The sequence below is a fragment of the Salvelinus sp. IW2-2015 genome, unplaced genomic scaffold (assembly GCF_002910315.2).
Source record: "Salvelinus sp. IW2-2015 unplaced genomic scaffold, ASM291031v2 Un_scaffold1827, whole genome shotgun sequence".
NCBI lineage: Eukaryota > Metazoa > Chordata > Actinopteri > Salmoniformes > Salmonidae > Salvelinus > Salvelinus sp. IW2-2015.
Window position 1 is genome coordinate 1 of NW_019943198.1, and position 56,052 is coordinate 56,052.

At 42.8% G+C, this 56,052-nt stretch overlaps 4 protein-coding genes and 1 long non-coding RNA gene across 9 annotated transcripts; 2 read left to right on the forward strand and 3 right to left on the reverse strand.

The window, feature by feature from the left end:
* Positions 1 to 7,127: 7,127 nt before the first annotated feature.
* On the reverse strand, positions 7,128 to 18,480 carry LOC112072120 (nuclear receptor-interacting protein 3-like; the record flags this gene model as incomplete). The annotated part of the gene is made up of 2 exons (XM_024139544.2): positions 17,571 to 18,480; positions 7,128 to 7,478 (listed from the first exon to the last, which is right to left on the reverse strand). Coding segments are annotated over exons 1-2 (507 nt in total), but the record flags the coding sequence as incomplete, so codon positions are not given.
* A 2,997-nt stretch (positions 18,481 to 21,477) lies between these two features.
* Positions 21,478 to 25,223, reverse strand: LOC112072113 (kelch-like protein 42). The gene is made up of 3 exons (XM_024139528.2): positions 23,993 to 25,223; positions 23,624 to 23,817; positions 21,478 to 23,438 (listed from the first exon to the last, which is right to left on the reverse strand). Exons 1-3 carry the CDS (start codon positions 24,754 to 24,756, stop codon positions 22,987 to 22,989), a joined length of 1,410 nt encoding a protein of 469 aa, XP_023995296.1. The 5' UTR covers positions 24,757 to 25,223; the 3' UTR covers positions 21,478 to 22,986.
* A 5,539-nt stretch (positions 25,224 to 30,762) lies between these two features.
* On the forward strand, positions 30,763 to 42,814 carry LOC112072114 (endosome/lysosome-associated apoptosis and autophagy regulator family member 2-like). Its single transcript, XM_024139529.2, is given in 26 exon segments — positions 30,763 to 31,000; positions 33,621 to 33,741; positions 33,990 to 34,179; positions 34,510 to 34,657; positions 34,939 to 35,028; positions 35,134 to 35,239; positions 35,455 to 35,604; positions 35,682 to 35,770; positions 36,638 to 36,818; positions 36,979 to 37,107; positions 37,569 to 37,659; positions 37,810 to 37,912; positions 38,622 to 38,759; positions 38,871 to 39,146; positions 39,447 to 39,620; positions 39,743 to 39,932; positions 40,100 to 40,196; positions 40,608 to 40,709; positions 41,422 to 41,457; positions 41,459 to 41,525; positions 41,527 to 41,547; positions 41,699 to 41,810; positions 41,813 to 41,876; positions 41,990 to 42,076; positions 42,078 to 42,154; positions 42,314 to 42,814. Coding segments are annotated over 26 exon segments (3,012 nt in total). The 5' UTR covers positions 30,763 to 30,895; the 3' UTR covers positions 42,382 to 42,814.
* A 1,339-nt stretch (positions 42,815 to 44,153) lies between these two features.
* Positions 44,154 to 47,168, reverse strand: LOC139024735 (uncharacterized). Of its 2 annotated transcripts, XR_011476090.1 has the most exons (6): positions 47,079 to 47,168; positions 45,796 to 45,887; positions 44,832 to 44,932; positions 44,627 to 44,747; positions 44,456 to 44,529; positions 44,154 to 44,309 (listed from the first exon to the last, which is right to left on the reverse strand). It is a non-coding gene; the product is annotated as an uncharacterized lncRNA (long non-coding RNA). The 2 variants fall into 2 exon arrangements; XR_011476089.1 differs by having other exon boundaries at positions 44,154 to 44,529.
* Positions 47,144 to 51,910, forward strand: LOC112072115 (tetraspanin-9). 4 transcript variants are annotated; one of them, XM_024139530.2, is made up of 9 exons: positions 47,144 to 47,376; positions 48,971 to 48,995; positions 49,202 to 49,281; positions 49,431 to 49,622; positions 49,715 to 49,789; positions 49,911 to 50,012; positions 50,124 to 50,255; positions 50,411 to 50,494; positions 50,598 to 51,910. In XM_024139530.2, the coding sequence occupies exons 3-9, from the start codon at positions 49,219 to 49,221 to the stop codon at positions 50,667 to 50,669; spliced, it is 720 nt and encodes a 239-aa protein (XP_023995298.1). In that variant the 5' UTR covers positions 47,144 to 47,376; positions 48,971 to 48,995; positions 49,202 to 49,218; the 3' UTR covers positions 50,670 to 51,910. The 4 variants fall into 4 exon arrangements, with proteins under 4 accessions (XP_023995298.1, XP_070295763.1, XP_070295764.1 ...); XM_070439662.1 differs by lacking the exon at positions 47,144 to 47,376 and adding an exon at positions 47,438 to 47,454; XM_070439663.1 differs by lacking the exon at positions 47,144 to 47,376 and adding an exon at positions 48,630 to 48,651.
* Positions 51,911 to 56,052: the final 4,142 nt, after the last annotated feature.

Sequence of the window (56,052 nt, forward strand, 5' to 3'; positions counted from 1 at the left end):
CGGCAAAGTTGGACGGGTGCTTATTCACTGTCTTGAGGATGACAACCTGGTGTTCCTCAAAGCAGATGTCCAGCCCAGTCAGAGCAAAACACACCATCATTCTGCCTGGATTCTTGTATCATCTGTCGGTAAGGTGGAGACTGCAGGGTGTTCTTGTGTTGCAGGGCAGGGGAAGTCTTGCAATCATTTAGATGCAATACTATGGAAGGTAGTTAGCTCGCTGGCTTTTTGTTTATCATAACCCTTTCTATGAATGATATGTTTGACGTTAGCTAGTTACTTAGCTAGCTATCTAATTGTGATGATACCATATCACTGACCAGAACTGATAACGTTAACTATTACAGTAATGGCTCATTGTGTAAGTATATCAGTCTAATCTCGAATGGCAATGAGGTAGGTACAGAATCAAGGTGAGTTTTACAATCAAATAGGAAATTACCAGCATAACCTACACCTACTAGTTAAAAGGAGACTGTGTAAACTAGTCAGCTGTGAACACCATGTAAACTATTGTCCTGTAATTTACTATTCTATCAGTTGTGCTTTGTTGAAGGTGCAGAATGCTGTGTATGGAGGATTGACAGGGGTGTCCTGTACAGATGAGCAATGCCAGTGGCACTCTGGGACGCAGCGGAATTTAGCTCCAAAAAGGTTGAGCGAGATCTGTTTCAAACGTCACAAACCAAGTGACGAGTTCTCTGACAGCACCCCAGMCGCTTCTCCATCTCTACCTCCAACTCCTGCATACCACTCCCACAACGCACTTAAAAGTTTGAAAGGGGCCAATGTTCCAGTGGGGAGCTTTCTACACAATTGCATCAAAGCTTAACCAAACATTCATCAGGTTCCAGCAGCAGCCACACAGCTACAACAGCCTTATGGTGAACATGGCATCAACATGCAGTGTCAGAAATGCTTGTCATTTTATGACATTTATGTTAAGCTGGAGGAGTGTAAATGTGCCAGCTTGGAGGAGGTCACTAAAGCACAGAGTGTCTCCCATGCATTGTATGACGCGCGTAAACTTTGGATCACTGCTAGCTCAGCAAAGAAGGTTCCTGTGCGCACCTCAACAAATCCCGACTTCTTTGTGCGGGAGCATCTCTTCCCACAGGTTCCGCAACCACATATGGCAAGGAGAACGAGCAGTTGGCCTACACATGGATGGAGAGCTGAGGGTTTAGTCTGGAGAGTAGAGGCACAGTAGTGAGTGTCAAGGAGCCATGTTTTTTTTCTGCAAGCCCAGATCGAGTGTTAAACTCTCAAGAACTATTAGAAATCAAATGTCCTGTTCTGATTAAGAAGTGCGAGTCTCTGACTGAAATGTTCTCTGGCAAACTCACTGATGTGAAGTTGGTGCATGGGGTTCCTCAGCTGCAACCTAATGGAGCCYGTGGGTACTACATGCAGGGCATGTTCTGCACAGGACTGGAGAGATGTGTTAGCAGTTGATGTTATTCTTCAATAACACAGACCCCAAAGCAAATCAGGGGGAGAAAAATATATTTATTTAAAGAGAACAAATCATAGTTGTTATGCTTGAAAGTAGATGGTAGATGTTTATTCTTCCCTGTCCTCAATGTTTCTCCTCTGAACAAAGAGACAGGATGTAGTTTATAACCCAACCCTAGCCTGTGGTTGACCAATTAGAATGTCTTGCAATAAAACTGGGCCAATGGCCAAATAACAAATATCCTGTTTCAGCCTCAATGTATAGACAATTCGGACCAATGAGAACTTGACACATGTAGCTATGAGTCCCAGACTGAAATTCCTCCCGTGTCCCTGACCCATTAATCTTCAGTTCCCCATTACAGAAAAACAACTATTTCCATTGATAATGAATTCCCTCTTGACCNAGCCTGTGGGTACTACATGCAGGGCATGTTCTGCACAGGACTGGAGAGATGTGTTAGCAGTTGATGTTATTCTTCAATAACACAGACCCCAAAGCAAATCAGGGGGAGAAAAATATATTTATTTAAAGAGAACAAATCATAGTTGTTATGCTTGAAAGTAGATGGTAGATGTTTATTCTTCCCTGTCCTCAATGTTTCTCCTCTGAACAAAGAGACAGGATGTAGTTTATAACCCAACCCTAGCCTGTGGTTGACCAATTAGAATGTCTTGCAATAAAACTGGGCCAATGGCCAAATAACAAATATCCTGTTTCAGCCTCAATGTATAGACAATTCGGACCAATGAGAACTTGACACATGTAGCTATGAGTCCCAGACTGAAATTCCTCCCGTGTCCCTGACCCATTAATCTTCAGTTCCCCATTACAGAAAAACAACTATTTCCATTGATAATGAATTCCCTCTTGACCTTTGGTCCTCTGCGTTGTGTATGTATCTTTGAATATTCGTACAGATGCAAACTGCTTGTCTGGGCTCCATCCGAGCAGGTTGTTATTGATGTGAAGTTCTGTGCTGATCTTATCCCTAAACTAAAGGCATTCTATTTCAAACATATGCTGCCAAGGATAGTAGATGAGTTCCAGTCAGGCAGACTAACTCTGTGCTCCAAATATGTTCATCTATGTGGTATCTAGGGGCCTTATACTTCTCTGTTTTTAAATGGTTCATATATTTTGTGTCTTGTAAAGCTCTGTCAGCTCTACCTTATTATCTAAGCATAACTCTTGATTGGTGTTTTTTGTCTGTCACAGTTTCCCTTCATATGCACATTTACCTGATTTATATTTGCATGATTCTTGTTTTTTTAATATCTTGCCTTGTACAGCTCTCTTCATACTTGTTTATCTAATGCCTACGGATAATGATTTATGAATGTTTTTATTGTCCCTTGTATAACTCTCTTTTCATAATATGGCACTTCATGAATTTATCTCAGCATACCATAATTAATCTTGCACTTGGTGAATTATGGTGTTAATAAAACCACTATGAAATTCAACTTTTAACATTTTCTTTTATACTTAACATTTTGAAATGAAGGACGAGGAGGCATGTCTAAAGGTTTCAAATCTGTTTACAGTTTGATTCTGGGTTTGGTTTTCAAGGGCACAAATTAAGAAAATTGTGCAAAGCTATCATCAAGGCAAAGGGTGGCTGCTTTGAAGAATCTAAAATACAAAATATATTTTGAATTGTTTAATAGTTTTTTGTTTACTACATGATTCCATATGTGCTATTTCATAGTTGTGATGTCTTCACTATTATTCTACAATGTAAAAATACAGAAAAAGCCTTGAATGAGAAGGTGTGTCTAAACTTCTGACTGGTACTGTATTTACACCCCTTTGCTATGACACTTCAAATTGAGCTCAGGTGCATCCAATTTCCTTGTATGATCCTTGAGATGTCACTACAACTTGATTGGAGTCCACCTGTGGCCAATTAAATTGTTTGGACATGATATAGAAAGAAACGCACCTTTCTATATACAGTAAGGTCCCACAGTTGACAGTGCATGTTAGAGCATAAACTATAACATGAAGTCCAAGGAAATGTCTGTAGATCTCTGTGATATAAATGTGATCAGGCATATAGGCATATATCTGGGGAAGGTATAAAGTGTTGAAAGTTTCCAAGAGCACAGGGGTCTCCAGCATTGGGCAACTGAAAAAATATGGAACTACCCAGACTCTGCCTAGAGCTAGTTGTCTGACCAAACTGAGCAACCGGGCAAGAAGGAGGTGGCCAAGAACCCAATGACCACTCTGACAGAATTACATAGTTCCCTTGGCTGAGAAGGGAAAACCTGCCAGAAGGATACATCTCTACAGCACTTTACCAATCTAGGCTTTATGGGAGAGTGGCTAAACGGAAGCCACTCCTAAGAAAAAGGCACATAACCGCAGGCAAATCCTTCATGAGAACTTGGTTCAGAGTGCAAATGACCTTAGACTGGGGTTAAGATTTACGTTCCAACAGGACAGTGACCCCAAGCATACATCCAAAGCAACACTGGAATGGCTTCAGAACAAGAATGTGAAAGTCCTTGAGTGGCCCAGCCAAAGCCCATACTTGAATCCCATTGAAAGTCTGTGAAAAGACTGGAAGATTGCTGTTCACTGCTGCTCCCCATTTAACTTAACAGAACTTGTGAAAATCTGCAAGGAAGAATGGGAGAAAATACCCAAATCCAGATGTGCAAAGCTGGTACAGACATACAGTTGAAGTTGGAAGTTTACATACACTTAGGTTTGAGTCATTAAAACTCCTTTTTCAACCACTCCACAAATTTCTTGTTAACAAACTATAGTTTTGGCAAGTCGGTTAGGACATCTACTTTGTGCATGACACAAGTAATATTTCCAACAATTGTTTACAGACAGATTATTTCAAGTATACTTCACTGTATCACAATTCCAGTGGGTCAGACGTTTACATACACTAAGTTGACTGTGCCTTTAAACAGCTTGGAAAATTCCAGAAAATAATGTCATGGCTTTAGAAGCTTCTGATAGGCTAATTGACATCATTTGAGTCAATTTGGAGGTACCTGTGGATGTATTTCAAGCGCCTACCTTCAAACTCAGTGCCTCTATCTTGACATCATGTGAAAACAAAAAGAATCAGCCGAGACCTCAGAAAAAGAATTGTAGACCTCCACAAGTCTTGTTCATCCTTGGAGCAATTTCCAAACGCCTGAATTACACGTCATCTGCTACAAACAATAGTACGCAAGTATAAAACATCATTGGACCACACAGCCGTCATACCGCTCAGGAGGAGACGTGTTCTGTCTCCTAGAGATGAACGTACTTTGGTCAAAAAGTGCAAATCAATCCCAGAACAACAGCAAAGGACCTTGTGAAGATGCTGGAGGAAACAAGTAACAAAAGTATCTATTATCCACAATAAAACGAAGTCCGTGTGTCGACTGCCTCAGCAAGAAGAAGCCACTGCACCAAAACCGCCATAAAAAAGCCAGACTACGGTTTGCAACTGCACATGGGGACAGATAAGTACTTTTTGGAGAAATGTCCTCTGGTCTGATGAAACAAAAAAATTAGAACTGTTTGGCCTAATGACCATCGTTATGTTTGGAGGAAAAAGGGGGAGGCTTGCAAACCAAAGAACACCATCCCAACTGTGAAGCACGGGGGTGGCAGCATCATGTTGTGGGGGTGCTTTGCTGCAGGAGGACTGGTGCACCTCACAAAAATAGATGGCATCATGAGGCAGAAAATGATGTGGATATATTGAAGCAACATCTCAAGACATCAGTCAGAAAGTTAAAGCGCTGGTCGCAAATGGGTCATCCAAGTGGACAATGACCCCAAGCATACTTCCAAAGTTGTGGCAAAATGGCTTAAGGACACAACGTCAAGGTATTTGAGTGGCCATCACAAAGCCCTGACCTCAATCCAATGAAAATTGGTGGGCAGAACTGAAAAAGCGTGTGCGAGCAAGGAGGCCTACAAACCTGACTCAGTTACACCAGCTCTGTCACGAGGAATGGGCCATAATTCCCCCAACTTATTGTGGGAAGCTTGTGGAAGGCTACCTGAAACGTTTGAACCAAGTTAAACAATTTAAAGGCAATTCTACCAAATACTAATTGAGTGTATGTAAACTTCTGACCCTCTGGGAATGTGATGAAAGAAATAAAAGCTGAAATAAATGACTCTCTACTATTATTCTGACATTTCACATTCTTAAAATAAAGTGGTGATCCTAACTGACCTAAGACAGGGAATTTTTACTATGATTAAATGTCAGAAATTGTGAAAAACTGAGTTTAAATGTATTTGGCTAAGGTGTATGAAAACTTCTGTCTTCAACTGTACCTAAGATGACTCAAAGCTGTAATCTCCGCAAAAGGTGCATTTGCAAAGAATTAACTCGGGTGTGAATACTTATGAAAATGAGATATTTCTGTATTTGATTTAAAATACATTTGCAAACATTTCCCCCCCAAAATTAACTTTGTCATTATTGGGTATTGTGCGTAGATGGGTGCATAATTTTTTGTTGTTGTAGTTAATCCATTTTGAATTCAGGCTGTAACAACAAAATGTGGAATAAGTCAAGAATGAATACTTTCTGAAATCGCTGTACGTGTAWGAGTTCATCAACAAAGCTCTATCTATCCCAAACCACATTGATTTGTTGGAACCTCGAACGCTCTCACAGGTATGCTTCAGGCAGGTGTGATTCAGAAAGCCAGTCAGTTAAATGCTGCCAGGTAACACCGGGGACATTGGAAATACGCACAACACTACCTTGAGATGACATCAGTCAGAAATGATGCAACTGAGTGGGTGGTTTTTGTGTGGCAGTCATCCTTGGTCTATAGAGTGACTCAGGTGAGGTGATCTGGAGGAGGGACAGAACACAGTAGTCTCTGCCGCCCGCCCACCCACTCCCCAAGGTCAAACTCCTTTAATTGGGGGTATATTTCCGTACCTCTCAGTGGAGTTGATGCCTGGTTAGACTTGTGTATGTAGGTGTTGTTTCATCAGTCTGAGCCTGTGTTCCAGACAATCAATACTTGTGGGTGCAGTATGGTGTTTTAAAGTTAGTCCAATTATTACGTTGCAGTATGTGGGTTGTCAGTGGGTTGTCTGCAGAAATAATATAGCCTGAACATACTGAGTCAGAAATTACTTGGATGGTAAGTTTGCTCATGTTCACTAATAACATCTTAATGAATGCTTTTCATTCACTGAAATGAATGATGTTGGCAGTGAACTCAATGCATTTGCATTACTGGTTTGTCTTCCCAWCTTGCATATAGATTGATTCTACCRATGTTGTTCGTATGATTATCTTATGATGGGGTCTTCAGCTGTGTGTTAACTTCATTATGAGTCTGTTGTTGATCCTGCATGTGGAGGAGTCACTGTTACAGTGTGTTACGTTAGCTCTTCATTTAGCCACAGACAGAGTGTGACGAGAGTGTCTGAGGGGTGCAGATGGTCGATATGGGGACTCTACAAGCCCTAGAATCAAAGCCATTTAGAATTGATGAGACCGGGCTCAGTGGAATACAATGAGGGAATAAATAATCTGGATAAATGATGAGTCACTGTGGTCTCTGAGTGCTTCTCTCTCCTCCTATCCCTTTATCTTACCCTTTCACTCCTCTTTTATCTTCATATGGAGTGGAACTGAATAGTATCTGAGATTTAATTTAGGCTAATAAAAAACCCATGAGGCCAAAATGAAGGAAGGATGGGTGTTCAAGCGTACCTTGCACTGGACCAGCAGGGTAGTGAGAGGCCTCTCCTTCCTCCCCTCCTCTGTTTTATCGTTCCCAGCCGTGCTGCTTGTCTTCCCCCCGGCCTCGCTGCTGTCCTCCTCCTCGTCCGACCTCGTCTCTAGGCTCCTCTCGCTCTCCTCCGTGGAGTCGTCAGCCGTGCTCTCACTCTTCTCCTCTGCGTCGCCGGCGCCCCCCTCCTTGCTGTCGACCAGGGGCGAGGGTCTACCCACGCGGGCCTCGCCACGCAGTTGTGTGATGTTTCCCGCCATGAGGCGGCGCTGCACGATACTGTGGGGCTGCTGTAACCAGGAGACAGGGCAGGTAGAGGGATGTCAGACACCATTTTCAGTGGAGTCAGAAAAAATCTGCATTTAGGGCTGGGTTAAGCCTAGTCCTGGACTAGATTAGATTAGAGAGTTTATAGTCACATGTATAGGCTGGCAGATGTAATTACAGGGTACAGTGAAATTATTGCGCTCTGAGCTCCAACAATGCTGGACAAAGTGAAAAAAATGAATAAAAATTGATAATAAAATAATAATATATACATATTACAACTGTGGCAATGACAAATGTCCATTGTGGTGGGGGCAGGGTGACTCAAAATGATGTCACTAGAGAATCTCCATTGAAAGTGCTTTTTAGTCTTGGACTAGGCTTAATCTGTGTCTGAGATCCCGCCCCTTAGTTTAATAGATAGCGCATAGTAGACCTAAAATGGTAAATAAATAAATTAAGAGAAGAGGGAACCAGTCTCGTGCAGTCTCTGTTCAATGTTAGAATGTTACAATGATTCCATATTCTTCAGGACAGAGAGTTCTGTAAATATGATACATTTCTATCTTAGTGTTCTGTACAGCTTTCATGTCSATTTACTCAGACCAACCCCTTTCCATAGAGACATTAAGCAACTGTTCTTTTATGATTTGATAATTGCCTGGATGACTAACAAAACAATCGATTTTAAACCATTTCAGAACAACTGGTGGGCAAAACAATACAATGTTGAGCCTAATGGTAGTCTAGTTGTTTTGCAGTAGGGAGTCACTCTAGAGAAAGATGGAAATCGTTTTTCTAAGAGGCCATGTGGTTTGAAGTGAACAGAAGGTCAGCTAACACCAGCAAAACCAACAGCATCAATTCACCATAAGGAGGATGTCAGTGATTTCAGATATCATAACTGCTGCTGAAAAACGGTGCTGCTACTGACGGGATGGAAACATCCATTCTCTCTATGCCAGAGGCACATCGTTAGCTGTAAATAGCGTGTGTAGGCGCGCCTCCAATTTGTGTTTTTATCTGCACCGTGCATGTCTGTACAGTATGTAGCATACAAAACAGTTGTTCTGCTTATATCACACAGTTGCTGGTCTCAAATCTCACCTTTGGGGCCTCATTGTGAGTTCATTTGAGGTGTTGAAGGTTTTAGGTAATGACCACAACATCAGAGCCAAGCCGAGCTGTCTGTCAGTCTCCTCCTGGGCTCATTTCACCCTGTGCTCCAGCTCTCCCTGTCAGCCCGTCAAAGTGATTACTGGTCAGTGCTCTCATACTGGCTCACACAATAGATCGCATCAGGCCTCTGTATACCTCTGTGGGTAGGCGTTCTATTGATCAGGGAGGACGTGCTCTCTGGAGAGGCCAGTTTTGCGAAGAGCTTCTCTGTTATAGGGCTTATTGACACTGTAAACAGGCAGATATACACTCTCTCTCTCCCTCTCATATTTAGCTCTCTCTCTCACACACACACACACACACACACACACACTCTCACACGCACAGAGAAGCAAGTCTGTGTATGTGTGATAACCACATGAACAAGGTCAAATGAATAGGTTAACAAAAACAAGAAGCTTGTTTGCTCTGACTTTTCTAAGACATTTAGTGGCTATACTGTATATAGTGAACTCCAAAAGTATTGGGATAGTGTATGATATTTGTGCATCTGTAACTTTCTCATCATTATTCACGATTCCTTTCAAAATCTCTGAGCGATGGCTACTGTAAAGTCAGCAAAATTGCATTAGGAGAGTTAAGATTTAAGATCCTACATCTGTAGGTGGGTTCTGCTGCTGGTACTGTGGGAGACTGCAGTTTCTCTAAAGGCTCTGTGTCACACCGGAAGTGTCTGGTGAGAGTTTACACAGACGTGACCCTTGACCTCCTCAACACCTTCAGTAGATGAGCAGGTGTCCGTTGTGCATACAGCCTTGAGTCTGTAGTCTAGTGCCTCCTCTAAAATATACTATTACAGAGAGAAGCTGCAGGACATCACAGCACAAACAGCCTCATTACTATRTTGTGATACAATGCTACCTCTACTAGGGTTATTTTATAGTTCTATAATAAGTCATGTTATTTTACATTTCCTCCGTATGTTCGTGTTAATAGAAAACCTCATAGCCTTGGTACCTTGTATCCTATCTCTGCATATAAATGAAGTATTACATGGCCCACTCCTGTAATCACAGTATTGTATTGCACCCAGATACGAAGAGCACAAATCCCCAGAGGGTTTACTGTCCAAGTACTGCGATTGTGCAATCATACCCAATAGCCTGAGGAACAGATGGAGCAAGACGGAGAGGAAGAAGGAGAATAAATGCCACGCTGGTATTTTGTCCCGTTCTTTTCTCAGTTGATTGCATTGTTCATCATTGTTTTGTATTGTGCAATGTGCAGGGCTAATTTACCATTCTCTACACAGGGCTGGAAGCTGCAGCTTGTTCTGCCTGTTTACAATATGAATGAAGATAAGAGGGGAGAATTATAGGAGAGTAGAGAGAGGGAGAGAATGAATGAGAGAGAGAAAGAGAGAATAAGAGGGATAGAGAGATCCCAGTAGATCCTGGCTATAATATTGTCCTCTCATGCACTCCCGTGTGTTTGTGTGTATGTGTGTTTGTGTTTGTGTGTATGTGTGTGTATACAGTGTATACACTGTGTTTATAATGGCTTTCCTCCTGCTCCACAACACTGATTGACATCTGTCTCTCAGTAACACACCCTGTCATCCTAGAGGTCACCTAGGGGTCACACTGTATTCCTCTCCCAGTCCTGTCATCCCTTTATTCCCCCCCCCCCCCACATCTCCTACCATTTTGCCTCCATTAATCCCCTCCTTCACTGTTGTCTGCCAGTGCGAAGGCAAAAGTATATTGTTGCTGTTGCTACCTCACAGTCCAGCCAAGGTCTGTGGATACGGGAACCGACTGGGTATGATGTGAGAGGTATTCAATCACTCTCAGAGGACATGGAACTTGTAAAAATACTTCTGTATTGTTGCAAAGCATTACACAATTCATATGGGTACATTAGAAGCTACCAGTCTGTATGTCATTGTCCTCCCAACCCAGCCTCAGTTCTAGCTGATCGTGTAGTTGCTAGGCTGAGCTGTGTTAGTCAGCTCTGACACAAGCTGTGAAGAAGGCCTCTCCACAGGAGCCCTCCGCAGAATAGGCTTTTCACAATGAGCAGCTCGACGTCCGCTCCACACCACTCCACATCAATCAACAGGGCCACTTGGACAGGCCTGAATCATACTCACCTCCTTCTGGTCCTGGAGCAAAGTGGACAGTGTTTTCTGACTCTGTCATATCTGACAACCGTTCAAATCAAGCCCCTGTGGTTCCTTTGACCTCACACTCACCTTCCCAGCTATCAACACCCATAGAGACTGGTTTTATCTCGATGTCCGCAGCCCTTTATCAAAGATGTCATTGGAAAACCAGCAGTGTACTGTGTGTCATTCTTGTTTGACCCCCACCATTCAGCCTTCTATCTTCCATCAGCACCAGCCTTATTGAAGGCAACACAGAAAAGGTGTAATTTCAGCAAAGTTTTCTCATTTACATTTCTCAAAGCTTGCAGGATCAGATAATTTATTATCTAAATCCGACAATGATTAAGGGTACTTCAACACTTATTCCCCTGATCCTTCCTGCTGTAATGAACAGTATGTGTACGGAAACACACACAGGGAGATAAATAATGAACCGAGGTAAATGGCTGGCTGGCTGATGGAGGGGCGTCCCTGGGCGAACTACTAAAGGTTCATCTGGATGGAGGAGTCACAGTCTGGAGGGAGGAGTCACAGGCTGCGTCCACAAATGGCTCCCTGTTCCCTATTTTAACCAGAGCCCCATGGTATCCCAATAGGGTGTCATTTCAGACGCAGCCACAGACACAGTCTGTGGTACTGCTGATTTATCTGACTTCGTCCCAGTGTGTTACTTTTTACATTCATGGAGTTTTTGTTTGGTCCTTGGGTGGAGATTTAAAAAATGAAGAAATAAACAAATTTCTCTTTGACACTTTGACAAGCATTAATTAGTCCACAGGGGAGGGAGGGAGGGAGAGGGAGAGGGAGAGAGAGAAACAGGAGAGGCAAAGAGTTGCCTGGTTGCCTGCCTCCCCTCCCAAGGAGAAACCCCTCCTTTAAATCCCATTATTTAAAAAAAAAAACTCCATTACCCATACTCCCCCTCCTCAGTGCTCCTCTCTGACTGGCAAAAAGCAGAGCAGATTGAAGCTGACAGCTGTGTACCCAATGTAATTCCCCCTGCTCCATGTGAGTGAGGAGGCAGCTGGCTGATGTAGGTTCCGATTGCCCTGCAGCTACAGCGAGGTAAGACTGTTTGGATGCAGATCCTCTGTCCACAACAAGCGGCCTGTGTGCAGGGGTCGTGAACTGCCATACAGTATGTGGCCTGGCCTTTTTATAAAGTTCAAATGCAATTCACTGTTCTAGCGCTGCACTTTGGCGGATGTGCTTAGTCTTTTGTCTGGTTTCAGGGACAGGGATGAAAGCGGCTGTAAAATAACCCGTTTGGAGACAAAGATTATAATAATGTGTGATGTTGCGTCTGGCCTCTAGCCGTGACATCCTCASAGGCACGGTGGAGKGYTAAAGCAAACAGTAGGATTTCAGAGCTTTTGCAACAACAACAAAAGAATATATCGACCAAATGCCGCAAGTAAACGTTGATTATTTATTCAGTTTCAGCTGTCACAGTGGACATGTTCATCACTTTTGTGCCAACTGTGAAATGGCAAAAGCATGAGTACATGTAAAACTATCTCGTTTTGCCAAATAGCTCATACAAGGCTTTTATTTTATTTGTCACACTAAATATGGAGTTATACCTATTGAATCCCCCCTGGGAGAAGGTAGCAGTCATACGTCAGACATTATGCTATACACCACCTTTATGGTTGTAAATGCATGCTGATGGGTGGTAGTCTTTATTGGTTAAGTGGGTAACATGGAATTGGCATCCCTGCTATGAATTAGGCTAATCTTCGTCTGCATCCATCAGCGTTCATGCAGATTAGATTATATTGGCTGATATCATGGTTAGCCGTCATTCATTTCAGCCAGCAGAGATGATGACTGGATGAGTCTTAAATAGTGATTTGTGATGGTTAGTTAAACATGTACAAAAGATGTGAAGGTTGCTGTCCCTTAATGTCCCTCGCCTAGTTGGTCTCTAGAAATCAATTCTCTCTTCAATTAGCTGTAATTAAAGCGAGTATAACTTCCCATAGTCTTTCTGGTACTGAAAGTATGGAGCAGAGATTGAAATTAAAACTGTATTGGCATGACATATAATATTTCTATGACTGTTGTTAACACTGTATGACACTATTGATGAATGCCAACTGTTGTCTCCCGTAGGCTAGATGGCCATTGTTTAGTTTTTTTGAAATATTTGAATTTACTAGATACAGAAGCAAACTGACCCAGTTAGACAAACAGTCCAGTCAATCCACTAGACATGGCACAATAGGTAAAGACTGCTGATGCTGCTGCTGAGTGTCCTGCAGTGACCCCCCTCGGAACACGTCCACAGTGTTCCAGTTCAAACCGGTCACTATGATGCTCACTCTCTCTATGATGCTCACTCTCTCTTTCTCTCTCTCKCCCTCCCTTTTGTCATGGCATGTTCTCTTTTCTTCTCTCACTCTCTCTGAGAGATTAGAGCCTAATTGCCGTGTGGGCTAATTATCTGACTGCAACAGGCTCCTCTCTCTGTCATGGCTGAAGTCACATGACTCTGCTAATGCCTGCTTTCCCATTCGGATCAAGGTCCCCAGCCGCTGGCTTCCTGTCATACAAACCATCAGGGTGTAGCCAGCGACACATCTGCTCTCTCTCTCATCTCTCTCTCATTTCTACTCTCGAACTCTCCCTCTGCCATCCCGTCGGTCTCTGTGCCGGTCTGTTTCACCCGGGTATTTTTAGCCGGCTGTCTGTCTGCGGAGCGCGGACCAGCTCTGGGTGAACCAACTCTGCCGCCCATCAACGCTTCTGACAACTGGGAGCGAGAGTGGATGAAAGAGAGCGGGGAGGGTGAGAGAGTGCAGAGAAGAGAGAGAGAAACAGATAGAGAGAGCGTGGAGAGAGGGTGGAGGGATAGAGAGAAGGGTCCTCACCTCCACTCTCGTCAGCCAGGCTAATTGGCTCAGTGCTGGGTTCTAATGGTAATCACTAGAACCTTCCTGAGATGTCTCCTGAATCAATTCACCATGGCCCTCCACAGTCAGAGTTAGGGCACTTTTCTMAAACTTCTTAGTGAAATGTCAAGGGATCCCATCGAGTGAGTGAAGGTGCCATGTCGCCGTCTGGGAGAGAACTCGGTCTAATGTTGTCGTCCTTGGATGTTATAAACAATTTAATGAGATAATTACCACCAATTTAAACCCAGCCCAGGCACTTCCACTTGATGTGGAGCAGGAAATGCCCTGCTGGGTTTGTTGTCCTGGTGGTGTAATGCACTCCTCTGAGCTTCATACTGCAGTGAGGTGATGAGAAGGGAAGGTGCTCTACATTCTGCTCCACACTGGAGCATGCGGACGCTGCAGCCCGGCTCTGACCTGACAGAGACACCTGGAGCCTCCCAATTAGACAAGCCTCACTGGGTCTGTCAGGAAAGAGGATACTGCTTCTACACCTGCATTGCTTGCTGTTTGAGGTTTTAGGCTGGGTTTCTGTACAGCACTTTGAGATATCAGCTGATGTAAGAAGGGCTATATAAATTGATTTGATTTGATACACAGATACACTCACACACATTTTATTCACACACACAAAGTTAAAAAGAGTGGGAGGCAGAGCAGATGGAGGGATATAACTGAGAAGTGGCGAGAGGGATGCTACTTCCTCTCTTCCTCACCCTCACTGTTTTTCTAGAACTCATGGCTTTCTGATATAAATAACACTTGTGCTAAAAGGGGCCACAGTCTACCACTTCCCCTCTTGTCCCCACCCTCCTCCACTCTGCTTTTCCCTTCCCTCGCTCTTGCGATTGAATGGTGGGTTGTCTTTGCCCTTTTCATGATCACTGCTCCCTGGCTCTGATCTAGGGGGAGGGAGGGCAAACACATTCATTCTTATATAACTGGCCCTTTACTGTTAAATGATGTACTGGCTCAGTTGAAGTGGAGTGGCAAACCCGGCTACATCTAAAGAAGCCCTGCRCGGTTCAATGTGTGTTTTTACACCAGAAATAGTTSTATTTTAATGACTTGAAATGATAACGAGGACAAATGGCTCCATCATTCCTTAATAGGGGAAGGAACCCATGAGACTGATAATAAAGCATTCTTGAGATATGAACACAATTTCAGAATGACAGACAGACACACACACACATATGTGGGCGGCAGGTAGCCTAGTGGTTAGAGCGTCGGATCAGTAACCGAAAGGTTGCTAGATCGAATCCCCGAGCTGACAAGGTAGTGGCAGTTAAGCCACTGTTCCTAGGCCGTCATTCTAAATAAGAATTTGTTCTTAACGGACTTGCGAAGTTAAATAAAGGTTAAATAAATAAAGAATATACACACATAATGTCTTTCTATTCAGCTGTGAGGTGACATCACTACTCTGTTGGTGCCTATCAGCTGGCTTCTGTTTTATCTCAGAGTATCCCCACGCACCTTAGGGAAACTCCTGCTGCTTTTCTACGATTCACTTTAGCCATGTCTCCACTTGGAGCGTGATTGCTTTTGACAGTCAGTACGGAGAGCGAGGCACGGCGGGGGAGCTGTAACAATGGCTGCCTCTCTGGCATTCTGCCGTTCAGGCTCCAAGGCCATTACAATGCGAAGCAGCACTGTGAGATGACATGCAAATCATTGTGTAACCCCTGTGGCCTGTTTCCTCCATCGAATGGGGTTTCTAGCAAATGAGGCATGAATCAGAGTGAGTTCTTTTCTCTTTCCGATGAGCAGATAATTGGTATTAGCATAAGAAGGATTTATCCCAGTAGCGTCGTTGAGTTAAATGCTGCCGTTCAGCAGATGTGGTCTGCATTTTGGAGGTGATGCAGAAAAGATTCAGCTCTGACTGCATTATATCGTGACAAAGTGGCATAAAGTTATACATGTGGCTGTAAATATACACTGAAGAGCCTGAGTGTGTCAGTGGCATCATCCTCTCTTGTTGTCACCATTGTAATCAAATTTTCCCCTGAATATTGCTTGCTTGTATTCAGAATAATGGAGACACTCGTTTACAAGTCAGACACCAGGGGTGAATCCCAAATGGCACCTGATTTCCTACTTTATATAGTGCACTACTTTTGACCAGAGCCTTGTGTGTGTAGGGCATAGGGTTCCATTTAGGATACAGAAGATGGTTACCTCCAGGTTCTCTCACTGCATAGGGATTTCATATTTTCTCAGAGTGTGAATAGAATCCACAGCACCAGACAGGCTCCAACAAATATTTAATTTTGCTCTAAATAACAGCTCGTTATCCTCCCACAATGCTCGTATGAGAGAATTCAACTCTGAGAGGAAAGGGAAATAGATTTAGATATAACATGAGAGGGTTGAGAGAGATGGAAGTTAGTCATGGAGATGCTGCTGCCTTCTGCGAAAGCTGGCTTTAAATACACAGTGTAWTCACACACTGACACACACACACAGACAGTGTAAACACACGCACTTCTGATGCTCTCCGCTCCAGTCATTCTGGAGATTCTTGGAGTGCGTTCTGGGAATTTGGGAGGCAGCCATCTAATCAAGACTGTGTCAGTTGTTGACAGTGGGGCAATGAAGCCATTATCACAGGAAGCCTTTGTGTCCATAGAGGAGGACTGATTGAGCAGGAAGTGSGAGGATGGTGGGGGACAGGCGGACACTTCATAACAGGTACTGTCGCTCTGTCTTACAGTGTGTTCTATCACTGTGTCATGCATTGATTATAAGACTGTGGCTGCGTGGGTAGCTGCGTGGGTGGCTGCATGGGTGGCTGCGTGGGTGGCTACGTGGGTGGCTGCGTGGGTAGCTGCGTTGGGTGGCTACGTGGGTGGCTGCGTGGGTAGCTGGGTCGTGGGTGGCTGCTGGGGCTGCGTGGGTAGCTGCGTGGGTGCTGACGGTGGCGTGGTGGCTCGTGGGTGGCTGCGTGGGTGGCTGGGTGCTGTGGGTGTTACGCCTGCATCTTAATCTAACTTGCTCTGTTTGTTCTGTCCCTCTGGCCTCATAGCTAGTGTACTGATGGAAGCAGACGTGTGAGGACAACACTGTGTCTCTGAGGCTCCATGTTCTCTAACAGGGTTTGACAGGCAGTCCTCTCATCTACTGTACTGAGTCTTTCATCTTCTATGCGGTCACATGGCCTACCATCTTTTCTAGACATCTCGTCAGATAATGGAAATTGCAGTTGATGTTGCAGCGATAACAGGAATGGTAGATCCACGCGTTTGATAGAAAAGCAGTATGGTGTTGATATTCAACTCTTTTTGATGACGACATCAAGAGAACAGAGCAATATCATAGTCAATCAAAGGTCCACCTCATTAGTCATAGACTTASTACATTWACTTTACACCGCATTTTAAACCTAGTAAATCATTCAGTTAGATACAGCCAACCGTTTACCCCAGTGTTGTCAAAATACTGTGACAATATTCATGTCTTTCAACTTGTCTCCCAACGGTCCCCAAAGCACCAACAATGCCAAGCAGCTGGTGGCAAACAGAGTACAGCCTCTTCAACTAACTATCCAAATAAGCTCATTTCAACATCTTCTATCTGCCAAGTCTCATCCAAAATGCATTTAGCCACCTTTTAGCCACCATTAGCCACCACCACTAAGAGTCAAAGTGACACAATACAAGCAATAGAGTGTGATCTAATGGGACTTTCAGACAGCCACTGACCAGGGTCTTATTCAAAAAATAAAAGACTGTAACAGGGAGGGACTATCTGAACGTGTTCAATAAGAGCAGGGCACACTGTAGTAAAACATTCTACAACAGAAAACAGGCATTTTCCCTTGCAAAACATTTTGCAACAGTGTGCCTTAATAGATACAACTCATGTAAGTGACAGTACCACCAATAACAGAATAAGAATAGTCCAATGGGACATTGACAGACACTCACCAGATCTTTGGAGGTGCCCAGTCTCTTGAGCCCATCCAGGGGCAGCAGGTCGGCTGAGTCTTTGTGTGTGAACTGGGTGGCCTGCTTCAGACGCCTTTGCTGGCCCAGGATGGCTTTATCCCGGATAGCCAGATCACCCTTCTTCGACTCACTCATGGTCAGTCAGTCAATCAGTTAGTCAGTGCAGTACAGCTAGCTAGAGTGTAGAGCAGAGCTGCTACGTTCAGCGTACCTCTGTCTGATGTAGCCTGGTTTGGAACAGCAGTAGCAGCAGAAGCAGCACAGAAGGGTATGAGTGTTTAAGGCAGAGCAGCACAGCCCAGTGCCCTGTACTGCAAAGTCTCTCCTTTTCACTTCCAAGAGCTATATCGCAGAGAGGAGATGATACTGTTGATTACTCCTGTTTTTAGTTGGTCTCTTCCAGAACAAATGTCTTCCCTCACCTTTACTGTGTCCGTCTTCTAACTGTTCCACCTTCAAACTGTGACCTCCCTCTCTGTGAGGGTGAGGTTGTTTTGAGGGGCTAGTCCTTGGCATCTATTTGTGTTCTGTGTTGCTGTCAGTGTCCAGAAATGGTTAGTGTGCTGATGGTTCTGTTATGTAGACATGTCTCTCTTCAGGCTGGGCTGTGTGTGTGTGTCCTCCTCTGTCAGTGCAGTCTGTCCTTGCAGCGCTGCAGGAGCAAACTGTGCCCCTCTCTTTCTCTGCGCTCTCTCTCTCTCTGTCTCTCTCTCTGCTCTCTCTCCTCTTTCTCCTCTCTCTCGCTCTCTCTCGGCTTTCTCTCTCTCTCTGTGCTCTCTCTGTGCTCTCTCTCTCCTCTCTCTCTGCTCACTCGTTCTCCTCTCTTTCTTTCTGTCTCCTTTCTCTCTCTCCTCTCTCTCGTCTCTCTCTCTCTCTCTCTCTCTCTGTGACTGTCTCTTCCTCTCTCATTGTTGCTCTCTAGAGTACATACCCACCCCCTGTCCCTCCCCTCAAGCCCTCTTTCCATCACACACTCTGACACACACACACACACACACACACACACACACACACACACACACACACACACACACACATCTCGCCTAGTTTCAAAACACGACACCCACATGTTCTCGGTTAATGCCCCGTAGTGGGGGGAAACACAAAGAAGTAGAAAAGCAACCAGCTGCCTTCTTATTACCTCCCTACCCTCCACACACAGATCTGGAATACCTTTCTGCCATGGCTGACATACTGAACATGCTGATTCATGCTGCTATAGAACATCAGAGATGTAACATGTCATAATGCAGTCAACCAGTAGAGATTCTAACTCCTGTACAGTAGTAGTTCTATGTGATGGATAACACATTGAGGGATCCACTCTGTCAGCTATATGTGTATTTAGCTGAGTTCTAACCAGTTGTTATTTAGTTCCCCTGGGTTTTCAGTGGTTCCGGCACCTATGCTACGGTTGTGTCTGTGATTGGTGTCTGTGATTAGTGTGTGTGTGATTGGTGTGGTTGCTCCAGCATTGATCTCCACTCAATCAAGCTCCATTAATAAATGAACAGGCTCCAGCATGAGATTCACAAACCCCTTCAGTTCAGACCCCCCTCATTTATATATATATAACCTCATCTATATATAATTATCAAAAGGGAAGAAATCAATCCCTCAATGAGAATCGGTGTAATAGAACCTTGATGTGTCAGTAAAATGTTAATATATATTTTGCAAGTCATTGGTTTTGACCTTGGGCTAAGCAGGTTAAGTCATTAACAACATTTATCTGGTTCAGCAGGAATGCATGTAGCCTACTCAATACATGTAAATGTACTCAACATTTACATGTCAAACAGAGTATAATGTCCTTAAAATGTCCCCCTGCACAGAATATTGTTTTCACATATACAATTAATCTGTTTACCGGTTTTTATTTGTGAGACTGTTGAACTTCCCAAGGTGATTTATTGGAAATGGACTGTATTGAAAATCTAAATACTCAGACAGGGATATACTGCCACCTTCTGGTGATATTTTTCTTTGACCCTGGTGGATTGTTACATGGGTTTTTGTCGAAGATGTGCACGCTCACACACTGCAATTTGCGGTTTTATTTTAGCCTTGGCGCCAGTCTGTTTTTGCTTTCTTGCCATCTCCTTATGGAATTGTCTAAAATGCCAAAAGCACAAACAAATCTGAGACCAGGCTAGTTTTGTTTATGTCGTTTAAGAGAAATGTAATCTAAATGGATGTGTTTGGTGGGGGTTGCAAAGTGCTTTTAGCATTGATTTGCAGCTGTGTAGAATAGTAAACATAGTTGCACAAATGTTGTAGATTAAAATCTCAAAGGAAGCAGACAAATTCCAGATGTTTTAATGGCCACTATTTTAGAAGTCTACTAATGTGCAGKGCCATTCCAGTAGAATTCAGAATGATTTCCAAATGATTGTTTCCATAGAGACATTACAAACCAAGAGCGTAGATAAATATTATTTTAATGCAAATAAGCAACGTGTGGATTCACTGCAAGACATGGAGGTGGTTCAGCCCTATGCAGAGAAATATCTTATGAGGCTGACATTCTATGCAGAAGACAATCCTGCTTTCAATTTAGGTAAATCTTTTTTTTAATGTAAATTGTGAAATAGCCACCAATTTATAATTTTTTGTCCGTTAATTCAAACAATTTCATAGTTCCATTCTTTGTTTCGTGATTGGGCAGATTTCATGAAGGAAACATACTCCTACCCAACAAACACGACTGTGCGACTGACCAATACAGCAGAGAAGCCTCTGACACAGCAGAACCTGCAGTGTGTGGCCCTCAGCATCCCAGACCTCAACTACCATCTCACAGGCCATCCTTATGCCCCGGGTCTCCTCCACCTTCAGACAGACCCTCTACTCCTGGACTATAGCTCTCCAGCTAGACCAACCCTGGATCCCAGAAAGCAGACATGAGATAGAGTCTCTCTGGAACATTCCACTATTCCCCTGACCAAGATGTCTCTTCCTGAGGACCAGTTCCATGGCTCTCAAGGGGATAGCGAGAACACCAGTATCACTGATTCCTCTGTGACAGACTTCCCAGGGAAGGAGTGGACCTCTGTGAACTACAGAGGCCTGGAGTTTATAAGGGCTTTCTCCCCAATCAGACAGACTGACGATGCAACTGATATAGTGGGAAGTTGGAATATCATCGATTACACTGCTTACGAGCAGTTTGTCTTCTCTGTCGATGTGGACATCCTCAAGGCAAAAGATCCTTCAGGAACAGAGGAAGCTAGTACCACCTCCAAAATGTTAGAAGAGAATAGTTTAGAAAGAGAGGAAGCTATTCCCGCCTCCATAAGGGAAGAGGGGAATAGTTTTGTAAGAGAGGTCTCTAGTTTTGACGACAAGGGGAATAGTTTAGAGAGAATGCTAGTTCCGCCTCCACATGGGAAGAGATTAACAATTTAGACAAGAGAGGACACTAGTTCCACCTACGAATGGGAAGAGCAGTATAGTTTAGGAAGAGAGGACGCTAGTCCCACCTACAAAATAAAAGACAGCAATAGTTTAGGAACAGGTCACTAGTTTTGCCTACAAATGTGAAGAGAGAAATCATTTAGGAATAGAGGACGCTAGTTTCGCCTACAAAGGGGAAGAGGGGAATAGTTTCAGGAGAAAGGCTGTTAGTTCCCCCTACAAAAGAAGAGAGAGGACAAAGTACCGGGATGTACAGAAGCAAGGACCAAACCAAAGACAGGGAAGAAAGATAACTAAATGATCCTTAAGGCCTTAATATGSCCAGACTAKGAAAGTTTAGATGTGATTCAAAGTATTTTATGTAGCTTCACTTGCAGAGATGAAAAGACAAAGCCTTCTACATCCAAAAAGGCACAGTCACTGAATGCATGGTTTCAACGTTTTTACAATRAAACAGAACGACACCTAGTCCCTGAATATTTTCTTTATTCTTTTAAGTCCAAGTCATCTGTCAGAACAAAACCATAGGTGACAAAACAATATACAGTACATTCATCAAACTCCAACACATCTTTAGAAGCCAAACAACGTAGTTGTATTATCAGCAGAAAGACTGCGTTCATACAAACCATCTCCACAGAAAAGGTTTGTAATCCCCTTTGATTAAAGGTAGACTCAGCAAAGTTGCGTTGCCACAAGCAGCACCGGAGATATTGAGATGAGCGACAGTAACACACAGTATCTGTGCACAGGTTTGCGTCACGCTGTTCACAGCGTGGTAGCCAGGGCACCAAAATAGCTGAGAAGTCCCGTGTGGCTCAGTTGGTAGAGCATGGCGCTTGCAACGCCAGGGTTGTGGGTTCATTCCCCACGGGGGGACCAGGATGAATATGTATGAACTTTCCAATTTGTAAGTCGCTCTGGATAAGAGCGTCTGCTAAATGACTTAAAATGTAAATGTAAAAGTCGAGCCTCACGCTTCTTTAGTTGTGGAAATTGACCCACTATGTTGTTTACTTTTCTGCATAATATCGCCGAGTCTACCTTTAAACCAAAACTACATTCTCATTGTCTTTCATCAATTTGTCCTTAACGTACCCTAATGAAAGCCCTTTCCTGATAATTCAACAGTGAAAAGGGAAAAAAGACAGTTTTGGTTGGTCACTTACAATTCAACTCTTCATCTGTACAAAATCCCCCAGGTGAGGGAGAAGGCACGTTCCTTATCCATTTCATTGAACTGTACTGCTGCTGAGCTTAGCATTTGTTTTCTAAACAATGTTCATAAGTTAAATCAAGTCAATGTATTTCTCAATTTCGTCCGTTCATGATTCTACCATTTATCTTCTCACGCAAGAGTTAAAACATTTGTTTAGTTATTAATTGTGGTCCGGCATCAGCTTAGCATTTTATTTAAGTTCTTCAATTGCCCATTGCAAAACCGGCAGTGTAAAACCAAAGCCACTTCTTGGCTACAAACTTTCTTCAATATCCAATATAACGTATTAACTATATTACTAATTTGCATTAGCGTTTAAGGTTTGTAGTGAACACTAAAACGAAGATTTTTGCAAATCCTTCATTTTAAATTTGCAGTGTAAACAATAGGGAATGTTCTATATGATTCAAGTCTACTTCTAATCAAAGAATCCGAAAACGGATCTCGATAGTAGCCCAATGCTGCTATGCTAACTAAGACATTGACCCACAATGCATAAGTGTTGCTTTGCCTGTGCTTGTAGCTACTTTAAGGTTTAAATCATGTAACAAGCTGTGTCTTTCTAGATTTTGCCCCACCAACGGGGATTTGGCCATACTGTTTCCTACTGCAGCCATCTACAGCTCTACCGTTACCACTTCTCTTCATGTGAGCTACGTAGCCGCAGCACGCACAAACAAGCCTCGTGGCATATGATGTAGTCTCTGGACTGTACGACCACTGGCATCAACTAAACATCCTACATTCCATCCGCAACGCTCATAGAACGTTGGGCAGATAGAGGGAGCAGAGTAGCATATTCTGGCCCAGCGCGGGGAAGCGTCTGAAGGCCTCCCAGGCGTCTGAGAAGATGTTGTACTTGAGGAAGACGCGGTGCTCCAGGCTGGTGGGCAGGCTGACGTCGCGCGACATAATATAGACGCCGTCGTTGTGCAGCGTGCACGTGAGGTTCAGGCCCGACTTGGAGGTGTTGTCCTTCAGGTGGAGCCACTCCCCTGTGATCACGTTGTAAGACTGCACTGTCAGCATGTCCTCCGTCTGGCTGGCCCGCCGCCCCGGACCCGGCTCCAGCTCGTGGGTGTACCCCCCCACCAGGTAGATGGTATCTTCCACCGAGAGCATCTGCTGCTTACGCACGTGGGCCGAGCAGGAGCGGAACACTGTCCAACTGTCAGAGGTGGGGCAGTAGCGGAGTACGCTGGTATTCCTGTCTAGTAGATACAGAGAGARAAAAAAACAGCATTTGTTAAAATAATTTAAGAACCAGTTGATATTTTGTCAAATGRACAAGCACTATTTGTGTAGCCTACAGTTCTTTATGTCTACTGTGTGTATACATTGGACATTTTAGAAAATGTCCTCACTTCTGCTGGGAATGAAAATCACCCCCACTAACCTCTGGCAGTATATCCTCCCATGACGTAGATCATGCCCTGGCACTCGCAGGCAGAGAACTCTGCCAGGGGGTCGGGTAGTGACGACACACAGGTCCACCAGTCCTGCTCAGGGCTGTAGCACTCCACAGTGCCCTGACACTGGCCTCCCACTGCATACAGCTTCCCTCGTACCGCCAGCAGCTTGAAGTTGGACCTTACCGGAGGAGAGACGGATATACAACAACATTACAGGACGGAGACATACTGTAGCCTATGTAGTTTGCTGGCTCAGCATCAAAACAGATTGAAGATCAAGACATCGGAACAGACTGGATATTGGAACTCAAGACTGGGACAGAGATCTATTCACATAGCTGACCTGTACTGACCTCTTCTGGTTCAGGGGGGCTACCTGGTTCCATTCATTTCTACAGGGGTTGTAGCAGTGTGCCGCTGAGATCTCCTGGCTGGTCATTCTGTACCCACCGACAATGAACAGGTAGTTGTCCAACAYGGCTGAGCCGTAGCCTCTCACATTGACCATGTCAGAGGGCAGGTTGTTAGCGAGCGGCTTCCARCGCTGCTCYACTTCCCCATAYCTCAGCATKGACCAGGGCTCRTCCTGGTCTGGTAGGTCCAGAGCCAGACAGGTGAARAGTCCGATWGCCACCAGAGTGGCYGTGCCTTTCATACGCATCTCTCTAACCTGGTTGCGCAGGGCAGCRGGTAAGTCGYTGAACTCTGGTCTCCGCAGCATCGGGTGGTAGTGACAGCTCATATATCTGAGACAAGCGTTGCGTAGATCATGAGTTCCATATACCTCAGATAGGCTGTAKAGTTCCACACAATTCTCTTGTCGAATTTCAGACGAAAGGAGTTTTAGGATAGAGGTGACTTGCAAAAAAGATGCAGTCTCAATCAGGTCTTCCAGGGTCTCGTTGACTACTTTCACTTTGGAGGTGTTGATAAACTCCAGGACCAGCTCGAGCCCTGGCACACTCAGCCCCTGCAGTTGCACTGAATCCTCTCTGGACTCGCGCATCCCAGAGCTGTACAGTGCACGGAAGTAGTCGCTTTTTTCTATCAACTTGCCTTTGTTGACGTTGTACGTTTTGTCATCCATGACAATTACGATTATTTGTTCAGATGACATGTTTAGTGGTTGGGTTAGCTAGCTAATGTTGTCAAGTGATCTGTTTTGTTGACTGTCTTCTTCCGGCCTCGATCTGTTAATGACGGCCTGTCACAGTTTACATTTCTCAGGCGCAGGGGTGGTCTGCAACTCTACTCGCACCGCAGTCACCAGGCCTATATATGGTAATGTTCAGCCCATACGTCTGGATGATGCCTGGTTAATTTCAACTCAGTTATGAGTGTGCTAGCTAGCTAGCAAGAAGCTAAGAGTGACTTGGAATCTTGCTAGCCACTTTATCTTTCAAAAACAGCAGGTATTATCTCGACGTATATCCAAAGAAGATGTTTTGCTGGACCATGTGGTCATTTTTAAGATGTTTATATTGGGTAACACACTTTCCTTGCATTGTCGAGATAATCTGCAGAAAGCTGCAGTTGGTTTTTGAGGAGAAATTTGCAGCATATTTCCTGTTTTGATCCTGTGGGTTGCGTCACTTGCTTGCTCAACCGGAAACYACCGTTTTCTTCTTCGTGTAAAGACRATGCCATGCAGATTGGTACAAGATGTGTTGCTGCCACCAGCTGGCTTGGGGTATACTCTACCTGCACTCGACAGGTGCAAGCCACCCGTAATACATGTTCCTATACTTTGCTTCACCAAATTTTCAGGGAACCAGGTACATTAAATCCCACAGTTTYCAACTATCAACAACATAAACTTGCAATGAAGTAAGATATCAGTGTATAGCCTCTGTGGCACCCAACACACAGCTCATCWAGCCTCCAATCTCAGGCTGAGCCTACCCAACAGGGACATGTTTTATTGTGGTTGATGTAGGATACAGTATTTTACTGTTAACTTAATGGCTATATGACTGGAGGACATTACCCAGTGATGAAATATGTAACTGTTTTGCACTTCGCTGAGTAGGCCTTTTGGAGTACCAATGATATATACAGTGGGGAGAACAAGTATTTGATACACTGCCGATTTTGCAAGTTTTCCTACTTACAAAAGCATGTAGAGTCTTGTAATTTTATCATAGGTAACTTCAAACTGTGAGAGACGGAATCCTAAAACAAAAATCCAGAAAATCACATTGTATAATTTTTAAGTAATTAATTTGCATTTTATTGCATGAATATTTGTATCACCTACAACCAGTAAGAATTCCGGCTCTCACAGACCTGTTAGTTTTTCTTTAAGAAGCCCTCCTGTTCTCCACTCATTACCTGTATTAACTGCACTGTTTGAACTCGTTACCTGTATCAAAGACACCTGTCCACACACTCAATCAAACAGACGCCAACCTCTCCACAATGGCCAAGACCAGAGAGCTGTGTAAGGACATCAGGGATAAAATTGTAGACCTGCCAAGGTGGGATGGGCTACAGGACAATAGGCAAGCAGCTTGGTGAGAAGGCAACAACTGTTGCGCAATTATTAGAAAATGGAAGAAGTTCAAGATGGCACGGTCAATCACCCTCGGTCTGGGGCTCCATGCAAGATCTCACCTCGTGGGGCATCAATGATCATGAGGAAGGTGAGGGATCAGCCCAGAAACTACATGCAGGACCTGCCAATGACCTGAAAAGAGCTGGGACCACAGTCTCAAAGAAAACCTTAGTAACACACTACGCCGTCATGGATTAAAATCCTGAGTGCACGCAAGGACCCCCTGCTCAAGCCAGGCATGTCCAGGCCCGTCTGAAGTTTGCCAATGACCATCTGGATGATCCAGAGGAGGAATGGGAGAAGGTCATGTGGTCTGATGAGAACAAAAATAGAGCTTTTTGGTCTAAACTCACTCGCCGTGTTTGGAGGAAGAAGAAGGATGAGTACACCCCAAGAACACACATCCCAACCGTGAAGCATGGAGGTGGAAACATCATTCTTGGGATGCTTTTCTGCAAAGGGGACAGGACGACTGCACTGTATTGAGGGGAGGATGGATTTGGGCCATGTATCGCGAGATCTTGGCCAACAACCTCCTTCCGCTCAGTAAGAACATTGAAAGATGGGTCGTGGCTGGGTCTTCCAGGATGACAACAACCGAAACACACAGCAGGGCAACTAAGGAGTGGTCGCGTAAGAACATCTCAAGGTCCTGGAGTGGCCTAGCCAGTCTCCAGACCTGAACCCAATAGAAAATCTTTGGAGGGAGCTGAAAGTCCGTATTGCCCAGCGCAGCACCGAACTGAAGGATCTGGAGAAGGGTCTGTATGGAGGAGTGGGCCAAAATCCCTGCTGCAGTGTGTGCAAACCTGGTAAGAACTACAGGAAACGTTTGATCTGTGTATTTGCAAACAGAGGTTTCTGTACAAATATTAAGATCTGCTTTTCTGATGTATCAAATACTTATGTCATGCAATAAAATGCAAATTAATTACTTAAAAATTATACAATGTGATTTTCTGGATTTTTGTTTTAGATTCCGTCTCTCACAGTTGAAGTGTACCTATGATAAAATTACAGACCTCTACATGCGTTGTAAGTAGGAAAACCTGCAAAATCGGCAGTGTATCAAATACTTGTTCCTCCCACTGTATTTGAATCACAATTTAACAGTAGAGTAGTAGGAAGCTGAATTGATACTTTTGTTTGGCATGACTATTTTGCGCTCGTTTTTTCTCTTTCTCAGGGGCATTTGTTAGTGGAAAGCAGGTTTTGGGGAGAGTTAAAACAGACAGACTTTCTGCATTCTTCACCTTCTGCTCCGTGGAAAAAACACTCATCGAGGGAGTACAAGTCTAGATAATGGCTGATTGCGCTCTTCAAGAATGCGGATGGCATGTATAGGGGCAGGCAGCTTGTGTGTGTGTGTGTGTGTGTGTGTGTGTGTGTGTGTGTGTGTGTGTGTGTGTGTGTGTTGTGTGGTGTGTGTGTGTGTGTGTGTGTGTGTGTGTGTGTGTGTGTGTGTGTGTGGGTGTGTTGTGGTGTGTGTGTGTGTGTGTGTGTGTGTGTGTGTGTGGTAGGAGGGGGGATGGGTGATGACACGACACTATGGCAGACCCAACTACTTCAGACTGGGACTAACAACAGATATTCACACCTGCAACGGGTCTACCCTATATGGGACCTATGAGCTGGACTGTCAAGTGTCCATACGTTGTAGACACTGCCCCAGAACTGTGGCTTGCTGCACCTCTACAGACAACCATCTGGCACCTCCTTCCCATGCACCATACCATAGAAATTGTATTCCTATGGCATACATGTTTCCAGGGCAAAACTACCTAAATGTGTCCCGGTTAAGGTTGCAAAGAGAGGTTATATTACTGGTAACTTTCAAAGTTTACCAGTAAACTACCAGAATTTTGGTAACTTTCAAGGATTTTTTGTCATTTATTAAAGGACATCTAGTGGCCCTTTTGGGTACTTCAGTTTATCACATATAAAATATATAAAATAATAAAATAAGAGGATTTTTACCATAAACTTAGTCAACACCATTGGCCTTTATATAAGGGTTTCTGCACAAAATATGCTTAATATATTTTATTTACACACTTTMATTTATTTTACTATGTCAATATATCTGTGTCRTTAATGTTTTGYCACCAAACTGGTAGCAGTTGKGAAAAAAGTCAATAGTTGAAAGAGTTGCAGAGTTTAMAAAAAATATGCCTGGTATTTCCCCAGTCATTTTGTATTCTACTTCATTGATGTCTCATCTTGCATCTGGCACAACTTCTCTTGAGAATCAGGATAGGCCTACAACTGGTTTAGTGTGGTTGTTAGCTTACAAGTCAGCAGCTCAGTATCTTCCTGGTGCTTCATTTAAAGTGGTGCGCGGTGCCAGGGTGTGCTACTTGACCCAATGCTTGACCCATCTGTCTGCCCATTTAGCCTCCCCATTTTGACCAACATTCACCTCATTCCATGTTATTGGGCTGCTGTAAGATTTTTTTTACGTTTGCCTAATCATTTATGGAAATAAACAGTAATATATTTTAACAGTGAACACTGTTGGTAATAAGTCTATACACAGATGGTGGACTTAATAACAAAACACATTGTTCTTGCTGTCAATTAGACCGAGGTAAAGTTGGTTTTATATTCACACATTCAGACATTCAACAGACATTCATCAGACATTCAACAGACATTCAACAGACATTCATCAGACATTCAACAGACATTCAACAGATATTCACCAAAATCCATTTAAAGCTGTATAAATCAATAACTAATTCACCGTTTGTCACAGAAACATAAAAATAAATATGGTGTATTCTATAAATGTCTAGCATACTTTTACAACCTTTGTTTTGAATAAAAATTGCAGTTTATGACAAAATCATCAAGCTAGGTATGATTTATTCTATAAATGTCTAGCATATTTTAACATCCTTTTGTTTTGAGTAAACATTCCAGTTTTGACTTGATAGAAATACATAACATCTATGGACTTGCGGGGGCGGTTCTAGACCATTTCAACTGGGGGGGCCAAGCTGGGACCAGTTGTACTGTTAGAGGGGCCAGTTACATTAGATGTTATTGTTGTCATCGTTTTCTTCACTGCATTGAAGGCATTAGCAGGCAAAAGACCATGTTCATAATCATCATCATTGCCACTGTCTAATAACAAATGTAAAAAAAGAACGATAGCAAAAATGTGCTATGTAAAAATTATTTCATATTTTTCATAATTATTTCATAGATTTCATAATCTGATCCCCAAGGTCCTCATAGGTACACTTGGATATATAGAGCTGGAGGTAAAGAAACAAATATGAAACTAGGACCTTAAAACACTGGCRGAATTCTTTCATCCACGTCCATTCACATAAAAGATGTCTTTTAAAGAATAAATACCCTTCCAAGACCACTGTCTTTCTGGATGTTTTAAAATGTTTGCAAATAGTTATTTCTGCAAGGAATGTGAATTGAAAGGGATATGGTAATACCTATGTAGGTGACATATTTCCCCACTGGTATAATGGGTATAATGTGTGGTAGTTGCACACCTCCCTGCTGAATTATGAAGAGCTGATTTGGGCCAGTAGATTTTTTGTTTCATGATCTTTTGTGAAAAAACACATTTTGATGTAGGCTTTGTGCTAGCAGTTTGAGAGAGAAAGAGAGCAAATAGCATAGGGACAGCCCGGTTGAAGTCCTCATTTTTAATGGTTAGTGACAGTAGATTGCAGAGGGGTTCACATACAGTTCAGAGGCAAATCATAATGTATACATTTAGCCCAAAAACAAAACATGTACCGTCCACTTCTTATATTAAGTGGGGTTTTTTGTTATCCACCCTCTGTTATCTTTCAATACCCAATACCCAATATATATATATACAGTATATACGTACACTACCGTTCAAAAGTTTGGGGACACTTAGAAACTTTCTTGTTTTTGAAAGAAAAGCAATTTTTTTGTGCATTAAAATAACATCAAATTGATCAGAAATACAGTGTAGAAATTGTTAATGTTGTAAATGACTATTGTAGCTGGAAACGGCAGATTTTTTAATGGAATATCCACATAGGAGTACAGAGGCCCATTATCAGCAACCATCACTCCTGTGTTCCAATGGCACGTTGTGTTAGCTGGAATGTTTACTCAAAGCAAAGGTTGTACAATTATACTAGACATTTATAGAATAAATCATACCTAGTTTGAAGATTCTGTGACAAGGGTGAATTAGTTATTGATTTATACAGCTTTAAATTGCATTTTATAGATTTTATGTATTTCTATAAAATCTAAACTGGAATTTGTATTCAAAACAAAGGTTGTCAAAGCCTGCTAGACATTTATAGAATAAATCATATCTAGTTTGATGATTCTGTGACAAACGGTGAATTAGTTATTGATTTTTACATTTGTGAATGGCTTTTGGCGAATGTTGTCGAATGTCTGTTGAATGTCTGATGAATGTTTGTTGAATGTACGAATGTGTGAATATAAAAGCAACTTTACCTCCGTGTCAATTAGCTGTCTTAAAATAACGCAAAGCCAGTACTTTAGCAGAGTGACGTCGGCCGCGTGCCTCTGACAGGATGGCTCTTGAGCGCAGCGTAGCGGAGTGGGTGGAGAGAACCGCGCGCATTCATAACGAGTGGGCACCATAACCAAAATCACGCACTGTCATTCATGCGTTTGGTCTTCATCCGAAGCATTTGACGGACTGTCTTAAAACAAAACGAGGATGAGGGAAGAGTCACGTGGGTTCTGTTTTCTTAAATGTTTTTTATTCATCATCAGCGCCCGGCAATGGGTGTCCGCGAGCAGGAACCTGCGCCCGTGCAATGAGGTAAGAGCGCGCAGCTCGACACGAACGGCATTGGCTGTCACACTGTTATTTGAACACTGTTATTAAACTACAATAAATAAGCARGCCATGACATTGTCACCAAGTGCGCTGAACGCACAATGTGTAATCATCTTATTCTATGTCCCAACCATATTTATCATGTTTATGTTCCGAACGTTATCAAATGGGTCAATAATAAACATTAACCAGGGGATTATAGGCTACAACCTTCTGCCAATCATTGTTATAAAATACCTATTGGCGTGGAATGGAGTGGAGATAAACGATGTTATGGAGGCCTTCTTTGTTAGTGGTGGGATGTAAAATGTGTTGGTCGCCTATTCTTCTTATCGGCTTAAATCCTAARCATGTTGACAAAATATAAGGCTCCATAATATGATGACGCGRCGCACTGAGCCGATCACTTGGCATCCATCCTCGTCCGTGCTGCCTTCCGATGATGTGCCGGAGTAATATTACCGCTGAGTAAGAGGAAAACAGAGGAGGGAAGGACAGCTGAACAGCAAGGGCCCTGGCACTGCATTATCCGGTTAGATGTATCTATTATGGCTATGATATCAGCTCTCTAAGGACAATAGCTGCCTGGAAGCCATCTCTGTCCCAGCCTTCTCCATATTATTTGAGCTGAAAATTATTGAGTGCTGTCAGATTTGTGTCCCAGAGTGTGTCCCATTACACTGCCAGATCTACACGCACGCACGCACGCCACACATCCCACATCACACCCACCCACACAACAACACATCGACCCACACACAACACAACACACACACACACACACAAAAACACACCCACACACAACACACACACACACACACACACAACACACACACACACACTGATGGATTCATGGATGATGGATAGGTCACACTGGCACTAAATATCTCCTCTTGTGGCACATGGTCTCCTCTGTATCCATGGTGACCACGATGAGTCACAAGGAGACAAGTTATGCACATTAATCTCATACCCTTTTATCTACCTTCAATTCCACTGCACAAGCCCATATCCACCACAGTACAACATTTCCCACCAGCCCTCCCGAACTCCAGTTGCTCAGAGGAAAGCAGGTGCACTCACTTGAAAGGGGTTGTCTGGGGCATGGTACTAAGGGGTTTCTATAGCTACCTCTCATCTAGCTGATATATGGCCTCACCTATTGAGAGTTTTGTTTGCATGTGTGTTTGCCCATGTCCCCAATTTTGTGTGGAAATGGCAGGAACAATACTTGTTAGAACTAGAGAGAGATGATGATCTATACAAAGAGCCCAGGTTTATCTATACTCCACACACAGCTTAAACTCTCTCTCTCTCTCTCTCTCTCTCTCTCTTCCATCTCATTCCCCACCCTCTCTCTCTCCATCCTCGATCCCCACCCCTCTCTCTCTCTCTCTTCTCTCTTCTCTCTCTCTCTCTCTCTCTCTCTCTTCTCTCTCTCTCTCTCTTCTCTCTCCTCTCTTCTCTCTCTCTCTCTCTCGTCTCTCCTCTCTCTCTCTTTCTCTTTCTTTCTCTCGTCATTCTCTCTCTCACACTCACTCTCTCACTCACTGACTCTCTCACTCACTCACTCACTGACTCTCTCACTCTCGTTCTCCTCGCTTCTTTCACACACAAACACACACACATTTAACATTAACAGAACCACATCAGTCAGTATATACACACACACTCACCCACTTTGAATGCAGTAATGATTTGGGTGGCAGTGAGCTGTTTTGTCAGTGGTCCGGATTGATTTGCCATGGCAATGCTGGGTGAAGAAGGTTTGGGAGGATGGAGGAAGGGGATGGGTGAGCAACATGGTGGTTGGAAGTGAAGTGTATGCATGACTGGCTGCAGATGAGAATGCTTAGAGACCAACCACATGGCCCTCAAAACAAGATGGCTATCCAGTCTCCTTATGCTTTTCTCTGTGGGGATCCTCCTCTCTCTCTCCCTTTCTCTTCTCGCTCTCTTTCTCTCTAACGTTCTCGCTCTCTCGGCTCTCTCACACACACATGCTTGGTGTGTGGTATGAACAGTTTTTTTTTCCGGTAGAAGTTATGTTATTGCCTGAGTGACCTGTTCACAACTGGGTTACTACTTAGTAGTAAACAAACAGAAGAACATGCAATTGGCTGGAGAAAGATGCAGCGGTAATAACCCAGAGTATTGACTTAACATACAGCAATTATAATAACCAGAGTATTGACTTAACATATAGCAATTATTAATGGAGCTTTCTTTTCTTTCCGTCTGATTTTGTTTTCCTTATCTGCCAAGCCTCACTGATGACAACCTGCTCTACCACTGGCTTTCCATCATACTTGATGTTGGCTGTTTAGTACGCCTATGCAGCTTATTAGATTCATTTGGTGCATGCTGTCTTGAAAAACAACTGCATATGACGAGTGAATGGGTGTTCTGGCACATTGACAAAGAAGTGACAAGGAGGTGTCACTAAAATTAAATCCTTGCAACCTGTTCTGTCACTGCAGATTTAAGTGTGTCTTAGATTGTTTTATCTACTGGGACATGTGTGACTGATTGTGACTGTGTGTCTAAGTGAGTGTGTGTATCATGCTCTAATATGACTACTGTGAGATTGTGTATCTTCCAGACAGACTACTACTATGAGTATACAGAGTGTGACAGTACAGGGTCTCGATGGAGGGTGGCCATCCCCCACAATCTGGGAACCTGCTCAGCCCTGCCTACTCCCACCAGAGGAACAGACTGCTGTGAGTACTGTGCGTGCGCGTACGTGTGTGTGTGTGTGTGTGTTCATTAACATTTATTTCACCTTTATTTATTCAGGTTTGCCTCATTTAGATAAAAAAATCTATTTTTCCAGAGAGACTTGTTCAAGATAGCTGCGTACGTTCATGAGCGAGAGAGATACTGTTTAGGTGTGAATGTGTCTGTCACATTGTGTGTGTGTGACCCTCCTCTCTCCCTGTCTGTCTGTGTCTGTCTGTCTGTCTGTCAGCATTCTCGTGTGCGGCGGGAGAGTTCCTAGAGATGTCCGCTCAGCAATGTACGCCGTGTGCGGCCGGCTCCTATTCGCTGGGCAGTGGGGTGCGTTTCGACCAATGGGACACTATCCCTGCCGGCTTCACCAGCCTGGCCACCTACATGGACCCAGGACCCAGTGTAGAGGAGAGTCAGGCCTGTAATAGGTAACACACATGTCGGTTTTACTGTCCTTGTGGGGACCAAACAGTTGATTCACATTCAAAACCCTAACGCTTAACACCTAACCCTAACCCCTAAACCTAATTCTAACCCTAACACTAATTGTAACAATAAACATAAAATAGCCTTTTTCCCTGTGGTGAAAATCTTACATTTTTTCCTTGTTTTACTATCCTTGTGAGAACTTCTGGTCCCCACAAGGATAGTAAAACCCAAAACACACACACATACACTACACACACCTGTCCTACACATACAGCCACACACACAAACTCACAGTAGTCCTGTATTCTCTTTCTCTCTGTGTACTGTAGCTCATCGTGGACGCCGCAGGGTGTGTATCTGGAGTCTAGTCGTGATGAGTGCACCGTGTCTCTGGTCTACGCTGTGCATCTGGAGAAGCAGGGCTCTGTCTCCTTCAGCTACCAGTACCCTGACAACAACATCTTTTTTGAGTTCTATGTGAGTCTGACTCTCTCCTCCCTGATAAAGTTTATATCAGTTCATTTATTACCCTTTTATTTAGCTGGTTGACGTACGTAGAGATGAAAAGTGGGTCTGTTTTGCAGTAGCAGGGAAGACTTTAATTGTACATTAATATATTTTTGTACATCAATGGCTTTACATCATAGATGTGGGCAATTGAGTGCTTTTCTGTGGTGAGGAGAATCAGCTGCTGATTGGAAGCGAGAGAATCATGTGATGCAATGTTMTGAGTGGTTACCGTGGTGACGTGTGTTCAGGTCCAGAACGAGCAGTGTCAGGAGATGGCCCAGACCGACGATCAGAAGTGGATCAAACTCACCACCAACGGAGAGTGGGACACACACACAGTGAGGAGGAAGGCAGTGTGTGTGATACGTGTGTGTAATATGATTGGTGTGTGTGATGTGTGTAACATAATCTGTGTGCAACATATTGTGTGACATGTGACTCAGGTGAATCTGAAGTCTGGYACTAACATACTGTACTGGAGGACGACAGGGATCCTGGTCGGAGGGAAGATGGTTAAACCAGTGTTGCTCAGGAACATCCAGATTGAGGGTAAAGACTGCTCGTACCCCTACTCCCTATCTTCACACTCACCTATAATCTCTCTCCCATTCCGCATGCCTCTGTAATGTGGTCGGTCAAGGCACTCCAGGCACTCCAGATTCTGCCCACTCCAGAAATCGCCCTTCTTAGATCTAGGAAATGAGACCACAGTGTGAGACAACAGCAGAATCTACATCCTAATTAATTAATGTGTCTCGGTCTAGGTGTTGCCTACACCTCAGAGTGTTTCCCGTGCCGACCAGGCTGGTTTAGCTCCGTCCCTGGCTCCTCCTCTTGCCAGCCCTGCCCCAGGAACACATCGTCTAACAAGGGAGCCGCCTCCTGTACTCCCTGCCCCGACACACAGTACTCACGTATGTACTACACACACACACATTCAAATGTATCAGTAGAGCCCAGTTTAAATATCCACTGTCTCTCTTTCACTCAGATGAAGGATGGTCACAGTGTAAGGAGAGGCCTCCATGTTCGGAGAAGGATTACTTTCAGATCCACACAGCCTGCGACAGCGAGGGAAAGGTAAGTCACACACACATATAGTGTGCATATTGTGAGCGGAAGTAATTTGGCGTCACTCTAAAGTGGAAAGGTGGAATAAACGAGCCAGGAGTAGGTTTTCTTGATTGAACACAGTTCTCTATTGAGGGATTTTGGTCAATACAAACACTCCAACATAATCAATGAAAATCTCCCAAGGAAAAACATACATCTTCTTCTCCAGATGAAACAGGAAGACAATACGATTATCTTTAAACTACAACAAAAGTCACRGGTTTGTCACCGTCTTAATGGTTCTTYGTGGATAGCTCCTCTCTCTTGGTGGCCATCCTCCAGAGATAGTTTTCCCCCCTTTATCTGCTGGTTCCATACTCTCTCTTATAGGGGAAAGAGAATATGTCATTAGTACCATCAGCTKTGCTTAACTGCCTCTGGTTACCTTGTCWCACATGCCTTGTTAGGCTACTATCCGTCAGCCCAGCCTGACCTCTGCTGGTCCTTCCACAATATATAGAGCGAAGGCTGTGGTCATATACATTAGATTACAATACATAAGACATTCTGTGTATAGTATCTCTAAGGTTGTGAGGTAACTGCTGTGGTTGCCGTGGTGACAGACGCAGGTGATGTACCGGTGGGTGGAGCCGAGGATCTGTGAGGAGAATGTGACGGGCGCTGTGGTACTGCCCCCTACAGGGGAGAGAGAGGCCTGCCCGCCCTGTAACCCTGGTTACTACAACACCAACGACTCCACCTGCTTCCCCTGTCCTCCTGGAACACACTCTGACGGCACCTCAGGTACACACGCGCACGCACACACGCACGCACNATCCTGTGTATAGTATCTCTATGGTTGTGATGTAACTGCTGTGGTTGCCGTGGTGACAGACGCAGGTGATGTACCGGTGGGTGGAGCCGAGGATCTGTGAGGAGAATGTGACAGGCGCTGTGGCACTGCCCCCTACAGGGGAGAGAGAGGCCTGCCCTCCCTGTAACCCTGGTTACTACAACACCAACGACTCCACCTGCTTCCCCTGTCCTCCTGGAACACACTCTGACGGCACCTCAGGTACACGCACACACACACACACACACACACAGACACATACTATATATATATACATAAACAGTGCACATACACACACTTACAGTACACACACACACGCCACTCACATCTGTATTGCTGTATATTGAAATGTGTTGTTGACGGTTGTGTGTGTCTGTCCCAGTGTGTGAGGAGTGTCCTGCGGGGACAGAGCCAGTACTGGGGTATGAGTATAAATGGTGGAACGTCCTCCCTTCCAACATGAAGACTTCCTGCTTCAACGTGGGCAACTCCAAATGTGACGATATGAACGGTGAGAGAGAAACATGTCTCGGGTGGTTAGGGTCAAGAGATATGTGATATGTATGTAATAGTACACATGGGTGAATAGTAGATATGTCTAATATAGACATCCTGCTGGGTATGTAATAACTCTGTGTCTCTCTGACTAATGGGATCATAGATGTCTGTGTTACAGATATGTGGTGTCCCTCAGATTGTTATTATTTGTAATTTTTTTACCTTTATTTAACTAGGCAAGTCAGTTAAGAACAAAATCTTATTTACAATGACGGCCTCCCGGGGAACAGTGGGTTAACTGCGTAGTTTAGTGGCAGAACGACATATTTTTACCTTGTCAACTCGGGGATTCGATCCAGCAACCTTTTGGTAACTGGCCCAACGCTCTAACAACTAGGCTACCTGCCGCCCCTGTAAGGAATATAGATGTGTGTTTAATAGAATGTGTAATCACAGTAATATGTTGTTGTTCAGGCTGGGAGGTGGCAGGGGATCACATCCGCAGCGGTGCTGGAGGCTCGGATAACGATTACCTCATCCTGAACCTGCATGTTCCTGGCTTCAAGTTAGTCTTGGCTTGACTGTGTATTATTGTTAGAGCTCTCAGGTTTTTCCTGGTTAGGTCATGTGGTCAGAATGAACACATGGCTATGATTATTGTGAAATATCATTTTTTATTGGCCCTGTGTGTGGGTGTGTGTGTGTGTTCTGTCAGGTTACCCACATCACTTGCTGGGATGACCGGGACTGAGTTTGGCCGGATCACCTTCGTCTTCGAGACAATCTGCTCTGCCGACTGTGAGCTCTACTTCATGATGGTGTGTGTCGGATCATTCGCATCTGCACGAGTGTGTGTCTAGGTTCTCAGGGAAATGTTACTGACAATATCAACAGTGTTTTAGCCAGTAAATCAATATTACCCAACCTAACATAGCCAGTATGACACAGCCAATACATGAGTGACCTACTTTTATCCCGCTATTGGATAAATACATATCAATATCTATGTTTGTTAGTAAAGCCATATAAAGCAGAACAGGGTTACCCAACTGGCGGCCCGCAGCCCCCCAAGTTTTCTGAGTCCAAAGAAATAATACAAAATGTAATTKTTGGACTTAAAACACTGTAAAAACACCAGCAAATCAGCTACAAGTGATTTTAATTTTGGAAATCGGTTCCCAAGTATTCCCACGTATAACAGAGAAATATATGTGATCGTATACAAATGTACACAAGGTTTGAAATTATTATGTTTTAGTCAAATATTATGTTTGTGCTTCTTGCGGTCAATCCGCTCAAGAAAACATYGGCCCGTGGTTGAATCTAGCTGAAAATCCCTGCAGAAGACAAGGTTAAAACTGATGAAACCAAAGTATATTTGAACAAACCCAGCCAATCACAGTACACAATATACACAACTAAATCGCAGTAAAGCAGTGAGATTTCAGATAAACCAGTTACTGTGTAAATTGTAAACTAGAGTGATCCGCTCCCATATAAACCCTGTGTGTGTGTCGCCCCCTGCAGGATGTGAACAGGAAGAGCACCACGGTGGTGGAGTCATGGGAGGGCAGTAAGGAGAGACAGAGTTACACACACATCATGACCAGAAACGCATCCGTATCATACACTTGGGCCTTCCAGAGGACCAACCAGGCTCAGGACGTGAGTACACACACACATACACTCTCACACACACAGTGACACTGCACACACACATACTTCACAGACACACTCACATACTGCACTATAATATATTGACGTGGGTGTATCTAGGTGCGGCGGTACATCAGTGACGTGGTGATACTCTACTCGGTGAGCGTGACAAACGTCCAGGATGGCGTGGCATCTGCGTGCCGGGCCTGCGCCCTCCTATCCCAGAGTTCTCAGCGGTCTGGGTCGTCGTCGTGTATTCCATGCCCAGCTGGGTTCTACATTGACAGAGACACCAACCGGTGCCAGGAGTGCCCCCCCAACACATACCTGTCTGGTCACCACACATATGGAGAAGACGCGTGTCTGCCCTGTGGCCCCGGGAGTAAGAGCAACAAGGTATTATATTAAACACAAACACACAACTCATATCATCACACAACCATAAGTCACAACCTTACAAACTAACCTTTCGTAACCATTATAATCATTAGAACCACTTTATAACATTACATCCTCATAACCTAATCTAAAATCTCAGGGCCATACTTATATGAGTTTTACTCTCATCCAGATCAACAGTTAACAGTCTCTCCTCTGGAGAATAATGTTTTTAGCATTGGTACTATCATGTGTGTATCATGTGAGCCGCTATTTGTGCGATGTGTGTTGACTTGATGCTATTGTGCCCCCTCCTAGGAGCACTCTCGTTGCTATAGCGACTGCTCCTTCAGTCATACGGAGAACAACCGTACCCTGACCTTTGACCTGAGCTCTCTGAGCACCGTGGCCTCGCTCACCATCGGCCCCAGCTTCACCTCTAAAGGCACAAAGTATCTCCACGTCTTCAATGTCAGCCTGTGTGGACACCAGGTAACACATGCACGCACGCACACACACACACACACACACATTCATGCACGCACACATCAGCTTGTATGGACATTAGATAACACACACATACCTCAGGGTTGTCTTTGTGTGTTCTGTTTCAGGGGAAGATGGCAGCTGTCTGCACAGATAATGTCACCGATCTCGCCAACAAGGACATGGGGAGTGATTCCACCCAGTTCGTCAACTCAGTGGACAGCTTCATCTGTCAATCAACCATCATTCCTGCGGATGGGCGGGGCTTCAGGATGGCTCTGGCATCCCAGTCTATCAGTCTGGCTGATACCTTCCTCGGTGAGATGGCAATCGAATAGTGCCTTCATAATGATTATAGGACAGTGCCACAACCACTAGTAGTCATATAGCCAGAGCACAAAGTATACTCTTCATCTAAAAACAGATTTATTTTCAACCATTTCATTTGAAACTTGTTTTCTCCATCTCTTCCGTCTCTCTCTCAGGAGCGACAGTGGACAGTGATTTAGACGGAATAAACACTAGACCAGAACTCTTCTCTGACAACTCAAAAGGCATTCCAGACATCAACTTCTTCTACAGGTAGGCCAGCGTAGACCTAGACGCCATAGAACAGCATTCATAGTTTAATGGTTCCAGTGAAGATCAGTCATTGTGGTTGAAAGTGGGTGGAAAATGTATTTTTTGTACACTGCTGCTACGCACTGTCTATTATCTATGCATAGTCACTTTACCCCTACCTACATGTACAAATGACCTCGGCTAACCTGTACCCCCGCACGTTGACCCTGTATATAGCCTCGTTATTTTATTGTGTTACTTTGTTGTTTTTTACTTAAGTTTATTCAGTAAATATTTTCTTCACTCTTTCTTGAACTGCATTGTTGGTTAAGGGCTTGTAAGTCAGCATTTCACGGTAAGGTCTACACTTGTTGTATTCAGCGCATGTGACAAATAACATTTGATTTGAGTGTGTGTGTTTGACTGTCTCAGGTCTACTCAGGCGACTGGATCCTGCCAGCGTGGTCGGAGTGCGGTCATGACCATACGCTGCAACCCAGAGAAGACGGACCGCGGGCAACTCACAGTGCCCAGGTACACACACCTGTCTGACTGTCTGCTCAACGTCACCTGTCTGACTATCTGCTCAATATCACCTGTCTGACTGTCTGCTCAACGTCACCTGTCTGACTGTCTGCTCAATATCACCTGTCTGACTGTCTGCTCAACGTCAGCTGTCTGACTGTCTGCTCAATATCACCTGTCTGACTGTCTGCTCAATATCACCTGTCTGACTGTCTGCTNCTGTCTGACTGTCTGCTCAATATCACCTGTCTGACTGTCTGCTCAATATCACCTGTCTGACTGTCTGCTCAACATCACCTGTCTGACTGTCTGCTCAATATCACCTGTCTGACTGTCTGCTCAACGTCAGCTGTCTGACTGTCTGCTCAACGTCAGCTGTCTTACTGTCTGCTCAATGTCAGCTGGCTGACTGTCTGCTCAACGTCAGCTGTCTGACTGTCTGCTCAACGTCAGCTGTCTGACTGTCTGCTCAACGTCACCTGTCTGACTTATTTATTTATGTGTGAATTTTCATTAGCGCCTTCTACATTTCTCGTGTGTGTGTGTGTGTGTGTGTGTGTGTGTGTGTGTGTGTGTGTGTTGTGCTGTGTGTGTGTGTGTGTGTGGTGTGTGTGTGTGTGTGTGTGTGTGTGTGTGTGTGTGTGTGTGTGTGTGTGTGTGTGTGTGTGTGTGTGTGTGTGTGTGTGTGTGTGTGTGTGTGTGTGTGTGTGGGTCGGCGCAGTGCGTGCCCTGCAGGTACGTGTGAGGCTGTACGTTTCACTTCTGTGGGAGAGTGGGAGCGCCTGTCCCCGCTGCACCAGGATGACTTATCACCAGATAGAGGGAAGCCTGTAAGGGAGGGGCCCAGGTAACCTGTTCCCTCTCTCTCATCTCTTAAACACACTCATGCTACTCTTATTTTCATCTCTTGGTATTCAATTGAACCTACTTTCTCGCCTTCTCTACTTCTCCTCCATCACTTCCTCCCTCCTTCCCCCTCACCTTCTCTCTCTCTGTAGGAGACTCTGTCTGTGTGGAATGAGCCAAAACTGTGCATCAAAGGCATTTCCCTGCCAGCTAAGAGCTCCGCCCCCTGCGAGGCCATCGCCCTATGGCTAAAGGTGGGGGTAGGGGCGGGGCCTTCTTGGCTGTGCTGCTCGTCTCTCTCACCTGCTATTTCTGGAAGAAGAACAAGAGGTGATTGACTGACAACTGTTAATCAAATAACCATCCTAGCCATAGGCTGTAGTACAACGTTCCTGACTCCTGCATCTCTGTGTCCTGTGTGTTTCTGTGTCACCCCCTGTCAGGCTGGAGTATAAGTATTCTCGGCTGGTGATGTCAGCCAATAAGGAGTGTGAGCTGCCGGTGGCAGATAGCTGTGCCCTGGCCGAGGGGAGAGCTTGAGGATGACGTGGTCTACTCCCACAAACCCTCACTGCTCGGGAAGCTCAGGGCCATCGCCAACAAGGTAGGTAGGTAGGTAGGTAGGTGTGTGTGTGTGTGTGTGTGTGTTGTGTGTGTGTGTGTGTGTGTGTGTGTGTGTGGTGTGTGTGTGTGTGGTGTGTGTGTGTGTGTGTGTGTGTGTGTGTGTGTGTGTGGTTAACCCTGTGTGTATCTCTATCCTTCAGCAGAGGAGGGAGACAGCAGTGAGTCGGTACAGCTGAAGTCATCCCAGTCTGAGAGATGGGTCTGGGGGTAACGACGAGAAAGGGAAAAGGAAGGAAGGAAGGAAGGAAGGAAGGAAGGAAGGAAGGGAAAGGGAAATAGAAGAAGCAAGAGTTGGTAGGGTTGGCACTGAGTTCCACTCCTCTTCATGTCTCCTGGGCTCTGCTTATTCCCGAGGACTCCATCGTGGCTCCAGCTGCTCCAGTTTCCTCTGCAAAGGTACCTGTTCCCATGATTCTGACTGAAACTGGAAAGTGGTTTGGCTCCCCACCCTAGACCCTACCACACAGGGGAACACAACCATGCTTATTGCCATGGATATTGAAGGGCTGCAAATGAAAGAAACTGTCACTGTTTTTGTATATTTTGTATTGTCATTTGGAGTTTATCTGTACAGTCATGTCTAAAGTATTTATAATTATTAGTGGTGTTATGATTTATCTTTATTAAATTCTCACTTGCCTTTGGGGCCGTGTTTGTATTTGTGTGCAGTTCTGTTAGGCTACACATTAGTATTATTATTATTATTAATAATAATAGTAATACAACAATAGTTAATGGGGCCTGGAATACTCCTGAGAATACCATGTCTTGTAGAATTAGACCAGTTTGTTGGATATTCGACGGCTATTTGCGCTTTCAAACCTCAATTGCTTTCAAACCACTTGAGCCACAGACTCCAAATAAGTGGAAAAATTGAGCACAACATTGCACAGGTCTTATTTTTGGGCATTCATTTTCTCTCCAAACCTAATAAACATGTGGAAATGTGAGCAGCATTTTGTATTCCTAGTTGAATTAGTTAGGGAGCGTAAACAAAGTACAAACTTTTTTTACATTCAAATTTCAATAGCTCCTTGGTCATGTGACCTACTTGACTCAAACAAGGTTCAGAATGTCCACTGACTACCTTTCTATATTGCACACCCTTCAGTTTGTCCATTTTCATCTCACGCATTTTTAGCTGAATTTTTCAAACATTCTCATTTAAATAGTTCCTTGGCCATGTGACCTAGTGACTTAAAACAAGGTTCAGAATGTACACTCAGTGGGCCTACACATTGCACACCCTTTAGTTTGTCCATTTTCACCTCACAAGATTTTACATGAATTTTTCAAAATTTAAAGTTTCAATAGCTTCTTGGTCATGTGACCTACTGGACTCAAACAAACTTCAGAATGTCCACGAACTAGCCTTATATATTGCACACGCTTGTTTGTGTACTGTAAAATCACGCAGTGTAACGTACATTTTTCAAAGTTTTACATTTCAATAGCTCCTTGGACATGTCAATTACACACCTAAGAAGCATGCAGTGGATATACACCCATATTGCATAACCTCTATCATGTATCTTCTATATTGTTGTACATTAATATTAGTTTGACAATTAGAGGGTTCAGTCCAGTGATGTGTTTACCCTTTTCTTTAATATTTATCTAAAATAATTGGTAGTTCTAAGTACTTATTTTCCCTGTTTTTTTCCCCCACAGTATTTAACAGTGGTACACAATATAAGAGAGACAGATAATATCTCCTTTCGTTGTTAATATCAACCATAAAGGAAAAGGGCAAAGTACGAGAGTCATGCTATTAATTGTCCAAAGCAGGGATGGAGAGTGAGCTAGTGAGGTAGGCTGCAGTGGGTTTGCTGGTCAATACATGTACTGTACATGTAACCACAGTAAAGGTGGCCAGTAAATCAATGAATAAAAATGTAATATTGACAAATTAAACAGAAATTGTAGACCTTTAAACTTTTCCAACATGTCAACAGACACTTAACTTTAAATAAGTACAAGACATTTCACCGTGTTAACTTTCTCTTTATCCCTGGTTGATGTACATTTCAGAGCCTCTTCAGTGTGGATGGGGTATAGCATACATTTTCAACAACAAAGACTGCACTTCCAGTTTGTGTTCTTCACTCTTGAACTCTTTTGGCATGCAAAACATTCAATCTAAAACAAAACGTAACACGTTATAAATAATATCAAATATCAATGCAGTATGACGAATTAGCCATCCATTGTGTTATATCATAAATTGTCTTACATGCCGTCACTGTTGTCAAAAGATTATAAACATGTTAGATAAAGTTACTAACCCAGTTAGTCTTTGGGCCACATCCAGGTTCTTTATCAGTGGCACACATGAAGCAGTTGTTGGCTTTGTTGAACTCTGAAATCATAGGCATGAACTGAACATATGGCTGTCCCACACAACTACATAAAAATAAAGAATTTACATTTAATTTGAATTAAATGTCATTACATACCAGAAATTTTTAGTATATCCTCAGCCATTTCTTTTCACAGTTGCTCCATGTGTTTTTGTGAAGGTTCCATATCAATTTGGGAGTGGATGTTGGGGAAGTTCTGTGCAACTTCCTTAGCCATCTACACCAAAAAATTAAATAGAGTTTTTGACCTAATTGTCACATAACAGCTAACCATTCATTATTGAAAATATAACTATCAAACCTGCATTGCAAAGACCCCACAGATGAAGGTATCCTACTGCATGGTGTGAGTTACTTCCCCTCCTTTCCATTTTATGTCCACCCAGTCATCTTTTCCAATATCTGAAAATGTCAGTTGTTGAACATAATACAATTTATGATATATGCAGTTGAGGAATATTCCATGTACCAACACTACATGTAGGACAGACATAAGACATTCCCACCCACATACAGTATACACATACATAGAGGCATTTTTCAGCTATGATTTTACCACTCAGAATCCAGAAGGGATATGACAATGGGACCAGCACAGGATGTAATACACCCTTACAACAATCTACTTTTTGATCTTCTTGACTTCTTATCTGGTAAACTGCTACTGTGTGTCAAGAAAAGAGCCCCAATTAGGGGTTACTGTACTCCAGTAAAAAAGGGCTGGTTTAGATTAAAAACTATTGCCCTGTGTCCCCGTTCATAGGGGCATGAGAGACTAGTCAGTGGTAGAATTGAGTTGGCACTTTATTGGCCCAAACACCCATAGACCCACAAGGTTGAGGTTACTCATGGACAGTAATTAGTAATACATTTTTTTTGCATTGATGCATTGTGTCTTCTAACTGTCCAAGAATAGGACCCAAAGTGTTAGGAAATATTTGTTCCCATAAATACAAATGAGGATGTCTCTCCTCATACCTCTGGCACTTTAGTCAGACTGCCAGACTGTGCACCACAGAGCCAATCAGGAGAGAATACATACAGGTCAACGGTGCCAGTTGAAAGTCAAGGGGTATGTCTGTGCCTTTTGGATTACTCTCTCTTTACAGAGAACCCCTGTGGTTCAAGTCTGCTCTGCTATGTCTGAAAGTGACAGAGCCAGCAGCCAAGAGTTTTTCACAGTATACCATAAAAAAGTATTACACTTATGAATGTATGTAAAATGCTAATATGTATTAGATCCAGTACAATGGAATAACTAAGACCTGAATTTGAATGCAGCGTGTTCCGATTCCTCCTTCTCTTTCTGTCCAGCAGGGTCAACCAAAAACACTTGGCCTGATGGGTCATGCAGATACTGGGGAAGCAATATAGAAATGTATTGATCCCTTACATGATTTTACTATTAAATGACCCATATCACAACCCTCATACCTCTTCACAAAAATGTACCTAAATCAATTTTGGAAAAAGGATTTTACTCACGAAAGACGTAGGAATTTATTTTCCCAGTTAGAAATAGTAGGCCATGCATCAAATAACTATTTTCATCAGAAAAACAAACCCTCAAATGCAGTATTGCATTTTGTAAGTTGTCTGCAGGTGGCTTGTTGTGAATGCACTCAAATATCAAGTCATTATCAGGTTATGTAAACTGCGTTCTAATACTCAACGTAGAAGGATTTGTCTTAATATACAGTATATGAAAGTGATGCTATAAAAAAAAGGAAAACCATGTGAGATAAAAATTGACAAACTAAAGGGTGTTCAATGTGTAGGCCCACTGAGTGGACATTCTGAACCTTGTTTGAAGTCGCTAGATCACATGACCAAGGAGCTATTGAAATTCTAAAGTTTGAAAAATGTATGTAAAATCATGTTAGATGAAAATGGACAAACTAAAGGGTGTGCAATATAGAAGGGTAGTCAGTGGACATTCCGAACCTTGTTTCAGGTCAGTAGGTCACATGACCAAGGAGCTATTGAAATTAGAAACATTGAAAATTAATGTAAAATTGCCTGAGATGAAAATGAACAAACTAAAGGGTATGCCATGTGTAGGCCCGCTGAGTGTACATTCTGAACCTTGTTTGAAGTCAGTAGGTCACATGACCAAGGAGCTATTGAAATTTGAACGTTTGAAAAATGTATGTAAAAATGTGTGAGATGAATATTGACAAACTAAAGGGTGTGCACTGTGTAGGGCCACTGAGTGTACTTTTTGAACCTTGTTTGAAGTCAGTAGGTCATATGACCAAAGAGCTATTGAAATTCAAAAATCTAAATAAATAATAAAAAATAGTGCGAGATGTAAATCAACAAAAAAAGTGTGTGCAATGTGTGTCTATGCCATCAGGTTAGCTACAACCAGTTTTGAAAGTTTCAGGAGTAATGTTATTTTTTTTATTATATATTTTTTTAGGAGTAATGGTTAAAGAGCTATTGRAATTTGAAAAAATAGATTTGTCACTATGTTCACGGTCCCTAACTGCTGTTGGCGGACGTAAGGAAAACGACAGGCGAATATCCAACCTGAAACTGTCTTTACCTCGGTCAAATAAATCCATCATCTCCCAGGACGTCCCATACTCTCGTTGCAGTTCCATTCGGTAACGTAATTCCTCCCCGCCACCAGACCAGTTTCCGCCCTTCTGAGAGAAAATACTTCGCCTGTGATTCATCAACGACAGAAGGAAAGTTTAAATATAGCCTACAAAAAGAAGACAATCGGATTTAACTTTTGCGTTATCGCGGATTCTACGCTGGAAAACCGGATAGAGGTCGGTCGCAGTAGTCAGGAGATTGTTGAAATGAGGATGAGCTGAACTCGAGCTGGTACAGTTACGGTACGGAATCATCTCTTTGGTCTGGATACTCCGGCCATGCTGTTTAGGACAAGTCTAAAATTATCCCAGCAGTTTTGGGTATCAATCCAGTCCGTAATTTTCTAAATTTTTTATGAGAATATATGCTTGTAAATTATGTTAGATTCACGCACGACCAACGTTATCGGTTTACAGCGTCAACGAATTAAATCAGAGGTGTAGCCAAAACCATTGGACCTGGCTGCTAAACAATGTTGACATTTTCTTTTAACAGAAGTTACATCATAACACTATCAGATTCTAGAGCGAGCAACAATGCTTCTTTCTCGATCCTCACCAAATGTCACTTCCTGTGGTGGCGATGTAGAAAAAAGATGAAGGGGGAGTGCAATCTGTGATTTATTATTCTGTAGTTGGCCTAAAAGTGATGGTAGATTTATCTCTCGCTCTTTGTGTGTGTGTCTCCACTGTGATTGACTCGGAAAATTATTTCCAGAAGAACATAACTGCTACTACATAGAACAACAGTAGGCCTACATGAAATAGTTGTGTGTGTGCTTTGTCTTACAGGTCCCTCCGCTGAAAGCTCGACGGCATTATCTAATTCCTTATCTAAGTGGTAACATTATTCAGAGAGAGAGAAATTACATTTAATCATTCTGAATTATGAGAACAGTTTACATGTTCAAATAGTATCAATTGTCATGCCTCAACACAACCTCAAGGGGGCAGCACTTTCCCAGGAGATAAGTGACTAAATCAAAACACTGTTCATTATGTTCTTTAGTTTTTCAAATGCATTTTCTGTTATTTCTCCGGGGCTATCTGGAGGTTTTGGCTTTGTGCTCGTAAATACGACGTTCAAAAGCACTTTTATATCAGGAGTGAACTGAATAGCCTACACAATTATTTAAACGTTGCTTTAGTCCTTAGGACTCCAGTCACTTTAATTCTTGAGCAAACGCTGCCCTCTTGTGGTTCCGTTGAAGAATTACAGCGGGGTAATATTTTCACAGGTAAATGTCAAACAGATGGATAGGAGCGAATAATCTTTGTGTCAAACTGTACATTCACCTGGGAAAATGTAGGCCCTAGTCTGTTGTAATCCCACAAGAGATCAACCAAGTTTTTTTTACAGGGACGAGCAAAAAGAACATGACGTTTTAATAGATGGGTTAGCTGGAAATGTCACGAAAACAATGTGTACGTTTCTATGGGGGGGCAGAAGTCAGTGTGTTGTTGTGATTCTGGATGGCCAGATTGCTAGCCAGAATGACAAGTGCCATGTGGGGAATCGTAAGTGGCTTGTTCTTGATACCATGTCTTGTTTTKACTGATTTCGTGTCAATGCTAATATGGCCCAAATTCGCAAGCTAATCAACAACTGTAACGATGTATTTGAGCGACAAGTGCTCATTGTGCACATGTATTTCTGTTTTTAATAAACATTGAATTCGAAATATAGTTTACATGTTGTCAGCAATGTAAAGCCAACCCCGTGTGTTTTGCCCTATATTTATGCAAGCGTTAGTTTTGTTGCTGAACAACCAACCCTTCTATACCTGCGAGATTTGATTTGTTTACTTTGTTAACGCTGCACTGTTTTTTTTTTTAGGCATTACAAGAGTTTCGCAAGTGAGGTGAGTGCAGTATTACTATTTACTAGTACCCATGGAAATACACTCGGTTGAAACGACTTAAAGGAAACAAGTTCGAGCAGTGTTTGAAGTAATATAGATATTCAGTCACATTTGAATTGTAATCGATTGTTGATCATTTGCAAGGGAGAAACGTACAAATTCTTCACAAAGGTTTTGCATAATAAACACTGCCCTTTTATTTGCAGATCGTCACAGCTTCACCATGGCTCGCGGCTGCCTCTGCTGTGTCAAATACATGCTGTTCCTTTTCAACCTGCTCTTCTGGGTGGGTGAACAAACTCACTGCACACATCATTTTCAAACAAATTTATCTGATTTGGCATTCTATTTTATTATTAAATCATAGTATACGAAAGGTATAATAATGATTAGAGTAATGACAATCATGTATTTATATTTTATTCTGCCTCTCAGTTGGGGGGCTGTGGTTTGTTGGGTGTGGGGGTGTGGTTGTCTGTGTCCCAGGGCAGCTTTGCCACCCTATCACCATCCTTCCCCTCCATCTCTGCTGCCAACCTCATCATCACCCTGGGTGCTGTCATCATGGTTACAGGCTTCCTGGGTTGCCTGGGTGCCATCAAGGAGAACAAGTGTCTGCTGCTGAGTGTGAGTGAACTACACTAACCACGATGCACCACACTACATTGCTTGGCACATTGGCAACCTCACCTGTCTCTCTTCTCTCATGTTCCCTGTAGTTTTTCATCACGTTGTTGGCTATTCTGTTGGCAGAGCTGATCCTACTCATCCTGTTCTTCGTATACACAGACAATGTAAGACTCCCATAGAAGGCACCTGTCAATTCAACCCCTGGTTATCCTTCCACCTATGGTTCCTGTTCCCATAGTGCTCTGTGCCTCTGCCTACATTTCTCATGATCCACTGTGTGTGCAGGTGAGTGAGAACGCCAGACAGGACCTGAAAGAGGGACTTACTCTGTACAGCACCAACAACAACGCTGGCCTCCGCAACGCCTGGAACACCATACAGACAGAGGTACGGTACCTAACTACTAATGATCTACCATACAACCCCACACTAATAGCATAGCATTCCATCAAGGGAGAGGTGCAATATATAACCCTGTCTCCTCTCTCTCCCTGTCAGTGGCATTGTTGTGGGGTGAATGGGTACACAGACTGGCACACTGCCCTGCAGGAGAAGGTGGTTCCTGACCACTGCTGCCAGGATATCTACCAGGACTGTGGGCGCAATGCCACCAACCAGTTCTGGTCACAGGTCAGTTTGTGTTTGTTTAAAAATGTCTGACCTTCTCCCTACCATCAGGGAGTGTGTGTCTGATCTTCTCCCTACCATCAGGGAGTGTGTGTGTATCTGCATGTGTAGGAGTGTCCTTTTTCACTTCTCAAGATTGTATGTTTCTCTCTTGTCAGGGTTGCTATGAGAAGGTAGAGGAGTGGCTGGATGACAATAAACACCTGCTGGGAACCATCGCCATGTGTGTTCTGGTCATACAGGTATGGTGTGTGTGTGTGTGTGTGTGTGCGCATACAGGAAGACATACAGATGTACATGTAATGATGTTGTTGCAGTGTGATTGATGTGACTTTCTGTCTGCAGCTCCTGGGTATGGCCTTCTCCATGACTTTGTACCAGCAGATCCACCGATCCGGGAAGAAGTACGAAGCTTAGAACACACACACACACAGAGTTTGAGACCCATTACTTTTATACAAAATTATACTCTAAAAAGACACACACACATGCCACAAAACAGCTTTTTATTTAGTGTTTTATATTTACACACCCTTGTATCATTTTGTGCACAAAGGCAATATTGTCTTTTAATGATCATCTTTATCATTATAATCAGTGTTCTTGGCAGGGATTCAATCCGACCGCGGTTTGTCAACAATGCACCGGAAATGGATTAATCCACAAATAGTGCCAACAATCAGCATTTTGACATTGTCCCTCGTTATGTTTTTCCGACTTCTGGGAAGATTTCAACCAACTTTACCCCAAAATTCCTCCATGTTTTCAACATCATTGAAATGCTACTGTAAAAAGCTATGTTAGTTATGTTGTTGCTTTGACAGTCTTTTCTGAAGGTTATTTATTTATGCGATTTCATTTGTCTGTCCCTCATTTTAAGGCCAACCCTGTTACGTAAACCTAACTATTTATATATATATATATATATATATATATGGTGAAACTATTCCTTTTTTAAAGAAGTTTTTTCCAAAACAAACTGTCAAATCAGTGTAAAAGCAGGTGAGCTGGTTCTACTCTTTTTGGCCTTTTTCTGGTGTTTTGTGGTTAAACTGAGCGTGTTGATTATAACGCGTCATCCCTGTTACCCATAGATTGGATTTGTTAAAACATTTCTAGCCAAAAGTTTTGTGAAGCTTGCATTCATTTGCCCCTCCCTGTTGCACACAAGTGTTCATTCATTCCCCCTGTCACAAGTGGATTTATGGCTGATTTCAGATGAAAACCTCAACCCTGATACGGTCAACCCTGTTACTTTAAAGACACGTAGTCATTTTTTTATTTAACCGCATATGTGAAATTAATAGTTTTGACCAATTTACACTGCCCCAAAATGTTATTTTGTTATCAAATGCTACATATAGTTCCATCAGAAATTCCATTTAAAAGCTGAATTGTCGACAACCCGCAGTCGGATTGAATCCTGGCCCTAGTTCAGTTATGGGGTGAGGAAGGGGGGTTGGATTGTGTGTATGGGAATAGGGACACCCCTCAGTCATCCAGAATAGCTTGAACACAAAAGAGTAATGGGAAAGAGAGGTTCGATTTCATGCCTTAGAAATCCTTAAACGGATTACATTTATATTGTATGGATTTATTCTTGTAAAACCAGTGTTACTGAGATGTGTTCAATAAAAGTTACGCTTATTCTGTCAAAATGCTGGCCATTTTTCCTTCAGTTCAAATTCCAATTCTGTTTACTAAAGCATCATCTTCAATTGAGGTGGAGGTGGAATGAACTATCATCTAGTACTGTTACAGGAGTGAACTATCATCTAGTACTGTTACAGGAGTGAACTATCATCATCTAGTACTGTTACAGGAGTGAACTATCATTAAAATCTTAGTAATGTTACAGGAGTGAACTATCATCATCTAGACTGTTACAGGGGAACTATATCATCTAGTACTGTTACAGGAGTGAACTATCATCATCTAGTACTGTTACAGGAGTGAACTATCATCATCTAAGTTACTGTTCAGGCAGTGAACTACATCATCTAAGTACTGTTACAGGTGAACTATCATCATCTAGTACTTTACAGGAGTGAACTATATCATCTAGTACTGTTACAGGGTGAAATCTCAATCATCTAGTACTGTACAGGAGTGATGCTATCATCGATCTGATCTGATTACAGGAGTGAACATCATCATCTTAGTTCTGTTACACGTGTGAAACTATCATCATTCATTCGCTTTGTACTTGTGGTGTTGAATCTACTCGATGGTTCAGACTCCATTTCTAGTTTTACCTTGCTATCATTTTACGTTCGGATGTGAGTACTTTATCATACATCAGCTAGGTTATTCTGGCTACGTCAATTACACTTGTGAGTGACATCGGTTTATCATTACATACGCTTATAGAGAAGTGACTTTAATCTCATGGAGTGTACTAGTCATATCATATATGTACTGGTGTTACAGTAGCGAGTGAACGCTGATCGATTGCAAATTATCCATATAAATGTACTCTTTAGTGTTGGGGACAGGAGTGAACTATCATCCTTCAATCCGGTAGTAGCTTTGAAACTAATGTTCCAAAATCGAGAGTGATACAAAATTAACAGTCATCATCACGTGGAATCTATCATGCTTACAGGACTGATGGATAACCTCTATCGGTCATCATCTAGTACTATAGTGTTATGGAGTGAAACATATCCATATCACCATTAGATACTTAAGTACTGAAGATATACTCAAGGTGCATTTCTAGAGTCTATCATCCTCATACTAGTACTGGTTGGCAGTGAAGTGCAGGACTATGTTATCGATGACACTCATATGTACTTCAGTTTATTCCTTAGTACTGTGTAGCACGGTGTGAACTATCAGATTCGAGTCACTACATGCACTTCTAGATACTGCATTCATACAGTTGTGGTATCGAACTTATCATCGGTTTTATACGAGTTAGCTAGTGAATAGTTTTATAAGTACTAGTGTTACGAAGTCTATATCATCAGCGATGCTATGCTAAGTCATCCTTTTATTGCTTACTAGAGATAGCTGAGTATTATCATATCCATAGGTATCGTTGAAGCTATCATCCTCTAGTACTGTTTACAGTGGTTGTTGTACTGCACTCATCCTCTAGGTACGTGTGGAACTCTTATTCATCAGTTAGTGACATACGTTTACAATGGGTGTGAATATCATGGCATCTTAGTACTCAGTGTTACCACTCTAGAGTTACTGGTGGATAACTAATTACTGCAATCGATGTGCTTGAAGTACTAGTTAATAACGAGATATGGTGTCAACTAAATGTATTACATTTCATTTAGTACTGTTATTCTGTTACACGGTGTGAACTATCATCATCGGAGATGAACTTCATAAGTTATAATCATGCTAGTACTGTTTGAGGTGTGAGAAGGTATGTTATGTACTAAGCTATATAGTAAGGCTTAACGGGTAGTACGAACTTATATCATCTCGGTCGATACTCTAAGGCTGTTTTCTCAAGCAAGGTGCGGCTGTTAGATTTATAATTATTAGTATTCGGTAACTAAGTTAACTGTGAAGTCTACTATTAGTATGTTAGATACGTAGGGATATTTAAAGGTGTGAACTCATTCATCTGCTTCAGGTTTCGGTGAGGCTTTACATTATTGAGTTCCTCAAATCCAATCTGGAGTTAGAACTATTGAAGTTACAGAGTTGGAAGATTTATTACTACTATGTATTACTAGCGTGAGTACTTAGTATAATCATATATTATCTGTAATAGACTACTTAGGTGGGTTGAATAGGTTGTTGATTATTACTTCATCTCATACTATCTTTTATGAGTAACTTGGGTTAAGAGCGTGACTCTTATTTTGAGTTGAATGGATCTTCTAGTCATGTCGATACTAGTACTCTGTTATAGTCATGGATGTTGAACTATACATTTCAGCCTTAAGTACTTCTTTGTATCAGGTGTGACTAGTCTATTCATCATGCATCTAAGTATCGTTACATTTGTGTTGAGTACTATCATCTCACTTCATGCTATATGGTTAGCAGTAGTGGGAACTTATCTCTCATCTATACGTTACATCCGGAGTGCAATATTCATCCTTTCCTGCTATATCTAGTACTGTTACAGGGTGAACTATCATCATCTAGTACTTTGTTACAGGAGTGAACTATCATCATCTAGTACTGTTACAGGAGTGAATATCTCATCATCATCTAGTCTGTTACAGTGAGTGAACTATCATCATCTAGTACTGTTACAGGAGTGAACTATCCTTACTAGTATCTAGGGTCATCTGTTACAGGAGTGAACTATCATCATCTAGTACTGTTACAGGTGTGAACTATCATCATCATCATCTGTACTGTTACAGGAGTGAACTATCTCATCATCTAGTACTGTTACAGGTGTGAACTATCATCATTCTAGTACTGTTACAGGAGTGAACTATATCATCTAGTACTTTACGGTGTGAACTATTACATCTAGTACTGTTACAGGTGTGAACTATCATCATCATTAGTACTGTTACAGGTGTGAACTATCATCATCATCTAGTACTGTTTAACAGGTGTAACTGATATCAATCATCATAGTACTGTACAGGTGTAGAACTATCATCATCAATCTCGTACTTTTGATACTCAGGTTTTAGACACTAGGAGATTACATATCTTCTATAGTATAATCTCTAGTACTTGTTACATGGTGTGAACTTTAAACATGTTATCATAAAGCTAGACTATACTAGTTACTAGTTGTCAAGGCTACTTATCTATCGTACTTTTACAGTGGACTAATCTCATTAGAGTTGTAACATGTTAATCTATGCTTTACACTAGTGCGGTTACATATGTGCAACTATTATCATCTATGTACTGTTACAGGTTGTGCACTATCATATCTAGTACTGTTACAAGTGAACTATCATCATCATCTAGTACTGTTACAGGTGTGACACTATCATCATCTAGTACTATTACAGGTGTGAACTATTATCATCTAGTACTGTTACAGGGTGAACTATCATCATCTAGTACTGTTACATATGTGAACTATCATCATCATCTAGTACTGTTACAGGTGTGAACTATCATCATCTAGTCCTGTACAGGAGTGAACTATATCATCTAGTACTGTTACAGTGTGAACTATCATTCATATCTAGTACTGTTACAGGTGAGAACTATAATCATCGATCATCTAGGACTGTTACAGGAGTGAACTATCATTCTTAGTACTGTTACAGAGTGAACTATCATACTAGTACTGTTACAGGGTGAACTATCATCATCTAGTACTGTTACAGGAGTGAACTATGCATCATCTAGTACTGTTACAGGAGTGAACTATCATCATCTAGTACTGTTACAGGAGTGAACTATCATCATCTAGTACTGTTACAGGGTGAACTATACATCATCTGTACTGTTACAGGAGTGAACTATCATCATCTAGTACTGTTACAGGTGTGAACTATCATCATCTAGTACTTTACAGGAGTGAACTATATCATCTAGTACTGTTAGTACAGTGGTGAACTATCATCATCTAGTACTGTTACAGGAGTGAACTATCATCATTAGTACTGTTACAGGTGTGAACTATCATCATCATCATCTGTACTGTTACAGGTGTGAACTATCATCATCATCTAGTACTGTTACAGGTGTGAACTATCATCATCATCTAGTACTGTTACAGGTGTGAACTATTTCATCATCTAGTACTGGTTACAGGGTGAAACTATCATCATCTAGTACTTGTTACAGGAGTGAACTATCATCATTCTAGTCTGTTACAGGAGGTGAACTATCATCATCTAGTACT

What these genes read in the sequence shown, in the direction of transcription:
- LOC112072115 (XM_024139530.2), top strand. Translation starts at nt 49,219, where the DNA reads ATGGCTCGCGGCTGCCTCTGCTGTGTCAAATACATGCTGTTCCTTTTC. An exon ending in ACAAGTGTCTGCTGCTGAGT is followed by an intron (nt 49,623 to 49,714) that starts GTGAGTGAACTA and finishes TGTTCCCTGTAG; the next exon opens with TTTTTCATCACGTTGTTGGC. An exon ending in TCTTCGTATACACAGACAAT is followed by an intron (nt 49,790 to 49,910) that starts GTAAGACTCCCA and finishes CTGTGTGTGCAG; the next exon opens with GTGAGTGAGAACGCCAGACA.